General features: G+C 36.5%; 3 protein-coding genes, 1 long non-coding RNA gene and 1 pseudogene across 13 annotated transcripts; all 5 read left to right on the top strand.

Moving 5' to 3' along the window:
* Positions 1 to 16,788: 16,788 nt before the first annotated feature.
* LOC113288298 (probable sugar phosphate/phosphate translocator At3g14410) lies at positions 16,789 to 20,924 on the top strand. Its single transcript, XM_026537296.1, has 8 exons — positions 16,789 to 17,027; positions 17,976 to 18,083; positions 18,206 to 18,240; positions 19,220 to 19,332; positions 19,441 to 19,702; positions 19,924 to 20,189; positions 20,344 to 20,499; positions 20,596 to 20,924. Exons 1-7 carry the CDS (start codon positions 16,926 to 16,928, stop codon positions 20,469 to 20,471), a joined length of 1,014 nt encoding a protein of 337 aa, XP_026393081.1. The 5' UTR covers positions 16,789 to 16,925; the 3' UTR covers positions 20,472 to 20,499; positions 20,596 to 20,924.
* Positions 20,925 to 22,299: 1,375 nt separating this feature from the next.
* Positions 22,300 to 32,053, top strand: LOC113288297 (ubiquitin carboxyl-terminal hydrolase 25-like). 7 transcript variants are annotated; one of them, XM_026537291.1, is made up of 12 exons: positions 22,300 to 23,350; positions 23,433 to 23,508; positions 23,828 to 23,920; positions 26,201 to 26,287; positions 26,410 to 27,347; positions 27,494 to 27,622; positions 27,723 to 27,856; positions 27,940 to 28,038; positions 28,136 to 28,258; positions 28,955 to 29,227; positions 30,883 to 30,991; positions 31,357 to 32,051. In XM_026537291.1, the coding sequence occupies exons 1-7, from the start codon at positions 22,683 to 22,685 to the stop codon at positions 27,841 to 27,843; spliced, it is 2,112 nt and encodes a 703-aa protein (XP_026393076.1). In that variant the 5' UTR covers positions 22,300 to 22,682; the 3' UTR covers positions 27,844 to 27,856; positions 27,940 to 28,038; positions 28,136 to 28,258; positions 28,955 to 29,227; positions 30,883 to 30,991; positions 31,357 to 32,051. The 7 variants fall into 7 exon arrangements, with proteins under 7 accessions (XP_026393076.1, XP_026393075.1, XP_026393079.1 ...); XM_026537290.1 differs by having other exon boundaries at positions 30,883 to 32,053; XM_026537294.1 differs by lacking the exon at positions 27,940 to 28,038 and having other exon boundaries at positions 30,883 to 32,053.
* A 14,364-nt stretch (positions 32,054 to 46,417) lies between these two features.
* Positions 46,418 to 51,923, top strand: LOC113288296. Of its 4 annotated transcripts, none has more exons than XR_003330561.1 (7): positions 46,419 to 46,799; positions 47,072 to 47,137; positions 47,442 to 47,795; positions 48,265 to 48,417; positions 48,745 to 49,086; positions 50,082 to 51,122; positions 51,437 to 51,923. It is a non-coding gene; the product is annotated as an uncharacterized LOC113288296 (long non-coding RNA). The 4 variants fall into 4 exon arrangements; XR_003330562.1 differs by having other exon boundaries at positions 47,072 to 47,155; XR_003330560.1 differs by having other exon boundaries at positions 46,418 to 46,799; positions 47,072 to 47,795.
* Positions 51,924 to 55,155: 3,232 nt separating this feature from the next.
* LOC113291020 lies at positions 55,156 to 56,148 on the top strand (annotated as a pseudogene).
* Positions 56,149 to 58,222: 2,074 nt separating this feature from the next.
* Positions 58,223 to 58,940, top strand: LOC113288292. The gene is made up of 2 exons (XM_026537286.1): positions 58,223 to 58,382; positions 58,480 to 58,940. The coding sequence occupies exons 1-2, from the start codon at positions 58,315 to 58,317 to the stop codon at positions 58,718 to 58,720; spliced, it is 309 nt and encodes a 102-aa protein (XP_026393071.1). The 5' UTR covers positions 58,223 to 58,314; the 3' UTR covers positions 58,721 to 58,940.
* Positions 58,941 to 72,089: the final 13,149 nt, after the last annotated feature.

Below are 72,089 nucleotides of genomic sequence, written 5' to 3'. Positions count from 1 at the left end.
TAAGATCGGTTTCACTAATAAAAGTCATACCAATACAAAAGTCAGGACTTTGTGAATAGTTTTACCAAGAACATAAACAAGTCATGAGCGGTTATACTAATCACACATATTGGTAGTTCAAAAGATATGCAATGGGTAACAATACCAATAATTCCTGGCGATTTCTCTTTCGATTCACAAAACAAGTTCATGAATTTACTTCCTTAAAACAAATGTGAAACATTGTTTCCTAGGATGAAATCTTCACCTTATACACATACATAATCACAATAGCATTCAAACGATTATGTCGATGTCTTATCTACAAAGTTTAATGGTTAAGCAATACACCTCGTATTGTATTCCTTAATACTATGTCTAACTAGAGTATAATCATTCATGCTTCGCAGTTTTGTTTTCAATATGCACGACTTGAAAGATATGTTTAGGGAATGAAACAGTCAAGTCAAATATTATTAACCTCAAGTGGAAGGATAATGTTGTCGTTGTATCTCCTTACTTATTCACTTCTTCAAGTCTTCGCAATACTTGTAATGTCTCATGTCCTAATACTTTCAAGCTAACCTATACGAAGTTGACTCTAGTACATAATCAAGCGACACTTAAATGAGTTTTGGCTCACTAAAATATGACAACCAAACTTGACATACCAATGCTTGGTGGGTTAAACCGAGCTATGCTCTAACAATCTCCCCCTTTGTCAATTTTAGTGACAAAACTCTTACATCATATGGATAAACAAATTACAAGAATTCATTACACATACGCTTGATTCCCGAATTCAACATCACAATAACTTGTATACATTCAATCCATAAATGTCGTTGTTGAAATTATAATAACAAAGCTAATACTCCCCCTAAAGGTAAGATAGGTATATTTTATCAATCCGCACGTCTTTGTTATTTCCTTTGTATTCCATATAACTACAAGTATATGATATGTTACTCCCCCTTAGTCTATGCTTTCACTCTTTCGTTAGATAAACGTTTAAGCACCAATGTCCTTTCCCTTAGTGATACCAATCAATATAAATCAATACCAGTATCACTTGTGTACTCCATATATTTCTCCCTCTTTTTGTCACAAAATGACAAAGAAACGAAAAAATAAAGGACAAACTGAAAGGATCTTACAAATCTCAAAATAGACTTGCAACCAATAGAGTTAAGAACGAGGGTTCCACACACCATTTTTGATAACCAATATCAAAACCGAAACTACAAAGTAATTTGTTTTGATATGTTACCAAGGAAACAATTACCCGAAGCAATTTTCCCTAATAGTTTAGTAAACCAAAAATCAACTAAGCACCTTAGTTCCTTTGCTAAACCGATTGTACAAATACAATCGCTTGTTCGATAAGACCAAAATAAATATAACTCTATTTTTCTCATCAGGTTCTAATTATTCATATAACTTAGACCTTTAACTTTTAAACAAGACAAGTACTAGGTTAGTTAACTAGCATTTCTTGTTAAGGCATTCGATAAGACTTGAATGACCGAAACCTCCACTTTGATAAGTCTAACTAAGATCAGAATTAACTTAGTTTCTCTTATCCGGAATCGAATTGGACTAAACAATTCATCCCGTAAACCTTTTTCTTTCATTAAGCCATAAATAATCCATACAAACTAAATAAATCAACTTGCATAATTATTCACCTCAATCGGAAGCAATTGAAACAACATAGACATTAAAGCACCGCAATTACACCGAAATTTTGTAAGCCTAAACAATTGATACCACACAATAAAGCAAGATAACAATAGTTTTTCTTGACCGGAACCAATTGAATCACACATACATCCATACACAAGTAATGGAATAAAACATCAATTGTACTGAAATTTTGTTAAGCAAAAGCAATAAATATATGAAATAAAATCAGGCTTTTCTTAAACAGGAAAACAATTAACTAACAATATTGTTACCTCAAATTTCGCATCCACTTCTCCAATATGTTTGCATCTTCTTCCGGGGAGAATTGATATCGAAATATCATTACGTTGTCATCCTTATGCAAAACAAAAGAATAACAACAACCAACCTTTACCAGAGAAAGGTTGAAAACCGGTTTTTAATTATTGCAAGCAAAAGTTGAAAACCCCGAAACACATATGCTTTTAAGCTAACCAAAACCGATTCAATATATTGTGACTTTTTCACATATTGTTTCTAAAAGAACCCTCATGATCCTTTGATAAAGCCTACCAACATGGGCTAGAACTTAATCATGCTAAATCAAAAAGTCACCCAAACTATAAGGGTTCACAACATTATGAGATCGAATATCAAGGTTAGAAAATCGAAATCAAACATCCCATAAACATACATAGCAATAATATAAAGCATTCAAGCACATGCTATGTGGATCAAAAACTATCACAAGAAAAATTATAAATCAAATAATTTTATTCATAATAGACTTTATTGAAATAATCAAAAGCTAATGTCTATTTTTCTGAACAGATTTTTTAAAGATCATCTTCAATTTCCTTAAATTTCTCAGGATCTTCATCAACAACATCTCGACTGATATCTCGGATTCTGCATACAGTACCTTGATTATGTTCACAGGCTAAAGCATTAACCTTTCGATTAATATTCCGAGCATACTCCCTGTTACCGATTCCAAGTTTAATCAGTTTTCTTTGGTTACGGATAACAGTTCTTAGTAGTGCTGCCTGTCTATGATGAGTTTCAATAGTACTGAGGAGGACTTGACGAAGATTGATAATATGAATCTTAGCATCCGAACTGTTTTGGACAAGAAGATTATTGACATATCCCTTTTAATTTTCTATATCTTCACAACTATATTTCTTGAAGGTGTCATCAAGATGAATTGTTTCCTTAGAAGTCATTCCACTCAAGGCTTTCAGAAGTTTTGCTTGAGATCTGGTTTGAGAATACATCCTTTAGCATAAGTTCTCAGACACACTAAGTACATATACTTGAAATACCTTTAACACATACCAAAAATAGATATCATCCTTAAATAAATAATTATGATAAGATTTGAAAGAATTTTTCGCATCTAATGTGTTACAAATTCACATCTTTCTCCGAAAAGAAATTATCTTTCTAGATCTGTATCAAGAGATACATTTTGCTCGGAAACTTATCATGTTTTACACAAGTTGTTTGCAATATAACTTTTCTACACATAGAGCTAGAGAATTGCATCTTTATGTAGGTTGAGTAAGCTCTCTATGTTGAATAAGAGATTATTCGACATGATACAGAGTGCCCGGATATATGTGCTTCCTTACATCCGAAGATTGGGCATTGTAAGGATGCACAATCTAATGCGGTTAAGCATTGGGATGAGGGTATTCCTCATCAAATACCTATTGAGGAGATCTTCTCCCTTCTTGAACATCATCATGTTCCTCTTAGTGGGTTTTGAACCCATCCTCTCTGTAATTGTGAGATGCAGTATCCTTGATTACATCTTGTGCCCCGGATGGTATGTTCTTTGAGCTTGAACCCGTGTAGTCTAGATCTGCCAGTCGACAATTTGATAATGTCTCTTGTTCAAGACATTCAATATGTCCTCTTAATGTATCCATTCCTTGTTTAAAATGTTTTTCTAAACATCTGTTTAGATATACCTCTTGACATGTTACAGTAAGAAGTTTCTCAATAAGGATTTTATTCCTTATCTGTGAGTGTTCTAGCGATTATTGATTGAGAATTTCACCCTTAGTATTCTGTTGATGAACTTCATTGCACAAGGACAATTCTTGTTCCATATAATCTGCCAGATTATTTTTAAGAATGAGTGTTTCTCGCTTTCCTTCACATATTCTTACGCTTAATTGAACAATAAGTTTTGTGACATCATCTAGACTGTCAATGGTTTTTCCTTTTCAAAATAGCTTTCAACATGTTTGAAGAATCTTTCTAACATTTTACGAAAACCAGAACTTGGGAAGTCTAGTGAATCTAATCTCTTTTCAGACGATTTTTCACTAGAGATTGGAGTCGGACCCAAAACATGTTTAAGTTTCGGATTCATCCTTTTCTGATCAGGAACCTGATTCACAATCAAGTTATTAGTCATAGACTTTTTCTTTGATTTTCGAAAAGACTTTCGAGACCAATTTCCATTGACTTTATCTGAGATATTATTCTCATTATCTTGACATACGTTAACTGAGTTCTTCATAAGTTTAGCTTTGCTTTTCTTATTTTGACTCATATATTATAGGTTGGATCGCACCAAACACAGATTGTTAGATATTTTCGTGATTGCCTGCTCTGACACCAATTGAAAAGACGAGGGTACCCAAATATACCTCAATCTAAAACTTTTCCACCTATAAGTCCTTTATCTGAAAGTGATTGTCTATGGACTGAGTCGAGAAAATACAACAAATAGGTTCACACTTCGTGTGATCGTCTATGGATACGAGATCGAGACAATACAACAACGAAGTATGTTTACTTGAAAAAAGGTTCGTACTTAACCAAACACAATAGGATTACTTATCAAGTAAATAGGAATTAATGTTTGTGTATTTAACTTTAAATTATAACAACAACAATTATAATTGCGGAAAATAAAAGTAAATGATACAGCAAGATTTTGTTAACGAGGAAACCACAAATGCAAAAAAACCTCGGGACCTCGTCCTGTCCAAAATTGAATACTCTCAGGATTAAGCCGCTATACAAAATCAAACCAACTTCGTATAGTTGAGACCAAGCAACTAAACATATAGTTCACCTAGTTCTGTTTGTATTCCCACGTCCGACCTGTAATAAGTCACATACTTGGAACAATTCCTTTGGTTCGTATTCCAACAGTAAAGGAACAACATATCTGTTTGGTATCAACTCTTTTCAACCAAGTGATATGAGTTCGACAAAGGCTCTTCTGTTTATCTCAATAAACTCCTTCGTCAGGTTCTTAGATTTATCTTATTTTCAGCTACCGAAGTAATTGTTAATATTTTTAAATCAATACTTTTAATCACAAAGAATTGTATTGATGCCAATCTACACAACTAATCAATCTAATTTACCACAAGGATAAACCGATTATAGTTGGATCCTCTTTTACCGAAACAAGTATTGTGCACACCAAAGATTATGAATCCCAAATCAGAAATTTTTAAAGTCTTCTTTGTCTTCAAATGTTCTTAGATCTTCAATAAACACCTGCACACAATCAACTTGAATCTCTTGTGATCAATCACGCACAGAACGGAGTCTGTTAACAATGGATTATCACAAGACGTCTTTAGATCTACAAACAGTCTAAAGATCCACATCGAAACTTCGATCTAGTTTGAGTAAATCTTATATCAGAAGAGAAGATTCTCAAGCATAAACAAACTAGGTGCAATCAAAGTTCAACTACTGTTAGTCAATCAAATCAATCGAAAACAAAATATAAACCGTAATTATCTAGTTTCCCACCAACGGTACTAATAGAGCTTCTCAATCCCAAAGAAGACTTTAAACTGAGCGGGGGTAAGAGATTTCGCCTAATTAGGTTACTCTCCTCTCCGAATAGGCGGCTTCACCAGTAGCAGCACAACTGAGATAGTTCTTGTTGTACGAGGATTAGTTTGCTCGAAATGAAAACTTTCATATTTATAGACCAAGGAAGTTTGGACACCAAGGAATTTCCAAAACCTAAAATATTCTCAAGATATTCAATATATTCCAGATTCGGTTTCCATAATTCCTGGAAATGTTTTGTCCAAATATTGATCGAAAATCTCTTGGAATATCTCCAACTAGTAAATGCACATTACTAATTTTCATTTTTCTAAAATAAAATTAAAAACCTTAAATAAAAGATTCTCAATTTATTTTATTTGATCCGGGATTTTCTTCCTTAATCTATTAAGGAATAACTTTGAACAATTAAAGATAAGCGTTACTGCACATGTTCAAAGTATGTCGACATCCTTATTTTGTAAGTCCTCTTTCATACTTACAATCTTGAAACCGATTTGCCACATTTCCAAACAGGTTTAAAATTGGTTCATATGACTTTGAAGAACTATGTGATTGATCAAGAACACTCAATCACAAATCATAGGTTTCACGGTTCTACCAAAACAAGTTTCGGTTCTACCTCCATGTGAGTACTGTGCATAGTCACACTAGCTTTCCAAAATTGGGTTGACTAGGTACTAGGATCGTTTCCCCACATATATATGGTATCTAACTTGTACTTGCTGCACATGTCCATAGGATCGGTTCCCCTTTGCCTAAAAACGTGTTGCACATGTCCATAGGATCGGTTCCACTTTCACGGTTCTACCAAAACAAGTTTCGGTTCTACCTCCATGTGAGTACGTGCATAGTCACACTAGCTTTCCAAAATTCGGTTGACTAGGTACTAGGATCGGTTCCCTACATATATATGGTATCTAACTTTTACTTGTTGCACATATCCATAGGATCGGTTCCCCTTTGCCTAAAAACGTATTGCACATGTCCATAGGATCGGTTCCACTTTCTGCTAAAAACTTGATGCACCTCATACAAGGATCGATTCCCCTTTGTGATAGGTTGCTTCCCTTTACCCAGAGTCGGTCATACCAATAACACAAAATCGATCATACCATCTCAGATGATTACTTAAGATCTGTTTCACTAATGACAGTCATACCAATACAAAAGTCAGGCATTTGTGAATAGTTTTACCAAGAACATAAACAAGTCATGGGCGGTTATACTAATCACACATATTGGTAGTTCAAAAGATATGCAATGAATAACAGTACCAATAATGATTGGCGATTTCTCTTTCGATTCACAAAACAAGTTCATGAATTTACTTCCTTAAAACAAATGTGAAACTTTGTTTCCTAGGATGAAATCTCCACCTTATACACATAAATAATCACAATAACATTCAAACAATTATGTCGATGTCTTATCTACAAAGTTTAATGGTTAAGCGATAAACCTCATATTGTATTCCTTAATACTATGTCTAACTAGAGTATAATCATTCATGCTTCACAGTTTTGTTTTAAATATGCACGACTTAAAAGATACGTTTAGGGAATGAAACAGTTCAAGTCAAATATCACTAACCTCAAGTGGAAGGATGGTGTTGTCGTTGTAGCTCCTTACTTCTTCACTTCTTCAAGTCTTCGCAATACTTGTAATGTCTCGTATCCTAATACTTTCAAGCTAACCTATACGAAGTTGACTATAGTACATAATCAAGCGACTCTTAAATGAGTTTTGGCTCACTAAAATATGACAACCAAACTTGACATACCAACGCTTGGTGGGTTCAACCGAGCTATGCTCTAACAAAGTCTTTATCTATATAAGGACAACCTCTTTGAGCCACTCCCACATCACACACTTAGCCTAGAAAATGGAATGTGATCCGGAAGAAGACAAGAAACTCATGAAAATAGAACCATATGAATATTTGTGTCTCGTTAAATCGTTTACTAATAAGTTCAGTGAACGTCCGAATGAAATCTAATCAATATTTTGGAAGAGAGTCAAAAAATTCTTTTACGGGCGTACTGCGAATCCCAATAACCGCAAATGGAGAGACTTGGAATTTCGATTCAACTACATAAAAAGTGCAATGCGAGAGTACGTTAAAGTTAGAAATATGTTGTACCAATATCATCCATAAGCTCCTCTTAGGGAAAAAGTGAGTAATCCGATAATATTTATACTTACGTCATCGTTAAAAGTTCACATACTAACATTTAAGAATTCATTGAATTTCAGCTGGAACGTTTCAATGGGCTATGAAGAATTCGTAATAGGGAAATTAAGTTTATTCAACACAAAGAATATACGACGTTGTACCGACGTTCTCGGAGGTTCATTGACGAACATTTGATGTGTCAAATTATAGAATACCCATACTGAATCCTATATATGTAATGCGCTAATTTCCTAAACTATGTAATGGATATTTTATTTATGAAAGTAAAGTATATTCGGATTATGTGGGTACACATAAACACCGATTCCAATAATCATTTTATGTGAGTATTGAAAAAACACGATTCTGGGTTTACTTCGTCATTTAAAGAAACTCAACCCAGAATCGGTTTACAACTGCACTAACATCAACCGATTCTGGATCGAATTTTTTAAAAAAAATTAAAAAAAAAATCAATTTTGATGATCAACTAATGGTAGTTGATTCCAAGGTTAACTTGATTAAACATCATTTAATCACCTGAATTAGCACTAATTATCATGAGAAAATTTCCGAGTAACATCTTACATGGTTTGCGTGATACAATCATTTGATGTAGGCTTGGAATGTTTCGATAATGATTATTTCAATATCTTGAAAATTGCTTTGATGCTAAAAGTGTGTGAAAACGGCTATTGTCATTATAGAAGAATGTTTCAATGATTGAAATAAAGAGTTGAGAATGTAACCATGTTTGGATATAAGCATATATAATGTGTTCGCACATTAGTGTATAAATCCACAAACCGGGAACCAAGTGTATGCATATGTGTGTATACCAAATTGGTGAAGGAGACAAGATAAGTATGCGTACCCGTACGCATACTGGCAGAAGTTTTCGAACCAAAAAAAATCTGTTGAGTTTGGTAATTACAAACTCCTAAACTAGTCACCTTAAGTATGCATACCCGTACGCATACTTGGAGAAGTTTCCGAACCGAAAATTTCTGCCGAGTTCGGAAACTTAACAAACTCAAATCCGGTTGCTTAAGTACACATATTTAAGCTGGTTACTTTGTCAAATCGTCCAGTTCATGGACTTAAACATTTAAATCATAAGGAATGCAATCTTTGCAAACCATGGCTATAATTTTCATGATTGATTCAAATGAATCAAACCGATTTGGTTTCAATTTTGTTTTCTATAACAATTGAACAACTCTTTAACTAGTTTCATTTGGGTCATTTGAACTAGTTATGGTTGAAATGAATAAGGTTGATATGAGAGTAATCATATGGCTAACCTTGGTTAACTATTTGTGAACCGACATGGTGTACACGTTTAGGTACGGTTACATAAACCTAAATGAGGGTACATTTCATCTGTGTGTAATAAGATAAGTTCGATCTAACGGTTGAAATATATTAGATTGGTTGAATCGGGTTTTTCATCTAACGGTGATTATTGAATGCTTTGTTACTAAGGTAACTTGGATTGCAAAACCTGATTTGAAAACTATATAAAGGAGAACTCTGGAAACTGGGAAACATAATCCCCACACCTACTGTGTGTTACTAGTTGCATAACTAGAGTCGATTCTCCTTTAACCTTAGGTTTCTTCTCGAGACTCTATAGGTTAACGACTTGAAGACTTCATTGGTATTGTGAAGCCAAACCCAACTATTATCTTTGTAGTTGCGTGATCTGATCTTGTTGTTTCTATTGTGTTGAGTACAATTGAAATAATTGGATCGATATTTTATATCTCCGATAGACAAGATAGAAAATTAATCACAAACACCTTTGTCTCATCGTTTGTGATTCCACAATAACTTGTTTCGCTAGTCGATTAAGTTTATTGTGAGATGATTCATAATACTAGGATGTTCTTCAGGAATATAAGTCCGGTTTAACAATTGGTTCATGTTCACCTTGATTTATCAAAAGACGAAACAAAAACTCTTGGGTATTTCTGTGGGAGACAGATTTATTCAATCCTATAGACTTTTCTGTGTGACACAGATTTGTCTATCAAGTCTTCGACTTTGGGTCGTAGCAACTCTTGGTTATGGTTGAGATCAACTAAGGGAATTAATTGCGTAGTGTCCTGCTGGGATCAGAGAGGTAAGGAGCGCAACTGTACCTTGAATCAGTGTGAGATTGATTAGGATTAAACTATAGTCCAGTCCGAAGTTAATTAATAGGAGGCTAGTGTCTGTAGCGGCTTAATACAGTATGGTGTTCAATCTGGACTAGGTCCCGGGGTTTTTCTGCATTTGCGGTTTCCTCGTTAACAAAATTCTGGTGTCTGTGTTATTTCTTTTCCGCATTATATTTTGTTATATAATTGAAATATCACAGGTTGTGCGTTAACATCAATCAAGTAGAATATCCAACCTTGGGTTGTTGATTTACATTGATTGACACTTGAACATTGGTCTTTGGTACTGTTCAAGTTACTCCTCTTATTCAACTGGGATCGTAGGTTTCTATTTGCTGATTGCGGATTGAATTAAGAGTTAGAGATATTAAACTCTTTGATATACTTTACTCTAGATTGAGTCTGACTGTCTAGTTGATTCTCTATAAAGTATATTGGAGTAAGTCCTCTCAGATTGCCAAACGAATTGTTGGGTATGGTTGTTAGACCCCCGCGTTTTCAGAATCAAAGAAAAAAAAAGACGAAAGACGAGGGATAATGAAGAAGAACATGAAAGGAAGAAGAAAAAATTTAGATTAATTGTAGGAAAAAGGTATTTATGGCTTTAGCTATAGATTAAGGTCTCCCATATCTACATTTTTGACACTGGAATCCTATGAAGCCCATAAAATCTATTACATCCCTATAGAAAAAAAAAATTTCTTTACGCCTTGAACGTAAATTTGTGCGAAGAGTTTCCATTTGATTAAAAGTTTTTTTTTAAGAGTATTATTACAGGAAACTAGTTGGAAGCATAACAAGCTAGGGTCCAACTGCGTACTACTACATTAGTTGAACAGGTTGCCGTGCTAGCTATCACATGCCCATTTAATTGCCTAAAATATTCATGGGACATGACCGGCGATAATTGTGGTCCAGTGAATCATCTTCACCTATAATCACTCAGCCTTGCATACTTGCATCAAAGTACGCATCTGCCTTCACTCTAAAGGCTTTGCACAACAGAAGTCTTCTCTTCTTTCTCTCTAACTCTTCATACCCCCATAAGCATAAGAGGTTTGCCATGCATAAATGTACTCAAACAACTTCATAATATCAGTAACTTAATAAACGCAAAGATATAACACAATAAACCCATTTTATTGCATTAAGGAATATTATATAAAACATTCCATCTCATGGACCAAACAAGCCATTCACCCACTTGGTGAATGCCTAACACTCTCTACAAATCAGTGGTTCTTCTCTCAATTGAACAACACTCATTTACAAGGGTTCTCTGGCTATTTATAATGCCAATAAACAGGGCAAATCCGTATGCAACACAGTTGCACGCCTATGAACAACCATCTATCCACAGGCAGTTCCCCTAACCGCCATCCTTACTTTTTAACTGCCAACTTTAGTGATGGCTTGCAAAAATTGCGCCACACTTATCTTGAACGGTCAGGACATGCAAAACTCGGTTACAAAGCTCCTTTATAACCGTCTCCAACTTTCTCTTTCACTTTGGCATGCGTGTGATGCACACACACTCGAAACTGACAGCTTGAACTCAAATCCGACAATCATTGCACTTCGCAACTTGGCCCTTCCAATGTTCGACAATGGTTGCGCTTCACTCAACTTGCACTTAGCTTATTTGGATGCCAACATCCAAATACCCTGCCAATTGAGTCTTGACTTGCTTAGTTCAACTTCATACTTCATATGCATCACTTGCATTCCTTTTGCCTGAGCAATTGATACCAATGCCGCGTTTGGCCCCGCCATCATTGCATATGCATTGTCTAAGCCTTGTCCAAAGCTTAGAACTATGCCATAGACCAACTCCTGGCCTATTCTTCACCCTTGCATCATCCTTGAGTTGGGGCTAACTCAATTCCACGGATATGCATCAATGCCAACATTGCATGTTGCATCTTGCCACTTTGGCTTTGTCTTGCCTTTCCTCAATGAAGCTTCATTGTGTCGGCCAATAAGCTTCATTACTTATCCAAATGTCTTTACAGTGTAGCGCTACATTTGCGCTTCACTAGACCTGCAGGGTTATGCCATTCTTAGCACTTGACAGTCTACGCAGTGTTGCGCCATTCTGGCTGCACACTGAATTGGCCTGCAACTCTGTAACGCGCAATCATTGTACGAAACTTGCAGCCATGTCATATACCTCCCCCACCTAATCCGTTCAATTCCCTCGTTGAACGAAACAAAGTATACTCGTTATACTTGTTCTCTGGCCTTGTACGCTTCTGAGCCTAACTCAGAAATCAGCAACTTTGTTTGGCCTTTAACCTTGCCAAAACTTCTCTGCCTAGTACTTTATGCTGCCACTTAGTTTGTTTGCCTTCCATTAAGCCTATGAATTCCAACTTCATTGTCGCATCGTCGACTATGCTTCAATCTCTACTTCATTCAGATCCCAACACCCAAATGTAGGGTTGTTCATAGTCAGTTTCGGCTCAGTTTCTAGCCAAACCGAAACCAATACTATCGGTTTCTAAAAATCTAAACCAAACCAATCTATTAACCATTGGTTCGGTTCCCAAATAGTATTAGCCGATTTCGGTTAGTTCCATTGGGTTAATGGAAAACCGACTGTATGTCAGTTTTCTGAAACTGACATTTCAAATCTTTAAAAAAAAATAACACAGTTGAATGTTTTTAACCTACCTGCAGAATATAATTAGCATACAAGTGTAGTTCATAACTCAAGTTTATAAGCATAGTTCAAAACATAAACATTACAGATTCAAAATACATAAACTCCAAGTTCTGCATGCTTCGAATTCCATATTCAAAGTGTGAGATGGACGTGGTAGATTAAATATATCTGATTTTAATCAACGGCCTATACTTATCGGTTTTCCATGGGTTTTTGGTTCGGTTTTAGGTCAAACTAAAACCGAACCAGTAATGTCGGTTTTAATTTTTTTATACCATAACCAATCCATTAGTAACTGGTTTGGTTCTGTCCGCCTCCGACGGAAAACCGAAACCATGTTCAGCCCTACCCAAATGCTTTTGTGATCTATTGCCATGCATTTTCAGAACTCCTCTGAAATTCGAAAGTACTCTTTTGGCTAACCCTAAACAAATGGTCCTCATTCGATTGCATCCACATCACAAATATTTTCTCCAGCCATTCTGTGCCTAAGTGTACACTTCAAACAACCAACATATCAACCTGATATGCATAACTTAGCTTACCGCCTTCAATTTCGACTGACATTTCACTGTTGCAATTCAACAGGCCTTACTGTAGACTAAGTGTTCTTCAATCATTTTGCAACACTCCTGTGCAAACTCGAATGAAATGCATGATGTTAGCCATGACTTAGGATACCCTGCGTTTACTATTGCCTCGCTGGACATGGTTCCTCTTCACGCGCCTTTGAAACCGACACTTTAAGCATCACTTTATCTTTCAAACTGCTACGCTTTAACATGGAGGAAAAACAACATCATGTTCTTCCTAACAATGAGTTACTCTTAACTCATATACTTGATGGACTTACATCTTCATTCTTGCTGCGTTACTCCATGCATTCGCTGCCAAATGCCTTCGCACTTCCACATAACTCTCAATAACAAACTCGACTATGGTACCAACTATGTTATTTGCTTCTTTCACTTTCAGGTCTTCTATTGTATATTATGGCTTAATATGCTATGTAGCATCTTCCACGCGAACTAGATTTACTTTGAAAGAAAGAGGCAAGATCTTTCACTTCACTACTATCTTACATAGAGAGACTTCATTCCAACACCAAGGTCCACTCGACCCAAACTGAAAGTATACTCAAACTTGAGCAAATACTCGCGCCAACTGATTGCAACTTGTAAGACCTAACAAGCCTTGCAATACTGACTCCATCTTCACTTCTAAGCAACAAAGGAAGCGAGACAACACCTACTGTCCCCAATGTAGCAATTCACTTTGCCACATGCACTCTTCCAACTATCAACGTTCGTATGCCACTCCCATAACGGAGCACACTATAATTGACAATTAGTTGATTACTCCTTCAAACTGATTCCATCATGTTGCTTTAGCTTTCATGAAGATTTCTTCAATAATGGCCACATGCCATCTTTATGCATCACCACTACTTTGTCCTTCTTCTCCATGCATCTACAATTCGCCTAACTTACATTTCTTCACGCATCATGCATATTGGCCATGCCCAAATCCCATTTGGCGCATGCTACTGTTGCAAATCTGCTATGCCAGTCAACACCCGAATTGTAACGCAAACTTGTGCACCTTTGCACAACTGGAACAGACTTAACTTGATAATTCTGAGCATCACCATCGAGCACGGCAAAGTCATATCACTCAATGACTTTTTCTAGGAAAAACGTTTTGGACAATATTAACAAGGCCACAATCCTTGCAAACGAGGCGCCACTGCCTATGTTCCATGAAGCAAGAATGCCACATTATTCTTCAAACTTGGAAATCATTTTTACTTCCCATGCACAACTGGCAACTCTTGTCTTTCCCCTTCTCCAAAATCAACTTCAGTAGCAACAATTTTTGATTTGCAGTCGACAAGAACATCCACTTGTGGTTATGATCAAATGCAGGTCTTTGGACACCCTTATCCAAGCATACTGATCCCACTCATAAACTAGGTGCAAACACACTCCTTATGTGCATCTAGCATCAACGAATAACTCTTTACAAACTCAAGACCGTGGTGCATCGGTTTTTCCCTAACTTGCGCTTATTTCTTCAACCTTTCCATAAGCTTTATGCTAGATAAGAATTGGCCATCTAATTCTTCCTTCATGGCATCACATTGCCACAAACATGCTGGTTCGCAACCAGACTTTGCATTACCACCAAGGTACATGCATTCGAGAGGGATAACTATAATCTTCCACCAACTGACTACGATGAAAACACCTTCGATCTATCGCATATACAGGTTCTCAATCTTTTTTTCCACTGCAAAGGCCAACAACATCTTTGCATTCAGGATTCGCAAAATTCCCATTACCACTTGTAATATACTCGCTACTGATAACACTACAAAGATATGCATTCCAAATGCGTAATATTTGTATACTTGTGAGAAAAATGGACTTTAACACCTGACTTACACTATATAGTCAGTATACTCCTTAGTTTTGTCATGTCATCACTTGAAAACCCTGTTTTCAATGATTCTCGCATGTTCGTCTAATACTTTAGGATGGAATTCAGGCACCTTTGCCATGAACTTTCTTAGCCTGTTGCTACTTCAAGCTTCAAAGTTCATTCCAATTGATCTTTCCACACAAGACCAACTTCTTCTAGTCTCCATACCAGTGAAACCCAAAAAAAAAAATCACTGAATTTGACAAACAAATGACACCAACTTGAGTAAAAGAGAGAAAAATCAGCAACTGTGTCCCCTAACACAACTCTGATACCAGTTGTCACATGCCCATTTAATCACCTAAAATATTCATGAGACATGACCGGAAATGATTGTGGTTCAGTGAATCATCTTCACCCGCAATCACTCAGCCTTGCGTACTTGCATCAAAGTACGCATCCGCCTTCACTCTAAAGGCTTTGCACAACGGAAGTCTTTTCTTCTTTCTCTCTAACTCTTCATCCCCCCATAAGCATAAGAGGTTTTCCATGCATCATTGTACTCAAACAACTTCACAATATCAGTAACTTAATAAACACAAAGATATAACACAATAAACCCATTTTGTTGCATTAAGGAAGATTATATAACACATTCCATCGCGTGGACCAAACAGGCCATTCACCCACTTGGTGAATGCATAACACTCTCTACAAATCAGTGGTTCTTCTCTCAATTGAACAACACTCATTTACAAGGCTTCTCTGGCTATTTATAATGCCAAGAACCAGGGCCAATCCGTATGCAACACAGTTGCACGCCGATGAACAACCATTTGTCCATAGGCAGTTCCCCTAACCGCCAGCCTTACTTTTTAACTTCCAACTTTAGTGTTGGCTTGCAAAAATTGCGCCACACTTGTCTTGAACGGTTAGGACATGCCAAACTCGGTTACAAAGCTCCTTTATAACCGTCTCCAACTTGCTCTTTCACTTTGGCATGCGTGTGATGCACACACACTCGAAACTGACAGCTTGAACTCAAATCCGACAATCATTGCACTTCGCAACTTGGCATGCCAACGTTTGGCAATGGTTGCGCTTTACTCAACTTGCACTTAGCTTATTTGGATGCCAACATCCAAATACCTCGCCAAATGAGCAATTGATACCAATGGCGCGTTTGGCCCCGCCATTGTTGCATATGCATTGTTCAAGCCTTGGCCAAAGCTTAGAACTATGCCATAGACCAACTCCGGGCCTATTCTTCACCCTTGCATCATCCTTGAGTTTGGGACAACTCAATTCCACGGATATGTTGCATGTTGCATCTTGCCACTTTGGCTTTGTCTTGCCTTTTCTCAATGAAGCTTCATTGTGTCGGCCAATAAGCTTCATTATTTAGCCAAATGTCTTTACAGTGTAGCACTACCTTTGCGCTTCACTGGCCCTGTAGGGTTATGCCATTCTTAGCACTTGACAGTCTACGCAGTGTTGCGTCATTCTGGCTGCACACTGACTTGGCCTGCAACTCTGTAACGCGCAATCATTGTGCGACACTTGCAGCCATGTCATACTAGCCTACCAGCGAGCCTCATTAGGAACCAACCAAGGGAGCCGGAGCAGATAAGGGGTTGATTATGTCAGCAAGGGGGGCAAGCTAACTCTACCATCTATGTCAAATTCTGACATATTGCGCAATTGGGGACTTAAACCTGGGACCTCCTGGAACGCATGAAACCCTTTAAGGAACGGGTGAGAGCTAGCTATGCGTTTTTTTTTTTTTTTTTTTTTTTTTTGTTTTTGCTGTCCCTGGATCTAAAGGTAAACTCCCAATAATAGAACATCGTCTCTCAGTCCCATGACTCTCATCCATTTTTCAGGGACACCCGCGTGGACATACGCCTAATTTAGCAATAGAGCAAGCAACCTCCCTAGCTTCACTCACTCTGAATCTTAGTTGCTTTATGCACCGTATAAACGACGACGAATATTTGAGAAAGAAAGATAGTTTTTTCTAACAATGGCAGATCGAATACGGGGTTCAATCGGAGAAGAAGCTCGCACATATATTTATATCCTTCTCTACATCGTCCTTTCTAGTGGGCAGATATTCTTCAATAAGGTCAGTAATTATTTTCCTTTTCTGACCTTGGATTCCATTTCATTCTAGGGTTCCCCTAATGACAAGTCCTTATTTGGGTCAGTTGAGTTATAATTTAATTCTTCCTGATCTGCAATTTGAGCTTTAACCAAATACGATTTATCTGCTCTTTGTTGCTGTTTTTGTCACTGCTCATTATTGACCTCTCTCAAGTATACACCTGTCTTTGCTTATACAAACTTGTTTATCGACTATTGACATTGATACTTATTTGTTTGCGAAAAGATAGAAATCTTTTTGGTAGTTATTATTTTGTCTCTCTTAGATCAACATACAATGGTAAATAGGACTCTTATGGTACTGAATTGGATGGCTACTTGAGGATTGAACTTCACGGGGTGGTGCAATTTAAACTATGCCATGTGGTAGAGACAAAATGATGTCCCATAAACATAAGTATATCAGTAAGTATGTTATCTGTAACGGCTATTCAAGGATCTACTGGTACTGTATTTTCTAAAGAACCATTATATTTACTATGTGGGTTAACCTGCATAATGAAGTTAGGACCGACCACCATTCACTGTTTATCATGCTCTCGTGGTTTGAATATAGCGGAACATCGGTCCTATAATACAATATACACAGTTCCATACAGAAGTCTGAGCTTTGTTTTCAGATGCTTTGGTTTAATTTTGGTATGGATATTATATGGAGGTTTAGAGCTCCTCCGTTGTGTGATGATTATGACAAAGGCGCATATATCTGTTAGCAAAGTAAAACAGTTGTGATTCCTAATTGTTCTTATTTTCATGTTCATGCTTCCTGTGAAAAATGCTGTAATTCCCAGCTAATCAACCGTCCTCAATTGTTTATGTCCATTTTCTTCAAATTCCTTCTTAATAGTTATGTATCTTGGTTTGTCTTTGTTTCACGTGTCTGACATCAATTTCTTTTCAATGCATGTAGTGGGTTTTATCATCCAAAGAAATCAACTTTCCATACCCTCTTGGATTGACTCTTCTTCACATGGTCTTTTCATCCGTAGTGTGCTTTATCCTTTGTAAAGTTCTGAAGGTACTCGTCTTAGATTCTCTGACTAAATCATTTTCTGTTCATTGGTAATTTATGCTGCAGTAAACACATCGATAAATCAAATTTATTAATGGAATTTCCCAATTCATCTGTGTTACTCGCAGCTTATGAAGGTTGAGGAAGGAATGACTACAGAAATGTGAGGAACAAATCACTTTGTCTTTTTATTTGAGTTGTTCAGTGCCTACTTTCATAAAGACCTTTTCGGTAGCAGTTACCACACATTTTTTTTCCCAGCAATATCAACTCCATACAAGATTACATCTTCATTCTGAAACGTGTAGTGTCATTCTAGGCATCTGAAATTCATAGAACTTGATATCTTCATAATATAATTGGATGATAAGTACCAGATTCTGTCCACTTTTGAGCTCAAATGCCATACCACCATTTGATCACGGTCAACCCAGCTGACCATTAATGATCTTCTGAAGTGCCCACACATGTTTGACACGGGTATCTTTGTGTCGACAAAGCAAAAATCCAGAAAACTATGGTATTAATACGGAGTAATCATCAAATAACAGCATACTCAATACAAGTAACCCGAGGTTATTGTGCTTTTGAGTACTAGGATTGGAGTAGATGAGGTCTAAATTCTCCTTCTTCCTTTCGTCATTTAATCTGTTTTGTTAAGAAACACACATGCTGTGGGACTTGGTTTGAACTGTCAATGGATTGGTATTTAATCCATCCAAGGGGAAGCTAGTAACATGCCGCAGGTTGCAGAATTTCATAGGTGCAGCAGATAGTCTTTTTTGTAACATATGAATGCCACTGAATGAAAAGCACCACTCTTGGTAAATCATTGTATGCTTTACTGAATGTTGGTTTGGATACATGCATTCTGCGCTTATGCACACCCTTCATTAGTTTCCCCTTTTCCGGTGGGCATCTACCCAAGATAAATATTATCTTAGTAAAGTATTTATGTAAAATTAGGTGCCGTTTGTACTTTTTTCAGAAACATGAGGGTGAGGAACCGTGTAAGACAGACAAACCAAAGCTGCACATGTTGGTTATTCAAAACTGTAGTTAACCGTTCACTTCTAAGGATATCTGCATTCCAAAAAGTAAATCATTTCATGAATGCAGCTAATTTGGTTTTTATTATGCAGTTATGTTCAATCTGTTGTTCCAATTGGAGCAATGTTCGCGATGACTTTGTGGCTGGGAAACACTGCATACCTCTATATATCTGTCTCATTTGCACAAATGTTGAAAGCCATCAGTGAGTTTTCACAAGAATTTTCGACTAAATACCTCCTGCTTAAACCTTAAAGTCACGTACTCGAAGAAAAATTGTTGTATAACATAGATTAGTGTGTGCATTTTATAGTGCCCGTGGCAGTTTTCCTACTTGGTGCAATGGCTGGACTGGAAGTAATGAGCTGCAGAATGCTTCTTATTATGTCTGTTATCAGTTTTGGAGTTCTTGTGGCTTCCTATGGGGAAATAAATGTTAACTGGATTGGAGTTGTTTACCAAATGGGTGGGGTTGTTGGAGAAGCGCTGAGGCTCATCTTCATGGAGATTTTGGTGAAAAGGAAGGGTCTGAAGCTAAACCCGATTTCCGTGATGTACTATGTTAGTCCCTTCAGGTACATATAAACTTCTCTTAATTTTCTTATGCAGTCTCAGTTATGAAAATGGAGGGCATAGTAGGAAGAGAGAAAGAAAAATGGAATATCTTAGCTATTGAATGGGTAATTTGTTGTCTAAAACGTTAAAAATGTGCCGCTGATATGACGAGATTTCATATTATGTTTACTAAGGTCTTGTTTGCACATCCAATATCACCTGTCTCTGTTTTATGCTGCAGTGCTCTATGTCTCTTCATCCCCTGGATATTTCTTGAAAAGCCAAAGATGGATGAAGCTAACTGGAGTTTCCAACCACTAACTTTGGCTCTCAATTCTCTTTGTACTTTCGCACTCAATCTATCAGTTTTCCTGGTCATATCTCATACAAGTGCACTGACAATCCGTGTTGCGGGGGTCGTTAAGGACTGGGTGGTCGTCTTACTTTCAGCTGCTTTGTTTGCAGATACAAAGCTGACAGTTATCAACCTATTAGGTTACGGCATTGGTAAATGAAAGCAGTAGAATTACATATATCTTTCTTTTGCGCAAAGCCTGGTGGTTATCATGAAGATGATCAGCATTCTGGCATATGAAGTCTTTAATACCATTATATGCCTTGAAATTTGAAATGGTATTCATATTTTTCTTTGTTTTTGTAGCTATTGCAGGTGTGGCCGCATACAATAACTTTAAGTTGAAAAAAGAAACTCACCGACCAATCCCGGATGAAGCTCGCGAAGATGAGATGTCAACAGTGACATTGATTCCTCAAAAAACAGATACATAGAAAGACGGGTCTCAGAATTAGTCTTGAGGTATTGTATATGGTTTTATTTTAGAGATATGTGTTTATTAAGTGCATTCTTATCAGATAGGCCTGCAATCTCCTGACACAGTACTATGTTTAACAGTTCGTTAAACAGACACACGATTCTTTAGCTGGTACAGGATACTTGTCATCTTTCCACGAAAAACTGTATATGATGAGATAAAACCTCCTGTGTTGGAGATTCATTAGAGATTGGAGGGACCAGGAAAAGGGACAACGAAGTTTCTTCTTTTGATACCTCCTGAAGTTTGTTGATTGTATTCTACATAAAATGATTTGTTGTAATTTGTAAAGCCACGATGAGTAACTGTTGCTCAACTCAATATTTATTTTTCTGTATCAGTATCATGTTCTCTTGTTAATGATCTTTGAGTATTAGGAATAAAGCCATCTGATCGTGTGAATTTTTCCTTTTGATCTTGTGGAATCAAGAAGAATGCAGATCACAGATATGAATTCTCGGCCTTTTAAAACAACACTCTGCCGTCTTATGTAGAGTGGTACACCTTAATTGGACTTCTTGTTACCCATTCTGGTCTTTCAGTACATACTGAATGATATAAAATGGTCCATGCTATTAGGAAAATGGGATTTGACAGTCGTCAACCAAAGCATCCACAATGCAGGTCAATGATAGAAATTACCACACTAATTCCTTTCGCATGTTGGAAGATCCACCTAGTTCAAGGGGTCTATGAACCATGTTTGAGCCTCACATTAGGCTCGTTTTTTAATTCCACGACTTAGTAAACCGAGTGGAAATCACAAGTCCGGCTAGAGAGGGCACACTTAAAAAGTTGGGTGCATTTTCAACTACATCTCGTCATATGCACAATTCAAAAATGTGCTTTGTTTCAGGCACAATGTTAACTCAAATACAGTTAAAATGACATCTATTTTGATCGAGTGTGTGTGGCACCGTCTCCTAGTCGGAATTTTTTTTTCTTATCAGAAGGTAGGGGTTCAAATTCCATTCTGCAGCATACTAACAGGGGGCTAATCATTAATACTATCTTCGTAATTTTCACACAAACCTACCAGATGGAGGGAGTATTTTTTTTATTTTTTTTTATCGTGGTTCGAGGATTCAAACCGGTGTTCAAGTAGGGCCGTCTTAAGGGACAGGCGAGCTAGGCGGCCGCCTAGGGCCCCAAATTGTTGGGTCCCAAAAAAGTTTGTTTATTGGTAATTAGTACAGTTATAAGTGTTATTAAATGATTTTGTCATAGTTGCTTTGTGACAATTATAATTGTTGTAAACTGTTTTGTAACAGCTTTAAGCATCATTTGGTGTCAGTTAGTTGTTGATTTTGGTATATTTTATGCAAAACTAAAAGTTTACAACCCAAAATATAACCTAAAAAACTAGGAAAAAAATCGACGGTCGTCGCCAATCTAAATCCGAATTATCATATATGAACTTATCTCGGAAACTAAAATTTTGTTTTAATTTTTGACTTAGTATTACATAAAAAGGCCTTAAAAATTAAGTTCGTCTGGGACACTCCGGAACCGTAAGACGCCCTGTGTTCAAGTCCTATTTTCTTGCCTAATACCTCGTGTCCTCCTAATCCTAATTGGAGTATCTATTTAGATTCCGAAGCAAAATTATGCAAGTTTCTGCCGAAAGAAGGAAACGCAATAAACAAATAAATATCCTGTACACGACTTTGGTCAATGGGTACACACTCATACAAACAAAACACCGGTAATCCCAGAAAGACAAGTTCGTTACCTATATTAACCCTAATTGGACAGCCAAAACATCTTTGTACTAGACAGAAAAACTTTTCAGAAAGAAAATCTCAAAATCATACTAGTAGTAGGAATAGAAGGAGAGAGAGAAGGAGAAAAGGGGGGCATATCTGGTAGTTTCTCTTAATTAACAAAACTCCAGAGAGGGTCGAGTTGTGGTGGCTGCTTCCCTCTCTCTTCTATTCATCTTCTTCCCTTTCTTTAAACTCAAGTTTCATCACTCTTCTGTTCAATAACCCATTCTTTTTCTTTCCCAACAACAACAACCAATTTTGTTAACCCCGATTTCAACTTTCAAGAAAACAAATACCAAAAAGAAGAAAAAAAAAGAATCGAAAATACAAATACTGGAAGAGGAGATGCGATTGTGTTGGTGGTGGCATTGGAGAGGCGGAGTAGGCAATGGTCGTCTTTGATGGCCTTGCAAATGAATTGGCAACCAAAAACCCTACCGCAAATCCACTTTCCAAAAAAACAACAGCAGCAGCAGCAGCAGAAGAAGAAAAAGAAGATCATCCCTAGGTGTGGACCTCCAATTGGTTTAAAAAACCTAGGTAATACTTGTTACCTAAATAGTGTTCTACAGTGTTTAACATACACATCTCCTCTTGCTAATTTTTGTCTCAAAAATCAACATTCAATTAACTGTAATTCACAAAACACTAATTGTCCTTTTTGTCTTCTCGAGACAAGAATTATTCGTTCTCATACTGTTGATTCTCAATTTGATGCTCCGTACAAGATCCAAAATTGTCTCTCAATTTTCTCCGATCAATTTCGACTTGGTAGACAAGAAGATGCCCATGAATTCCTTCGTTATGTCATTGATGCTTGTCATAATACTTGTCTTAAGATTAATAAGATTAACTCACCTAAGAGTACAACCACTATTGTTAAGGAGATTTTTGGTGGTGAGTTACAAAGTCAAGTTAAATGTCTTTCATGTGGTGCTGAATCCAATAAAATTGATGAGATTATGGACATTAGTCTCGATTTGTATCAAACAAATTCTCTTAAAGCTGCTTTGCAAAGGTTTTTCAAGCCTGAGATATTGGATGAAAGCAATAAGTACAAATGTGATAAGTAAGTTACTGGAAACCCTAGAAATTTTGTTTCAGATTGTAATTTTCGCCATTTTTTTCTAAAATTGGGTTTACTTTTTCAGGTGTGAGAAGTTGGTGTCAGCAAGGAAGCAGATGTCTATTCTGCAATCCCCTAATATACTTGCAATCCAACTCAAGGTAAGAATCGGTTACTGCTCTTTTAACTATTGTAAATCACACTAATGCTATTTCTAATTCTGTTTTGTGCTTCTAACTATCATTTGTGAATGTGTGATTTTCTTAATCAGTCCAACAGGCAACAACTTGTATTCTGCTTTATCAGGATTATCCTGTCTGCCACAATAAACTGAAGTAACTAAATCATTTAACTAGACTATACTCATGGCATTTAATAGAGACAAAATACTGAAGTTTTAGCTAAATCTTTGCTGAACAACTATGTTTGGTAAAAGTAATAGTGCATTCTTATATATTTTCATTGCATTTTGGTATGCAGAGATTCGAGGGTATATTTGGTGGCAAGATAGATCGAAAAATTGCCTTTGAGGAGGGTTTGGTGCTTTCTAATTACATGTGCAGAGAAAGTCAGGTATGTGATACACTTGATGAACAGATTCTCTTAATCCTCTTTTGTTTTTTCCTGTCTTATTTTATTTTCCTAGTGTATTTGCGCTCTCTTCCGTGTTTTCATAATTGAGCGAGTAAAATTGTTCTTGATATGGTGATTCTTAGGGTTAGGGGTATGAAGGGTGACTTTGTATTTGAGGTGTTATCACTAGGACAGTTGCAGAGGCTGTTTTGTCGTGGTTACGTTTTTTTATTGCTTTATTGCTTTCTGTTTGTTTGTGGATTATCAATCCAAGGATACCTACCAAACAATGAGGCAAGTAATTCCAAAGCTAGGGAGTAACCCGCAGAAAGTTCTGATGTTAGCGTGTTTTGTTAGCCTCCAGTTTATAGCTAGTCTATTTATACTTGTGAGTTTTTGTGTAGTTTTAAATATGAAGTTCCCATTTCCCATTATCTGCTGTTAAAAGGCTGTTGGATTTAACCAGATGTTTTCAGGTCTGTAAGATTTTGGATAGGATTTTCTTTGTTAAAAATAACCTTATGTTGGCCTAGAATCACATAACAAATAGATTGCCGCAAGACACCCATCTTTAGATGTTTTTAGAAGTTCTAAGATGGGAGATTCTGCTATAGGCTCTATTCGGCTTTACGATCCTCATAGGAAGTCAGTTCTTGGGCCATCTCAATTACAGTATTGATAAACCATTGATCATTGCTGGGTGTCTAGGTTGGAGCAGTTGTATATTCATAGATTTTACAGTTATGATAGGATTTAGAATATAGTATATTCGCGGGCTTAGATATTTGTATATGTGAGGTTTGGTCGGAACTTGTGTAACAAAGTGATGATGCCCCTGCATCACAAAGATACTTCGTTTTTGAAAAATCTCCCCATATGGGCACGTATGCAGGCAGGCACACAAAACACTGCAACAGCTTTGTTAGCTGTTAAATTGACATACTTCTGCAACTTAGTTCTATAAATCATAAAAAATTGAAAAAACAAGAAAGAGAAAAAGAAACATAGCTCCTTTTTTTTCTTCAATATATGCGCGTGTAACCATCTTATTTTATTAAGAAGAATGCACAACACAAACCTAAACCTAACCTTGCGTGTCTCTGTTTCCTACTTTTCTTGGCCCCATGTTAAACTACCCTTATTCATACTTGACACTTGGACACTCTGCCTGTATCGCTGTTACATATTTAGGAAAAATCATTCTAGAAAGCTTCACCAATGGAAAAGTAATTTTGATAGAATTTCACTACAAGCAAATGTCTTCACTTGATATTTCATATTGTCTGTTTCCACTTCTCCACTGATTACAGTACCAATGGAGGTCTTTAAAACGGCCTTCGTAGTACTAAAGAGGATGACTATACTTGAGGATCTTTGAAATGGGGTCATCCAATTTAAGTGTTAATCCTACTTATTCTCATAAATGTTGGGTTTTAAAAGATTTCTAGCATTTATGTAGAATGAGTTCCCTACGGAAATGGGTATGAAATTCAGTGGTTAATACTAGATACTTGCTGAAGATCCACCTTTTTGCTAGTAATGAATGAAAAAAGTTTCTAGTCCTTTTTGCGACAAAAGCGTTTTTAAACATTGCCACCCTCATATATCGAGCTAACAATTTGTGTTCTTCCCTTGTAGAAGGCGTGTGTATAACTGAGTTATAAAGATGGAATTGGAAGCCCATATATTAGGGGTCTCTGGAAATGTGTTTGAGTGCCTTAAAGCATATACGCGACTTGGAGGATGTTAGGGACTTAGGGCCACACAAGATCTTTTCAGTTTTTGGCTTTCTAGATGACTTGTGTATGAAGTTGGCGTTACTTGCTTACTCGATAGTAATTGATATTTTTGCTTTTTTGATATAATATTTTAGTTGAGTGGATGGCCTTCACAAACTAGAAAAGATAGCACACTAGTAGGCGACCCCCTTCTCATTCCCCCAATAGTTCAAAAGCTCTTAGTTGTAGTGTAATGCTTCTCGCACAGAAGAATTTGGCTGCTAACAGCTGAAAGGAGTCTTTGCATGTTTGAACCAGGCTTTATCTCTTCTCCTGCCTGTTGCTAGGTTTGGGATTGGAGGAACAATCAATATGTCATACTATAGATTAGAGACCACATGGAATACATTACCTTCCATGTTTACTGATTGAACAAAGTTTCATAGCATGGGTTTTCATATCATGCACTTTTTCTTTTTCCTTCCCTTTTCTCTTTTGCTGAGTACCTTTTTCATTGTGTCAAATACTTTCATTTCTTACTTTGTTTTAATTCCTAATGCAGGATCCACATCCCGAGTATAATCTTTTCGGCACCATTGTGCATGCTGGCTACTCACCTGACTCTGGACACTATTATGCATATGTCAAGGTTTCTTTTCCCTTTGCTTTCTCTTAGCTTTTCCAGTTCTGATGTTTGCATTTCATAATTTTTTATCACCTTAGGGTAAGATGCTTTCATCAGTTGGGCTATCTAACTTAATTCATTCACAGAACGCAGCGGACCGGTGGTATTGCTGCAATGACTCACATGTTTCACCTTCAACTGTTGAGGAGGTTTTGTCTGAGAAGGTATACATTCTTTTCTTCTCACGCGTCACTCAAAGGCCACAACCAACCAAAACAGTTTTTGCCGCCAATGGAGTTAAATCTCATGAGAGCAATGGCAAGGATGCATCTCCAAGTTCAGTAACTGCTCTGCCTATGAAAAAAGTTGCAGAAAAACCTTTCGAAACACATTTCCTAGAGAAGGATACTTCGAGCGTATCTAAAAATGGTAAAATTTCTTCTAGCGGAGGAATCAAATTTGGTTTTAAAAGGATTGATTCCAGGAAGTTCCCTGCTGACGGGAGTAAGAAAGTTCATGTGAATGTGAATGGAATAGGAAATGGGAATGTGAACGGGAAGGAGAACGCTCAACCGAACGGGAAGGAGAATGCTCATGCGAATGGGAATGGTCATGTGAATGGAAATACGAATGGGAAGGAGAATGCTCATGCGAACGGGAATGGTCATGAGAATGGAAATGTGAATGGGAGTATGAACGGGACTCTAGAGGTCAATGAGAAGCACAATAATGGTTCAACAAGTGTGGAGAAACTTAAGAAAGACTTGCCTTCAGGAACCATCAAGAATGACGCCAATGAAAATAAATTTCATCAGTCTGTGCATAAGGAGAGTGACCAAACTTTTACAGTATCTCATGCGAATGGTCATAGTGCTGAAGTGGTGCAGACAGAAGACCTTCAGCAAAGCAGCAGCAGAAATTTAGTAGCAGAGAGTAGACTGCCTGAACCAGACCGTGCATTTCCTGCTGTGGATTATGATAACTTCCCCAAAGGATCTAATAAGAGGAGATCAGAGGATAAAGGGTTACCAGCTCTGCTCCAAAAAGGCGCGTATTGGGCAACTGATGAGAAATTCAAACAAGGGTAAGTCACTTTGCTTGACTATTAATTTCAGGCTTGCAGGTTTTTAGCCCCCACCAGTTATGATTGTTCTTTTATGAGATCAAAAGTTCATCTACTGCTTAGGGTACTAGTTTTCTGTTGCTAACATTGTTCGGTTGTTCTGTCAGGCTTGCCGAGGATGCTTCTGCATTTCTGCGATCGTGTGGCTGGTACGATGATGTTGAAAATTTCATGCGTTCCAGAAAACGATTATGCACCCAAGCAGCTGGAAATACCATCAGCAGCGTCGAGTTAAAGTAAGTCCGTTTAACTATCTAATCCCGTTATATCATGGATTACTGCCTTCTTAGTATGAGTTTTGATGCCTTTATTAACTCATCGGTTGATGGAATGCAGGACAAAGTTAATTGCAGAAGCTAAAAAACCTTTTAATAGTAAGATTCCCGAATCTTTGAAAGCAAATCTGGTTGGCCAACTCCAGTCGTGCAGCCAAGAAAGACAGTCTGCTGATGTGTAGACAATTGAGTACGGTATGCTAGTGTGCAGTTTTTGTTTCCTTTGTTATTTTCATATGACGTGTGACATTCAGCGAAAAGCTGTTTTCTTTTGGCAGTTTATATTTTTAGTGCTTATTTATGGCTGGTGTATCATCTACACAACTGATGCATGGAAACACATCTGATGATTACTTTCTGTAAAATGATAATTTTGGGTGCGTAAGATAGTTCACTTTGAACTGATAGAGTGGAATTCCTTTGTTGTTATTACTTGGTTTAATCTTGTGTATGGTAATCTTATGATGCTTCTAGGTGTATTGGAGAAACTTGAGCTCCATGAAGACAATCTGATTGGAAAAAGCTAGGTGTTTCATCACATTCAAGGCTTTCCAGCTTGGATTTTCGCAAGATTGAGTTAAGAATTGCATTCACTATGTATGATATCCTTTTTGACCATCTACCTTTTCATCTTGTCCACAATTTTTCAATTAAGTGTGGCCGGAAATAACTGATTAAGCATATCTTCTCTTAGTTTCTGTTCATTGATTTGATATGGCATGTGAGATTAGACTTTATATTTGCGGAACTTAGTTTGTTTCTGATTCGTATTTGTCTTAATAAGCTGTCTTGAATTTCTGCCCTATCTTGTTTAACCTGTTAGTTTGTTAAAATATAGATGACATCAAGACTCCAGAGTGCCATTTTTAATTGCACTTCACTGCAAAGCTCTTCTGCTAGCATTCCATGTTGCGTTGACTCTAGCATGCCATGTGTCAGTAACATCCTTTGTTTTTCCATTTGCTGTATAATCTTTGCATTGTAATTTTTGTTGTCGACCTCTTTTTTAATTTAGTCTTCCTTATTATACTCCTGCTGGTGAATGTCTCTATATTGATCGGGCCTAATAAGTGTTTTATTGTTCGTATATTTTGTGTATTTCTCCATTTGGAATACCAAATTCTAAGAACATCAGTTCTCACCTAATTTTCATTCAACTGCTTGGCCTCTCAGCAAATGTATTAATCTTACAGTCAACTTTTCTTTTTTTCCCGTTATATGTTACGCTGAAATAATATTTTTCTTTTCCTTCATAAGAATTGATTTTGTGTTATTTTTGCTTAAAAATGGCAGTCTTTCTGTGACTTTAGTCATACGGAGGGGAATCTGTGATCGAGGGAGCTAGAAGAGACTGGACCCATCCAGTCCATAATTTTTGACTCGGTTTGTCAAAATATCCCATTTTTCACGCAGCTAAACGAAGTTTTAGCCTAACCTAACTATCCTTCTCACTCTCCCTGCTTCCCACTACATAATATACCCAGAAGAGAAAATAAATGGATTTAGCACCGTAAAGCTAATGGCTAGCTTATTTATCCTAATGGCGATCTTTTTCTGATACACCAGGTAACAACCAGCTACTACACGTCTACCACTTTGTGGCAGAGCTCTACTGGAGTTCAGTTCAAACTCCTTTTTAGTCTTCCTTTCCAGCCCCTTGAACCAAGCAGTCAGCAACTCCGCTAACTTCTCTTGGTGATGCTTACGTTCAGCATTACCAATTTCTGCGCTGCACAAGAACTCCTGTTAGTAGCCCCATCAGTATTTAATTAAAAATAAAGCCAAAAAAGTTTTGGGGAAAAATTCCTAGAGCTCCGTTCGGTGCTAGGGTTCTCCAAATTTTCTCACTTGGATCGCGTCTTGGATCATCTCTTTGATCCATGATGGCGAATCTAGCTGATAAGCCAGGTAACTGGTTCTGGAATCAAATTCCTTAACCTAGTTTTTTAACGAACAATAAAGCCGATGAAGGTAACAAGTAGCGGTGTAAAACGTGCACTCCCGGCACAGCCCGACACACGAAGTCGCTTGCTTCACGTGCCATGTGCCGTGCTGTGCTGTGTCGTGCTTTATTAGTCAAAAGCTAGGCACAGCACAGCCCACGGGCACAACACATGAATAAACGTGTTGTGTTGTGCCGTGCTGGCACACGTGCTATAAACAATTTGAAATCACTTAATATATACGTTAAGTCGGACATTATCACGAAAACTTAAATAGACAACATATCATTTGAAATTATTTCAAGTAAAATTAACAAGTTTATTCAATAAAAAGAAATTGCCCATCAAATATAAAGTTGGATCACTGTCATGTAAATTAATGTTCTAGTCAAACATAGGTAGCGATATTATAACAACGATATTGAAATATATTTTCCAAATATTAAGGTATTTAATGTGTTGTTATAAAAATAAGTCAGCATAAAATGTCAAAATTAACTAGAATAGTGACTCTTTTGTGAAATATACACAAAATGTGATGTATTATGCCTTGTTATATATGGTGTACCTGTGCATGCTATGACGTGCAGGGCTGGGCCACGTGCTTATCCGTGCCGCGTGTTGTGCTACTGTGCCGATTAGGCTAACTCAGCACAGTCCACGAAACTAACGTGCTGGGCTGGTCTAGGCTCAGATTTTATCGTGCTGGGCTGGGCTATGCTTGTACTGGCACAGCCCAATTTACACCTCTAATAACAAGGATCTTATCCGAAAGTATGTCTTTTGCGTTGCTTTTTAAGAAGCACAAATAAACATGTTTGGGCTAGAGAGCAAATGGATGTCAAACGAGATTTTATGCAAGGAATGGAAAACGGAGCTTATAGGCCATGTTCAATTCATACCTTGCTTGGTTAAGCGGTTGTTTTATAAGAACCGTCATTTGAGGCATACATAATTTTTTGGGGCATACAGAGTTATTATGCCATCCCATGAAAGATAATAAGGGGTGTCTTAGTGATGCTGAAGTTACTATAATGTCCTTATATAATTTAAATTACTCTATCATCCTTCAACTAAATTAAATTCTAATCCTAAAAACCCCACTAATTAACCCATTTATTAATTAATTAGCCTCTCACTAGTTAACCATTGCCCACTTAATTACTCCACTAATTAATCCACTTAATTAAAAAACTTAAAGTCTTTCCACAATCAAAATTCTTATTTCCTATATCAAAATCAAAATCATTGATTCACAATCTGGAATTTCTTCTGTAGCAACTCAATTTAGGGTTTTTGGAAAAGATGGAGTTGAAGAGGATAGTGGATCAATTGGTGTTGGAGAGCGAGAGATAGCCACTGATTCTTTAAAATTGCACATTGAAAGGTAATTCCAACAAACCCATAACTTGTTTTTATTCGTATTTGATTTATAAAATGAGATATATTGGAAAATCTTCGTCATTTTGGTAGTTATAGAGTCGTGTTCGGCTGAAATGTATCAGCCGAACTTTTTTTTTCTTCAGAAGAAGAACAGTTCGGCTGATAATTTTTTTTGCCTTTATTAGCCAAACCTAAATACCAAAAGTTGTTAATCCATTTTGCTATGTTCGGCTCATTTTGATAAATGTAGCGTGTGCCGAACTTTACTCTGTTTATGGGTGTGACATTTTGCAAACTTGTTCATCTATGGGTTACTTATCACCTTGTTTAGTCAAATAATTTTTTTTAAAGGTGTGTCATTTATTTTAGCACCCATCCTGGAAAATTTCAAAGAGAAACTTAAAAGGAGAACAATGGAAATAACTCCTTCTAATTCTAAAACTCTCAAACCTCGAGGTGGTGGCACCAAGAACTTATATGCAGGGAAAAGGGAACTGACACGAGTGGCTCTTACTCGTAGAACAAGAGGATGACAATGGTGAAGATAAGGGTGTAGTAGGAGGTGATGATGAAGATGGTGGTGGAGGGGGTGGAGGGGATGATGAAGATGGTGGTGATCGTGAAGCTCTAACTTAATTTTTCTTCTCAAAATTGATGCATGTGTTTTAGGGCTTTGGATGTCTTTTTTATGATGTGGAAGATAACATGATGATAGAATGTGGTGCAAGAGATGATAAAGATTGAAATATCTCTTCTTAGGGATTTTCTTATATAAAGCTCTCAAAGTGAGGCATTAGAATCCTACCGAAACCGTTGCCAGGTTCGGCTAATACCTTTCCAACCTTTCTCGGCCGATCCTGACAAGTGAATTTTACTCCAGGTGGTTGTCAGGTTCGGCTGGCTCGATTAGATTACTTTCAAGCCGAACTTATCTCTGTAAACACTTCGAAAATATTGATTTGTAGGCTCCAGGTTCGGCGAACTCGTTATCATCCGAACTTATCTATGTACATTCAAGTTTTTAGATTTTGTTTTCGCCATAACTTCTTCGTCCGATGTCGGAATGACCTCATTTTTTTGCGTTGTTTTCTTCTTTTCATTCTCTTGAAGATGACGATAATATATACTTGAGTTAAATGATTTTAATTAGGACCTTGGTATTCTCCATTAGTTGACTTGACTTTCTTTTGGTTAATTCATCCCAACAAAGGCTGCATAATAGAAAACAAACGTAATAAAAAGTAATATGCAAGAATAATAGATAAACAAATGAATGAATTGACACTATAAACATGTAAATTGTGCACCTATCAAAAATACAAAAACATGTTCGGCTGATTAAAAAAGCACATTAATTAGTCGAACTTCTAACTTGTAAGTTGGCGCAAAATATACAAAAACAGAAGTTCGGCTAACAAATATTGTGTTTCGAATGAGCTGAAATGTTCATCTACCAGTTAGGTTCGGCTAGTAACTAATAGCCGAACTGTTCATCATAAGTAGGTTCAGCTGATAATTTAAGACGAACCTAACACTGGACAACCGAGTTTCTTGTAAAAATTTGATCTTTTGAATAATTTAAGATGCAAATGGATATTAAACATCATCTTCCACATTTATCAACAATCACAAAGATCTCAAAAAGAAAAAATAAGGGTTGTTTTTCTCCACTTTATCTTCTGCTTATTATTCTTCTATAATAACCCAATCAATCTCTCTAAAAATTACTCTCCTAACTTAACACTAACACCAAGTCTAATCATTAACAACTAATCATTCAAAATAACAATATCTAAACACTAATCATTTAAGGGTATTTTTGCCTTTATGGAAAATGGCTGGATAGGGGCACTCTCAAAGCACTATTTCCAACCCTGTTTTTGTCCTATTCAGTATGCCCAAAACTTTTCAGTATGCCCCAAATTACCGTTTTTTATAATCAAACCAAGCATCGAAGTTGATGAAAGTGGAGTCTGCTTTAATGGTCCATGGTTTCACAGAAAGCAAGGAGCTTACTCAGCTGTTGCTGTCGTATCCTGTTTACCATCTTAGGATATATTACATGATATTACAAAGGGTATAATATTCTTTAAGAAATTATGTTTTAACTTCCATTTGCTTTTTCTTCTTTTTTCTTTTTTTTGAAACTAAAAAACATTTTATTAGTATAATTACGAGATTACATGACTCCAACAGTTGGACGGTTATATGCTGGAGGTGAATTAAGCCAGACTCTAGCATGTTTAGATAATATATCAACTTCCTTATTTCATTCTTTTGGCACACAATTATACTTCCAAGATGTAAAAAATTTAAAAGTGTTTTTTATTTCAAGAATTAAATTCTGGATTCGAAGCTTTCATTGTTTTCTGCTTATGTGACCAGCTTAGAGTCAATCTCGAAGTGCACATTCTCTAATTCCAGATCTTTTGCTCATTGCATCGCCTCCCATAGTCCTTTATACTTGGTATGTTCTGCACTACATGCCTCAACTAAGTAGATACATTTGGATTCTCTGTGCGTACCTATAAAATCACGAATCATTAGTCATATGCCCCCAGTTTTGGTATGTTCATGATAATTACCATCTGAATTTGTAGCCGACGAAATCTCTTACGTCCGTTAGTTTAAAGACTTCATTGGGATCAAGAATCGTCTACTAATACCGTTGGTGGCAAATTAGAACTGCATTATTGTTTTAGGTTTCAATAATTGATTTGACTGATTAACGGTTGTTAACTCTTGATTGCACCTAGTTTGATTACTCTTGAGAGTCTTCTCTTCTAACATAAGGTCACTCAAGTCAAACTAGGTCAAGAGATTAGCGGCAGTTCAGATCTGTCTTTAGATATGACGTTGAATTGTGACCAACCATTGTTAACAGAACGCGTTATGTGCGACGACCAATCTTCAGATCAACGTCTGATCAAAACGTCTGATCATGAACCGACGACCAATCTTCAGATCAAACTCATCACAACTGCAAACATCCTGACACAATGGAATAAAGAAACTTTCGGCCACCTCCCCAACATGATCAAAACGTCTGCAGCACAATTACAATTTGCACAACATCAATGTGCAATACAGACAGGTCAGATACTAGCTCAGTGGATACAACAGAAAAAGAACTTCGTGCAGCTCATTTATCCTTACTACAATGTCATGCAACATACTGGCAACAAAGGGCAAGAATCCAGTGGCTTCAATCTTGTGACAGAAACACATCTTTTTTCCACACCACATCAACTATACATTGAAGCTGCAACAACATTCAACAACTGAGAGACCAGAATGGAAATTGGGTTTTTGAAAAAAACCAGATCATTGACATGTTACTACAACATTTCACAAACCAATATACAGTGCCTAGTACCATACTGGATGACCAATTATTCTCCACGATCACCCCTCGGTTGACAACAAACCAATGTACTACCCTGACTCAAGCTGTAACTGAAGATGAAATAAAGGAGGCACTTTGGGCGATTGGATCAGAAAAGGCTCCCGGACCGGACGGTTTCACAAGTAAGTTTTTCAAAGTTTTCTGGGATACCACCAAACTCCAACTCATTGAAATGGTCCGAGAATTATTTGTGAATTTTAATATGCATCCCCTGACGAATCACACAAATCTCACACTAATACCAAAAGGGGATCACCCAATAACTGCATCCCAATTCAGACCTATAGGTTTGTGCAATGTGACCTACAAAATCATAGCCAAAATCCTAGTAAATCGATTACGACCAATACTACCTTTCCTTATAAGCCTTTACCAAAGTGCATTTGTACCTCAAAGATCGATTCAAGATAATATAGCAATAGCGGGAGAACTTTTTCACTACATCAGAACCTCACACTTAACTAAAGAACCAAAAATTGGGCTTAAACTAGATATTCAGAAAGCCTATGACAGTCTGGATTGGGGATTCGTGAAGAGAACTTTTACCGAACTTGGCTTCCCAGAACAGTTTACCCAATATATCATGTTATGTATCTCCACAATCACGTACTCCATCAATGTAAATGGAACCCCACATGGCTATATTTCACCTTCTCGAGGAATAAGACAAGGAGACCCGTTATCACCTTATGTCTTTATTATCTGTGCGGAGATCCTTTCAACAAACCTGGCACACCTGGAACACACAAACAACATTACAGGACTGAGCATTTCCAAGAAAGCACCACCAATACTTCACTTCATGTATGCTGATGACCTTCTACTAACGTTCAAAGCTTCCCAACTGAGTGTACTCAACTCAAACAGCTACTCGATGCCTATTCCGACTCAGCTGGAAAACATATCAACCCCAGCAAATCTAATATAATTCATCATCCACGACTTGATTCCACCGTCATCGGTGAAATCCAAAGTGTTTTCGACATGCCGGCGACATCAACACCACCATTGTACTTGGGAGTTCAATTCAAAAGTGGAAGAACATCAGCTCATATTTCCCGGCCACTCATACAACGAATGGCTCGCAAAGCGAAAGGTTGGAAAACGAAATGTCTAAATCAAAAAGGAAGGTTAGTACTCATTAAAACTTATCTACTACCTACTGCAAACCACATTATGCATACAAACCTTTTACCAATGCAACTTCATAAGGAAATAGACAAAATTACTAGGAATTTTTTCTGGGGCCATGATGCATCTATCAAAAAACTGCATCCCATGGGATGGGATAAACTATCGAAACCAATAGCTGAAGGGGGATTGGGAATTAGGAAAATCTTAGACCACAACAAAGCACTATTACTCAAACGAGTTTGGCAAATTCATGATCAGCCTGACTCGATTTATACATCAATGTGCAGAGAAAAATATTTCAACAATGAACCTTTTCTCCAATCAAACCGATACCCCCCCCCCCCCCCCCCCCCCCCAAACTCGGCTAGCCCTCTTTGGTAAAAACTCAATTCCCTTCTTCCTTGTATCTCACCTCATATTTTCCACCAAAAGGCACAGGAAATTCAATCCGGACCGACTCAAATTGGATCCCGGACCACCCACCTTTAAAACCAAACCAGTGCCAAAAGTTTCCTCTAGTAGCAGATCTTATAGACTCAGTTCAAACTCTTGGAACCATGACCGATTGTCTCAATTACCAGAATCAGCTATTCTCGGGATCGTTAACATTCATCTCCCTCAAGATGGTCCACCCGACAAAATTATTTGGCCTTACACAAAATCTGGGAAATACACAGTTAGCTCCGGATACCGTATGCTCACCCAACAGTCCACTGCAACCCACCCTACAAATCAGCTACAACCCTCAACTCACATCTGGACACTAAAATGCCCCCCAAAATACATCTTTTCTTGTGGAAAGCTATCAACGAAGGCTTACCTACCTTCACTCTATTATATAAATTTACCTTACTACCTCCGACCTATGTCCTAGATGTAACTTATCTCCAGAAACTGCTGAACATATCCTTCTCACCTGCCAATTCGCCAGAGAAGTTTGGAACCTTCTCTTCAACCATCATGAAGCAAGCCTGGCTTTCAACACCAAAGACCTCAACCGTTCACTCCATCAACCATTGTCAACCAAATACTACAACTCAGACAATCCACAGCTGCAACAACCTCCTTTTGCTTCATCTTGTGGGCACTTTGGTTGGCCAGGAATGAGCTAGTTTATGGACGAAAACAAAATCGCCTTCCGATATAGTCAAACCAGCAAACCACATGCACCAAGAATACAATTGGGAAATTCAGTGTTACCTCCACCCCTACCAGGCATGAATGCTATAACACCTACCACTTCATCACTCCGGCTGACAAGTAATATTCAGGTTTGATGGAAACCGCCGGAACCGCATTGGATCAAAATCAACACAGATGGAGCTGCCCGCGGACATCCGGGACCCGCATGAGGTGGTTTTATTTGCAGAGACTCGACAACCTCAATTATTGTTGCAATGGCCCAACCGTTAGGAATCACAACAACGCTACTAGCAGAGACATGGGCACTCCTAATGGCCTTACGAACGGTCACACTGTACCAATGGACTAAAATATACATTGAATCTGATTCGCAGACATTAGTTCATTTCATCAACAAAATGGCTGATCCTCCATGGTACCTGAGAGACATGCTTGCTGAGATCACCAAAAGACTGGAAGAAATTCCCCATTACAAATTTTTTCACATTTACAGGGAAGCAAATCAGGCAGCGGACTCTCTTGCTAATCATGCGGCACACAATAGTCAATAGGGAGTATTGCACACTAAAATTTGGGAGTACACGGTTCCTAGTTTTTTGAAACAAATTGTATTAAATGACACCATGGGAGCAACATTCCCACATGTAATTCCACTTTAATTTTATCAATACAAGTTCATGCTTCAAAAAAAAAAAGTATTAAAAGATTTAGAATAAGGAGGTTGAGTGAAAGGCATCTGTGGTTTGGTCATGGATTTTGAGGTTTTTGTAAGGTTGATTTGAGAGTTTAAAATTTTGGTTATATAAAAGAAAAGTCTTGTATAGTCAAGTCATACTCTGTCTGTCTGTCAGTCAGTGTTAATACCTCTCGTCTTTGTCTGTATTAGATACCAGATCATTACTCTGTAATAACATTACATCCACATATTTTCATTAACTTTGTCATGGTATGATTGAGGGGGTCGATCTAGGTCAATTTTATAGCATTTGTTTCTACAATTTTTACACAGAATAGTGATTTCGTCACTTGTTATAGATCAAATCATGAAAAAACAAACTCTTCATACACACATCCACAAAAAAATGGATCGTATCACGAAAAATTTATTCTACGACCATGACTCTCCCATCAAAAAGCTCTGCTTGTTAAAAAGGGACAAGCTACACAAACCTAAAACTCAGGGAGAACTGGGCACCTGAAGCAGCAAGGACCACAACAAAGCACTAGGACATGAAACAGATCTGGAAAATTCACGAAAAACCCACCTCAGTATTAACCAAATTATATAATGCAAAATATCTCAAATAGAACCCCATCTTCGAAAACATCCCTCCCCTCCCGTCATCTCTCTGCCACAATGGAGACAGCCGGCATTGCTCATACAAACCTTCAAACATCATCTCTTTCATAAAATTCTCATATCCAAGCAAACTAGATTCCATAATTCAATAACAACATTAACCGAACCTATGTTATCCTACATCGGCTGCTAACATCATCCCCTGGTTAACAAGGAATTGAAATCATGATACGATGTATCTATTTCCCCAACCCATAGTTCGACGAATCGTCAGCATTCACATCACATGGAACAGCCAACCAGACAGGATTATATGGATTTTTGCCTAAAACGGAAAATATACCACAACATCAAAATACAACTGCCTCATCAAACAAAACATTAGCTTTAAATTAATTGTCGTTCAGACTCTAAACAAAAACTGGTGGACTAAAATTCAAAATCATGCCTTTGTATGCTGGACGGAGATAGTAATAAAAATTTAGAGCAATCTCAAATTTAACATGCTCCCTCCATTCCACATTAGATGATGCTTTAGGGTGTTTTTTTTCCAAAATAGACGAGGGTTCAGCTATTTTCTCCAAGTTCTCACTGATTTTCAGCTATTTTCTCCAAGTTCTCACTGATTTACCTCAGTTTTGGGATCAACGTGACATTCATTATTTTTGTTATCGGTCATAAATATATTCTCTATTATCTTGGGTTTAGATATTTGGTCATCCCAAGTGGAATTACATCCGGTTCATAATCCAGAAACAAAAAACTAGGAAGTTTAAATTTTTAGGAAAACATAGGCAGATTTAGAAGAAAAAAAAATTACTGTGTGAAAAACTTTAAAACATCATATAAAGAGGGGATTGAAACAGAGGGAGTACAATATCCTTGATGATTTCAAGATCTGAATCTTTAAAACATCATCTAAATTGGAACAGAGGGAATTGGAACATAGGGAGTACAATATCCTTGATGATGTTCAAGATCTGAATCAATAGGTGGTCCATCAGAGAACTTTATCTTATTCATCACATCATTGTGTGCTCTTAGGGCCATGCCAAGTTCTTCCCAAGATTTTTCAGGATCATTAACATGTATGAGATCAGGATACAATATCTTATCCATCTCTTCCGAGATAACAGTGGGGTCCCCAAATAATTTGGGAGGTAAACATCTATAAGGATTCGCATTGAAAGCTTCGCCATCAAGGAATACGTCAGAATTATCACTCCTCCAGTATTCATCATCAAAATATTCAGATTCACTGCCATTAGTAAACATAAAACTAGTTAATAATTTGTATTTTTTTTATTTTTTTGCAGATGGTCAGCGCGGGAACTCAAGCTTCTAACCTTAAGTATCAGAGTTTGGCCACTGGCCAACTGGGATAGAAAGAATAAAAAAAGATAGTATTAACAATAATACCTTTCAGAAGCGCAGAAACCCTCTCTGGGAATTTCAATCCACAATAGCTTCTCACTACTATTGTCACAAAAACAAAATACTTTAGTAGATTCAGAACACCAAAATGATAATAAAATAATAGAAGTTAGTATTGTAAGTTCGCAACACTGTTAGGCTGACTAAGACTAACTCTTATGAAGCATTCACAAAAGCTTGCACCTTCAAAAATGGCAGTTACCGTGTCTCAATGGTTAACAACACCCATTTTTGTTGAGTCTTATATGCAGCACAAGTTAACAACACCCTTTCTTACTAGTTGAACGCACGCGAATGATAACAAACAAGTCCAATTTTGTGCACCCCACATGATGACGGTGCACATTTCTCACCACGATTGGAGAAATAATTATACTCATTATAACAACAAAACAACGAGAAGAAGAAAAACTAGGTAATATCTAATACCGAGTATATGGATATGGAATCCAAACGAAGTCTTCGGGGTTCTTTCCACTGTTGCGGATATCCTCAACACTGCCATTAATAAAACCCAAAAAAAAAAACACTAATTAATAACAACAAACAATTAGAATGTGAGCATCATTTTTAAAATTTTGAAAACATAGGATGATAAGGTTTTTCACTGAAAACAATAAAAATTTGTGAGTGGTTAATAAAACATTTTGAATACAAGGCAAAAATGTTAAATTGAATTCACATCAATACTTCCTTCGTGACTCTGATCTAGACTAAAAAATTATGGAGATCCATCTTTACCATTGAAGATACATTTTTTCGGTAAAATTCTATTTCCATTTGTTTTTATCCATAGTGTTTTTCTTTTTTATTTCTAGCTTGTTTATACCAAATATCAGGTAAATTTTTTTGACCCTAGCATGGGAGATGCCTTTACGCATGATGAAAAATAAAAAAGATGATGACAATAAGCTGAGAATAATACCTGACAAGTGGATGTCCTCTTTGTCTGTGTATTTCTGTATAAACCATATAATTCAGTAAGAATCAATACATATACTCGTCCAACAAAATCGAAACATCAAACAGTATTACCTATGTCAGGGTCGACAAGAAATCCTTCATCATTAAACACTGTTGTTTCTACAGATTCAGGAGTAGGAGTAGAAGTAGGAGTAGGAGAATTGGATGAATCTGATGAGCAGATGTCTCTGTTAGCCATGTACTCATGTAAGAATCTGGTGGTACTGGGTATGATTCTTCTGATCTTCAAACGTTTCTGAAATTCTTTCCGCAAGTTGTTATCCAATTTCCTTCAAGAAAAAATAAAAGTTACAATATAGAACGAGTGCAAAAACTGATAGAAATAGAACTACCTATATAATTCCAGTACTTACGCGTAGTCAGATCCTCTGTAATAGATATTTTCTTCTGGAATCCTTGCATACTTGACACAGAAACTGTCTATCGAAAAGTCATCTGGATAAGAAATGACACCGTACTCCAAAGTAGTCCCGAGAAAATTCGTTTGAGTTACAACTAAGCGAACGCTGGACTGTGGATCACTAGCGCTATCCTTGTTTTGGACATGATTCTGGTCATCACCGGTTTCCTCGATAGTAGAGGAATGATCAGTAGGCATGTGAACTATGACTTTGATCTCATCACCGCCGTAGTCTCCAATCAATGTTATGGTTTTCTCCCATGGTTTATCTTCAATTTTGAAAGGAAACTCACTTGGTGTCTCCACAACCTGCCCAACACATCAAGACATAACTTTACATAAAAATCTTGATTACAGCTTGATAACTATTGCAAAGCAGTTTGTGGTGTGCAACACCCACTTGTAACTCTAATACGAGGAGATATATTAAGTGGCGTGTTCATATCTCATCACGGCTATAGTCAATTCTATTTCAATTAATCACTCTTTCCGGATAAAGAATAGAAAATTTTCCAATTTGACAACCACAGTATATCTCTAGCAGTGTCTTAGATAAATCAACTGGTAGTTATTAGAGAATGATCAGTATCTCCCTAAGGCTGCTTGATGAAGCAGACAGCAAAATTGGAATGAGTAGAGTGGAGTGATGTTCAAATTGTGTGTGTTTGTTGTACCCTAAAGATGAATAACGTAACAAGGTATGTTCGAAAGATAAAATTTTACAAACACAAACATACCTTTTTAAGAAGATGTTCAGCAGCTTCCTCACCGGTACCTGTGATTTTATCAGATCCAGACGGTCCCTTCTTACCGGTAGAAGAAGAAGAAGAGAAGTCACGAGTTGGAGTCCTAATTTGATAAATTAAACTGCTACTACTATGGCTGATATTGGTATTGCTGTTGTTCTTAAATTGTTGGGTGATGAAGATGGAAGAAGAAGAGCTGTAATTTCTACGAGCAGTCCTCCTCGAATACGCCAGTAACACCGGGGTTATCGTTTTCTTGATGATTCTCGCCATTTGATTCATTAATTTGCAGGCATCAGAAATCTCCACAGTTTTTTTTTCTCTACATAAATTAGGTCTTAGATTTTAGGGATTGGTTTTACCGACTTCGATTTTCAAGTTATTTGCTCGTCAAATAGATCTGGATCTCCTTTTTTAAGTTCGTCCGGCCCAAAAAAAGATAAGATGGTTATTATGGTCACTTTATATATGATAAGGGCAGCCAACGATCAGATTTAGTAGTAATTTTTTTTACGGATCCATCTTTTAACTTAGAGTAGTTCCTATGGAATGAACAAACTCAAAGTTTCTTCATTTTCCTCCCACTATGGAATGAACAAACATGAAAAATGGATGTTCAAATCAACAAATCTGTTGCTTTGAACATTGAGTCGGAACATCTAGCGCGCGTCTGTGTTAAAGACGGGTATCCTTGCTACCAATGCTGGCGTATGAAGAAATAATGCCAGCGTGTGTACTTACAATGCGTGTGTTTAATTATAACACCCGCGTCCGTATCAAGAACGCCAGTGTCTGACCCAATGGCGCGAACGGCTCAATCTGAACGGCCGCAAAAACCTTTGATCCAACGACTACATTTTTTGAAATCTATAAATACTCCTCATTTTAACTCTAAATTCATACATTCTACACATTCTTTCCTCTCAAATCATCTACAAAAATGCCTCCCAGAGTTCGTTTTGTTAGATTCACTCAACAAGAGGATTTAGCTATTTGCAGAGCCTACGTTTTTCAAACACAAGATGTTGCCGCTGATGTTGCTACCGGTAGGAATGTATCACAATCAACGTTCTGGCAGAAAGTTTTTGAAATGTTCGTTGCTGAAACGACGAACATAATAGGCGTGATTGTCACGGATTAGCGCATCGTTTTAGTGTAATTAGTTGTAATGTATCGAAGTTCATATCTCAACTAATGGAGAATCACAAAAATAAGCTCAACGTTGAAGCCGAAGTGGAACCCAGAACTCTAGCGATGTGGCCAGTATCTCACCACGATCGTCCTTTCGACTTCCATGCTTGTTTCAACATTCTTAGGGTGCTCATCAAATACGATCCCTACATCGCCATAGGAATTCCACCACCCGCCAAGAACTGACGCCGCCTATGTAGTAGTTGTTTTAATCTGATGTATTTCTTTTATTCTCATGTATGGTGTGGTTGTTCGATGCATTATGTTTTTATTTATGAAATTGATGGTGCAATGTTTAATGGAGGAAAAATTTAAATTACTTGATATTGATGGTTTTAGATAATTGTAATAACACAAAATAAACAACAAATCAAATAACATAATACCATAGTGAGTCTATTTGTCCTACAACTTCAATCAGCCCACTCCACCAAAAAACACCTGGGACATTCCCAGAAATGCCTTCCATATGTATCTTCTTCAGAAGAAGTCCGCAAATGCATAAAAGTCCTGCAACTGGGCTTTGGGCATGAACTGATTCTCTGTGAACAATGTTTGTATTCGTGATCTCCATATCCACAATGCTTGCAGTGTAATAACTCCTTCTTCAATTTGGATTTAAGTTTGAAGTTTTTGCAGAGTGTTGCAATCTTTTTTTCTTCTTCTTTTTTAATCTTCATAGCATCATCTAGTATATGTGGTTCCTCTGGAAAATTGAGATCTTGACATTGCAAATACCTTAGCTTTTCCGGTTGTGATTCAATCACCATTCTGATGCGTGAACAACCTTCCCGCGGACACTTTGAATACATCCAAGGACATTGCATAAGACTGTGGTTATCCATGAAACATAATGGAAAAACCTCTTTTGGTTCGACACATAATATTCTCTTCGCTTTGCCTTTAGAAACACATGGTGGATGATGACAAAGAAATCGGTTGGTTTGGTTTAGAATAACACCTAGTGATCAATTTGATCAAAATAGTGTAGGGATCTAGAGTTTAATAAGAGGAACATGTCATCAATATATTGGGTTCAAATTTATTATCATTTGGAGTCTAATTTTTTTTGGGTCCAATCTTGCATGGATAGTGCACAACTGTACATATAAAATTATCCATGGGTCCTCCCTCATTTCTAGGTTAGATAACCCGAGGAAATTCATTGTATTATGCTAATCAATAAAACACCTCTCACCAAGGGGATCCAAACGTGGATGTAAACATAATTCACCGAACCACGTTGATCTCGTGTCACCTTTATTTATCTTTTATTCGTTTTCTAACCCTGATTTCATATTATCATTATCAAATCAATCGTGTTTTGTGCCTAAAAGTAATTTTTGGTACAAATACCGATGTACTATATCTGTATATATAATAATATAACTAAGTATCGGTACCGATACCCGGTATGGCGAACCATGTATTGGTGGGTTGAATTTTCACCATTTTTATCTCACTCCATTGGAACCGCGAAATTCAATCATGATCGTATCTAAAATAAGTTGTGGTTGTGAAGCTCCTTGACAAAAACTGATCAAATAACGCACAGGTTCACGAAAGTAAAGGATTTCAAAAGCAAGTATGAAATGTAATAGTAGGAAAAAAAGAAGAAGAAAACATATATTAATAACCTCCACATATTAATAACCTATGCATACCGATACAAAACGTAATCGCGACTTGTAAAATTGATTTATAAAATCTTACAGTTTCAACCTCCTTATATTAACAACCTCTATATATATTGACAATTTTATTCGTTACCAAGAAAAGAATATTAATATTACGGAGGTTCTAATGTATTTTTTTGTTCGGGTGACGTTGAAAATGGCAAAATACAAATAATTCAATTAATTTGGGACGGAGGGAGTATTACCGACGTTCTAATGTACTATTTGTTAGTATTTTTTTGGGGGGCGATGTGACGTTGAGAATGGGAAAACATGGGCCAAGACCTCACCCTCGCAGCTTCAGCAGCCTAGTGAGGAACGGTTTTAAGTGGAACGATCTTTTGGGGACCATGGTTTTTTTGGGGGGACCATGGTTTTATTTTGGGTAAAGACATTAGAAGTAAATCTAGGTCACCCCTTATCTAGATATTTATATTAATACCTAAATTACCCTCCTGATTAATTTTGGGTGATGATTAGTTAGTGTTAATAATAGTTACTGTAATGATTAGTGAGATGATTAAGTTAAAGATAATTAGTGAGATTAAAAAAATCAAATGGTTTGTTTTAAAGAAGTAGAATTATTGAGAGAGTAAAGTTAGAGAAGATGAAGAAGGAAAACATGAAAAACGATGGATTTTACCAACCACAACCAGAGGAAGGGTATTTGGGTACCCAGGTAGGCTTCAAACTTAGATAATGTTGGTTGAATTGCTCCAAACTTTCAAAAAAAATGAAATTTTTTATGTATATTTGGGCCAGTTCGGTTACCATATGTCAAGAACATGTAACCGAACACACCTGAAAGTGTAGTTCGGTTACGTTTTCCAAACACGCAGGTTACCGAACTCGCTCGTTAATGGAGGTTTTGGTCGTACAGTGTAATGTTCGGTTACCTAGGATAAAATGGTAGGTAACCGAACTTTGAACTTAACAATTTATTTGGGTACATCTTGTGTGTTCGGTTAGTTCACAAACTTCAACGCAACCAAGTTCCCAACCGAACTGCAGGTTAAAAGTAACCTAGTGTTAGAAGTTCGGTTGGTTCGCAAACTTCAACATATTTTGCGAATCAACCGAACTGGGCTTATATATGCATATATGCAATTAGGCAAACGTTCGGTTACTACGAAATTTATTTCTTGGCGAATTAGGTAGAGTTCGGTTACGAAGTTTCAAAGGTAGAGTTCGGTTACAAAGAAAACTTAACATTTTTGCGAACGAACCGAACTTGTGGACTTCTCATTATTTTCGTAAACTAAAGTTCGGTGATATCCTTATTTTGCGAAGGAACCGAACTTATGGACTTGTGTTGTTCTAATACAAGGAGTTCGGTTAAAAGTATTTTTTTGCGAATCAACCGAACTCTGAGTTCGGTTAAGAAAAAATTAATTCTTGATAACCGAACTTTTCTCTGGAAAAAAACCCTCCATTAAACCTCTCTGCAACTTCCATTTTCAACTCATTTTAATGATTACTTCTCATTTATTCAACCAAAAACGAATGACAAGTAATGGGTTTGTGAGAATATCTTTGTTAATGTTTTAAATTAAGCTATATATATAATGGTGGTGGTGGTTGGTGGTGGTGGTAATCGGAGGTGGTGGTGGTAATCGGTGGTTGGTGGTGGTGATAATCGGAGGTGGTGGTAATCGGCGGTGGTGAGCGGTGGTAGTGGTGGTAATCGGTGGTTGGTGGTGGTGATAAGCGGAGGTGGTAATCAGCGATGGTGGGAGGTGGTGGTGGGAGGAGGTGGTGGATATATATATATATATAAATGGTTATTAGGTTGGTTTTAAATTAAATTAAATTAAGGGTAGGTTAGTCATTTCAATGCTTTAGGACACCCTTATAACTATATGGTAGGTGGCCTAATAGGACCGTGGTTCCCAAAAAAAACCATGGTCCCAAAAAATCGTTCTTTAAGTGCTGCGTGTAAGGGGCAACTAAGTAATTTTGAAAGTTCATCTTCCATGGTTTAGATCTACGGCTACTTTACTCTCTATCTCCTGGTAGACTTATCCTCTTCATTTCTTCCTCCTCACTCTGAAGTGGAGAAAACCATACAAACCCCAGCCAGATGAATACTCCAGGAGGATTACTCGATCCCAACGTACGCCAATCAAATCACAAAAACCAGCTGCAAAGGAGAAATATGCTTGTAAATGAATGATAGTCAAATGAAAATTATCAGTAAAATAAAGATGATATTGAAGAAGAAGAAGATGTAAGAAGACAAGTACAGATCGTTTGACTGGACATAGAAATACAATTGAATTTAATTTAAATCTGTGTTTACGAAGAAGATGGTGTGAGATGTGATGAATTTTAAGCTGAATCTATAGTTTAATTGATATTGTCCTCCACTTAAAAGACTACTGATTTTTTGGTTTTTCAGGTATGAATTTGATTTGTGGTGGTGATTTTTTAAATGTATGTTGATGTGAATTTTGATTTTAAGATGTTTCTGGTAATGCAATTTTATGATGAAATCGGAGTAGACATTGGTTGATGAGCTTATGTGTTTGATTTGAATGTAGCCTATGTAGTAGAATGCGTTTGACCTAGCGAAAAAAAGTAAATGAGACTTAACATTTCAGACACTAAGTGTCAATTGTAAAAAGACATTTGATGCCAAACTGACTAGAAAGCACCAACCTGTGTGTGTAGGATTTGAGTGGCTCGTCTAATCTGAGGTCTTATCTGGAGTCTGAAGAGGAGATTTCTTAATGCTTGGTGCTCATCAGTGTTTAAGTGCATTTCTTTGCTTCATTGGGGACTGTTCTGTTCATCAAGACTAAACATATTTCAATGCCACATAATGATGTCAATTGCTTCTGCCATTGCCCAATTTATCTTTTTCACATAACTGAAAACATGAATTTTGAGCTCTAGAAATGTCCCTGAACTTGAATTGGCATTCAACTATATTTCTGTAGCGAGCTTAAGTAGGGCAACTGGTATTACGGAATAAAGTATTTTGCAACTCTAGGTTGGTCACTGGCGATACTAACTTTGATGATCTTAAAATTTGGTGCAGGGGAAGTATTTAAATACTTTGAATTGATGGTAGTGCATATCATGTGGCTCCTGAAGTGTTTTGACGGCATTACGGAGCAGAAGCTGATATCTGGAGTGTTGATGTGATACTGTACATTCTTCTTAGTGGAGTCCCAGCCACATGGCAGTGTCACGTCTTGGTTATGAATTATGTAATAGCGAACTTGAAACCAACACAGGGATTTCCAGTTTTGGCAGGGAATCAAATACTTAGCTTTTTTGTGTTGTTGAAAACGGTGCTCAAGTTGGTGCAAATATCTTATCTTATCTGGGAATCTTTTTAGACCAAGCAAGAGCACTTGATGAACTTATTCCACACTGGAAACAACAACAGGTCAGTGTACTCTTCTTCATACCATGTTTTGTACTGTATTCATTTAAAAAAAATTCCATGATTGTTAGGTGAAATTGTAAAATATGTCATATATTACATATGAATGTAACCTTAGGCCAGATTACAATCATTTATCCTAGAATCTCTACAGAATGGTCTTTTAAGCGTACTCGCCAAATAGCTCCTAAAGGTTGTAGATGTTATCAATCAAAATCCCCCTAGATTTGCCCTTTTTTTGCCGCCACCCAATGAGACTTTTTTTTGGGGGTCCTTCTGTATCTTCAATCCTGGATCCACCACTGATCTTGGATGATATCATGTGGGCATTCTTTTAAAAGTTCCCATATGGTGATATACACAAATAACTATGAGCATCACTTCTGTTTTATTTTCTTGGTGTTTAATTTCTGACATTTTTTTGGTGTTTAATTTCTGACACTGGCATTACCTTTTACCTTGTTTCTTCTAGTATTGTTGTTAAAGGAGTTGTTTGCAAGAAAAATGTTTCCAACCGGCGGATGACTTCAAAAATTGAGAAGCCCCGTTTTCTTATCCTTGGCGGAGCTCTTGAGCATCACGGGTGTCTAATCATTTATCAAGTTTTGATACTCTACTGCAGCAGGTTGTTACCCTTTACGTTTTGCTATCATTCATCAGTTTAACTTATTGGATTGCGATTTTACATTATTAAATATCTTTTTCTTTCAGTTAGTTTTTATTTTGTTTGATCTTAGTATAATCCAGATGATGTAATAGTATATGTAAAAGATAAAATTTAAAATCAAACAAACCATTTCGTGATGGATTAGTCATATGGGCATGTATTCATACCTGTGTTGAAATTTGGATAGCGAGACACATGTTTAGATCCATATTTCACTGGTATGGACTGGGTTTTTCTTTGTTTCCTTGATTTTTTGTTCTTATTGTCTCACTTTTTTTTATATAGGAAACAGATCATTTGAAGATGGCAGTAGCAAAGATAGTTGCTCATCATCCCAATGTCTTACTGGTAGAAATCAGTTCACGTTTCACTCAAGAATACCTCTTTGAAAAAAACATCTCTTGTTCTCAATATCAAGAGGCCTTTGTTAGAGCGCGTGTGGCACGCTGCACAGGTGCACAAATAGTTCCTTCAATTGATCATCTTTCCACTCAAAAGCCGGGTTATTGTGAAGCATTCCACGTGGAGAAGTTCCTTGAAGCACATGGGAGCACTGGGCAGGGAGGAAAGAAATTGGTGAAGACACTTATGTTTTTTGAAGGGAGCCTCGAGCCATTTGGTTGTACTGTAAGTTCTGCAACTCATTGCAGTTCACTTTTCTTAATTTATTGGAATATTGTCTGCGCCTTGTAGACTTCAGTGCAATCCTAACTTGAGCATAACACATCTAAAGTGCCTATACCCCTTAGTCACCAGGAACTCCTAGCGTATGAGCGTTTTTCAGTGAAAAGCGCATTTTTGCGTACCTCAGTGAGGAACGCGCTAGGAACGTGTTCCTAGCAAGGGAGGAACCTTGCTATAAATTTAACAATTAAGAAAGATATCGTGGATATATCAAAGAAGAAAAAAAGATTTATTTCTGTAAAGATATAGCAAGAAGATTTTCTAGATTTATTTTGTTCCTTTTTTAGATATATTTCTTCTGGGTCGAGATCGTCTGTGCCACTGCTTGTGTGTGCCATATGTGCCATACCAATAGAAACACGCCACATCATTCCTCTCATTAACCATGACTAACTAAATAGATTTTCTATTTATACAACACTAATCGATTAGGAAAGATAATTAATTAGTTAAAGAAGATATTACAAATCCAAGAGAAAATACCGTGTTTCTATTGGTGTGGCACATAGGGCACACCCAAGCAGTGGCACAGACGATCTGGACCAATTTCTTCTAGCAACCGATAAATAAATATATAAATAACTTTTTCTCCTCCTTCTAACCTTTATGTATCATTAATATATCTATGAAAGTTAATTTATATATGATTTATATTTTACGTTCCCGACACGTTCCCCGTTCCTCATTTTTGAGAATTTTACGTATTTTCGTTTCGGTACTCGCTCCCCTTCCCGTCCTCGTTCCCGTTCCTGGTGACTAAGCTATACCCATCCGTTGGAATCTTTGATAGGGTATTCTCTTATTTATTTACTCCTATGTTTAAAGGGTAAATTAAGAATTTGGGTAAAAGGTAACTTTTCTTACTGAGTTAAGAACAGTTTGGTACTATTTCACACTTGTCCACATTCACTCAGTTCTACCATTTTATACGATTGCAGGTTCAATAAAATGGTCGCTTGCTTTGGATATGAATCGATGGATGTTCACTCAGTATACCTTCCACCCTGAGGTCAATCAGGAGTCTATACAAAAATGTACGGAGGAGTCTGCAAGTGGTGCAGAAAAGCTTGTATCAACAAACTCAAATTCCAAGCAAAGTGGTAAAGATTCTCCCAGTGATAAAAAGTGCAAGCTGGATGGAAACAGTGAGCAGGTGGATTCTTCACAGATCATAACACCACAGGGTCCAGGCCACATCTTTTATCAAGCTTAAGTTCAAATGCCCCGACCAATCCTTTGGAGACTGAAAATACATGTGGGAGGGCAATCTCAGAGGATCAGTTTCCGATTGTAGCGAACCTTGATGCAGCATGGACTAGTAAAAACATGCCAGGGAGTACGATACTGGAATTAACGGTGAAGTGGCAGCAGATTCATCAACCCAAGGCAAAACTCATATGAAGTTGTTAAAGTTGGAAAAGCATTTCGAAGACCTGGGTATGGCTGAGGTCACTGAATCTCATCATCCCGTGAAAGGAGCAGATAACTCAGACGACAACAACACGGGTTGGATTAGGATGCCTCTGGGTGGTTTATGATTCATTGAATCTTCTTCAGTCGTTTCATTCTTTCGATGAAACAGAAGCCTCTGAATCGTTTAGAAATCTTGGGTCTATGGATAGTAGCATTTTATCCATGTCTGGTCCTTGGAGCTCTTTGATTCCAGTCCGCTCAAGGCGTTGCTTGTTAGAGTGGCATTCAGTGACAATGGTCCATTTGGAAGGTGAAGTATGTGCAAAGGGGTTTGAAGCCTTAAGGAGGACATCTGTGCTAGATTTCGTAAGGTCCCTGAATCTCAGGGTGGTAAGAGCAACACCTATTTTACTAAATCACTGGACGATCAGTTTATCATTAAAGGGTTAACGAAGAGAGAAATATGGTCATTTATCAAGTTTGCAGCAGCGTATTTGAAGTTTTTATCTGAATCGATCGCAACAAGATGCACAACTTGCCTGGCAAAGATTTTGGGGATCTACCAGGTATCTTATTCACTGTTTTTTATACGAAAATTGGACAAATAGCTCAATATCGACATCTCAGTATTTGAAGCTTAGAACATCGTAACAATCATTATAATAACATTCTAGGAGTCACAACACAGTGCATGTGGAAAAAGACATACATCACTAGTAGAAACACCACTGTTGAGCTAGATGTAGAAAAACAAAGAACAATATACTACTACTACATTCTAGTAACAAGGACAATACGACAGGTATGATAGAAAAGGAAGCTTCGGTAGCTGGAAGTATTACTCATTTTCATTTCTTTGCTTGCAACTTTGTACTTTCAGGGGGGACTTGATTGGATTTCATGGTTCCCTGTTTCAAATTGAATGCACTCAGAGAACGCTGGACTGAAGCCCGGTGATCCGTCTTGATGAAACCTTTCCTGTTGCGGTCCCTATCCAGAATACGATTCAGCAAATGATGAAGATCGTTCTCCTTGGGCCTGGTAATAATGCAATCCCCTGGTACCTTGACATTATTAGCGAGGAAGTCTGGGCATAGTTGAAAAGCTGAAGTCATTCCAGTTCCAACGGCCATTCGAATTGGTTATCTGTGCCTGAATCCTCTGCATTATCTTTTGATACAACACTAGATATTTCTTCTCATACAAATCCAATTTTACTAGTGCTTCCATGTCATGAATGTGAGGTCTTAGTCTTTTATCCATCAAGATCTTAATGACAAATCTGTTTTCTGTTGTAATGGTAACCAATCTCTTGACTTGCTCTTTCTACTGCTAACAACTCATAAAAGTCAATATCTTCATTTGGGTCATCTGTGACCATCATTTCTCCGGGGCTCCATCGAGGAATTTCGGACTATGAAGCCACCTCCAGCCCTAGGAGGTGCTTTTTGAGTTTTTTTCTTAGCAGCATCTGTAGGAGTTGCATCTTTCTTGACTAGTGCCGGATCCGAACACAATCTAAACCAATTCTTGTAAGGTGGCCTGTGTGTAACGATGTATTTCTGATTACTAGGTGTTACTATTGGTGGAATCGGAATCCAATATGGGGGTTTTGTGAGATTCATCTTCTCAAAGACATAACGTGAGAAGCGAAAATTTTCACCAAATAATGGTTTGGACCCTGTGAGAACCCTAATGGGCTTACTGTTCTTACGTAGGTATAGATAACTAGTTTTTTGGAATGATTTTTTAGGGACCATGGTTTTTTTGAGGGGACCATGGTTTTATTAGGCCACCTTCCCTATAGTGATAAGGGGTGTCCTAAGACGTTGAAATGACTAACCTACTCTTAACCTAATTTAATTTAAAACCAACCTAATAACCACCTATATATATATAACCACCACCTCCTCCCACCACCACCGCCCACCACCGCCGATTACCACCACCACCACCTCCGATTATCACCACCATCAGCCACCGATTACCACCACCACCACCTCCTCCCACCACCACCACTACCACCGCCTATTTAAGAAATGTAACAACATCAATGCAATCACAATTAAGTTCGGTTACATGATAATTTTATCGAGTATAAAAGACGCCAGCCGCAACCTGATTCTGCCATGGGACCACTCCGGAGGTATTTTCCAACAAACCCTTCGCTTTAATTTGATTTTGATTGCTTCAATCGAATAGAAATCATCAAAATAGGGTTTTAACAGGAGTTACAGAGCCATGTTCGGTTAGGTCGATTTTCCAAAAAACCCTAGTTTACTAATCGAACTTCTTGAAAATGAAGAACACGAAGAACAGTTCGGTTCTATTGAATTTAAAACTAAGTCACCGAACTCTCTGTTCGGTTGTTTCGCAAAAAAAATTTAAAACTACAAAGTAACCGAACTCCACCCTTACAACCGAAAAAAAACAAATCCAGTCTAACCGAACTGTGTTGTTGTGGCCACTATCTTGAGTTCCAAAATAACTGAACTTAGCCAATAGAGTTCGGTTTTTTCGCAAAAAATACTTTTAACCAAACTCCTTGTATTAGAAGGACAAAAGTCCATAAGTTCGGTTCCTTCGCAAAATAAGGATATCACCGAACTTTAGTTTACGAAAATAATGAGAAGTCCACAAGTTCGGTTCGTACGCAAAAATGTTAAGTTTTCTTTATAACCGAACTCTACCTTTGAAACTTCGTAACCGAACTCTACCTAATTCGCCAAGAAATAATTTTCGTAGTAACCGAACGTTTTCCTAATTGCATATATGCATATATAAGCCTAGTTCGGTTGATTCGCAAAATATGTTGAAGTTTGCGAACCAACCGAACTTCTAACACTAGGTTACTTTTAACCTGCAGTTCGGTTGGGAACTTGGTTGCGTTGAAGTTTGCGAACTAACCGAACACACAAGATGTACCCAAATAAATTTTTAAGTTAAAAGTTCGGTTACCTACCATTTTATCCTAGGTAACCGAACATTACACTGTACGACCAAAACCTCCATTAACGAGCGAGTTCGGTAACCTGCGTGTTTGGAAAACGTAACCGAACTACACTTTCAAGTGTGTTCGGTTACATGTTCTTGACATATGGTAACCGAACTGACCCAAATCTACATAAAAAATTTCATTTTTTTTGAAAGTTTGGAGTAATTCAACCAACATTATCTAAGTTTGAAGCACACCTGGGTACCCAAATACCCTTCCTCTGGTTGTGGTTGGTAAAATCCATCGTTTTTCATGTTTTCCTTCTTCATCTTCTCTAACTTTACTCTCTTAATAATTCTACTTCTTTAAAAAAAAACATCTGATTTTTTAATCTCACTAGTTATCTTTAACTTAATCATCTCACTAATCATTACACTAACTAATCATCACCCAAAATTAATCAGGAGGGTAATTTAGGTATTAATATAAATATCCAGATAAGAGGTGACCTAGATTTACTTCTAACGTCTTTACCCAAAATAAAATCATGGTCCCAAAAAAAACCATGGTCCCCAAAAAATCGTTCTTTCTTTGGGCGGCGAAGCAGAAGAAAACAACTTTCTTGATAGTAATGAAAATAAAGATGATAACTTTCCGTCAGAAGCTAATTTTCTTTTTGAGGAGAGCATAGACGATGACGAAGAACTAGTAAATTTTTGTAACCCAAGGGTTTTCAACACCAATTTTACGAAACCCATTATAGAAAAAGGTACTTGTGAATCGCTATTCTTCGTTTTTGTCAGCGGTGATGTGATGATGATGATCGCCACTTCATTCCCTGAATGACGATCTTTATCTGATTTCCAAATTTCATGTGAATTTCTGATTTTCTTTCTCTGGGATGGGGTGGGATTTTGGGTAAAGTTGATGATGGTGGGTTCGTATTTATAGAATAGATGATGCTGAAATTTATGTCCAATTTTCCTTGGTTTCTGGTTCGGTTGTGTTTTTTCCTTTCCTTGTGATTTTTAGAAACATTGGTAGAATACAATTTTAGGATACATTCCTACATCCGGCGATGGGACTGACTCAATGCTCTATGCATTCTTCAATTTTAGAGTACAATGTTAGCCAGGAGATTCAATGTCCTATATTGGTTATTGAATATACGGATATTTCCCCATCTGTTTGTTTGTTTGAGATGTACAAATATCAAAACTTTTATGCATGGGACGCTTTTGAATTTGTTGCCAATGCTGCATACGCTAACAAATGCTTGTTTTTGTGTCATCTATTTTTATTTATTTTTGGTCTTTGAGGTAGCACTCCTTTCAGCCTTTTAAGTGTTGGATTCATGAGCATTTTTGGATTTGTTTGTTACTTATAGTCTATATGGATAATTATGTTCCAAGTACGAGGAGGTTTTCACGATGATTTTCATAAATTAATTTTGGATTGATCTAAATTTTACAGGATGTGAGGATGAGGAAGAGAAATTTCGATGAAATCCAATGCTCTTTATACCACTTTAGAGGAGGAGCTGAAGAAGAAATTTCTTTCTTCAAAATCCCCAAAGGACTTGGATGCAAATGGTCAGAGGAAGTGGTGTCATGACATTCGCTGGATGAAAAGGAGCCTACCACACAAATCCTGGGAACTCATTAATGCAAGTTAGAGGTGACCTAGAAAATGTTTACTATGCATTTTTAATTGTACAACGGAAATTGGTTTCGGAATATGTATCTTTCTGGTTCTTTAGATTTCGACTAATCTTGTGGTTTTCTTGAAAATTAAGGTTTCTAAGGTTTGACTAGTTTGGGGTGTGTGTTGTTTATGTCGTTTTGCAGGCGTCTAGGATAGCTTCAATTGATTTGAAGAAGCTTAAAGATGGTGGTGTATGCAAGTTGAATCTGTTGCATACTCTCCTTGGAAAGAATTACTTCATGCACAAAGAAATTGCTGAATCTAAAGTTGATAAGATCATTGAAGCAGAGTCGAAGCTGGTTCCATTGGGGTTTACTAGTGCCACTCCACTTCATGCAGAAAAGCAAGAGATCATTCAGATAACAACAGGATCAGGAGAACTCGATAATTGGTTTATTTACTAGGCAATACAGTAGATCATGACTGTAGAAAGATCGTAGTGTTTTGATTTTTATTTTTTTTGAGAACTCACATGGTTAATTTGACTTGAGGGATCGAGACTGGTTCTATTACTGAATTCTGCTCCAGAAAGGCTCAGTTGTTGGGTCACTCTTTATGCGCCACTTGTCCAGTAGTGAAGTAGAGTAGTTTAAAGGGACTTTTTTCCTGTTCAATGTTGATTAATCCAATCATTTGTATTTGTGATTCATGAAGGGGGTGCTGAAGGAAAAACAATGTACATTGATACCAAGGGAACTTCCAGGCCACAAAAACTTGTAGTTTACGGACAGGTATCTGTGGTCATTTTAGCTTAACATAAACCATGGATTAGTTATGCTGAATTGATGATGCTAGCAGGTTTATACTTAATGATGTTGATGTTTTGGAGAATGTGGCGTATGCTGGAGCCTGCCTATAACACTAAGCATCAGTCAAAACTTCTTCTTGAAGCAGCTCGGATGATGGTAGAGACGAGGTATGCTACTCTTTTGTATAGGATCGCATTCTCGTAATTTTTCTGAACAATAACGTAGAACAACAGTTGGAATCTTTCAGGATTCGCACTTGAGACAAATTAGGGTGAGACAAACATGATAGATTCTTTAGGAATGGGATTACCCCCAAAACTGAATTTTGGATTGCATTGTTGGTCGGATGCAATGGAATCCGATTACGGGGAAAACAACCGTAAAAAGGCTAACATGCCCTTTCAAGACTAACATTTCCGGTTATAAGGTGATCCATACACAACAACTCATGGAACGGGGAATATACAACCGCCCCACACGAAACGTACATTATACGTTCGCCCGTTAACAAGCGTACACTTTAAGTTCGCTCGACTATATTTGGGTTTGGTCCCAGACCAAATATAGTCCAGAATTTGGCTATAGTCAGGCTTTTGCTCTTTAGTCCGTCGCACTACGTCTTGTTTCTAGACCATATTTATGGGTTTGATCACCCACTATGGTTGCTCTAAGAACACTAACAATAATAAAAATAGCCTCCCAACAATAAAATAAATAAATAAATTATATAGAGGTAATTTTTACAAAAATTAAACTAATGTGAAACCGGAGTTTTTTATTCATATATCGAATTTGTTCCTTAATCTCCCATCCAACCTCTTGTAAACGCCTTTTATTTACTATACTATCTAAAAAAAATAATAACAGTAAGGATGATTTCTCCGTGCTTAATTGAAGGAATGAGTATAATAATGATAATACTAGCAATATGAAAACAAGGTACTAATTAACACCTACCGCGTATATAGATACGGAATCCAAATGAAGTCTTTGTCTTTCTTTCCACTGTTGCGGATATCCTCCGCGCTGCCATTAACAAAAACCATGAAAACATCAAAACATAGGAGGATAAGATTTTTTCACTCAGAGAAAAAATTAAAATATCTCAACAATCCTATATCTGTGAGTTGTTAATAAAACATAAGGTCAAGTAGAAAGTCTTTTTTTTTTGATCGGTAAAGTAGAAAGTCATATCTAGGCCTCTTTCATGATTCAGATATGAACTAGATTATTTTGGAAATTCATCCTTACCATTGAAGATGCATTTTCCCAGAATTTTATTTTCAATTTGTTTATAAGGCATACTAACGACCAAACAAAATAAAAAATAAAAAATCAGACCTCCAAGAAAATAATTACAATGAGTTGACCTAGCATTGGAGATGCGTTTATGCATGACGAAAATAATTGATAGATCAAAAAGATGTTTAGAGTGAGTTGGTAATAATACCTGACAAGTGGATGTCCTCTTTGTCTACAAATTTCTGCATAAACCATAATAAATTCAGTAAGAATCAATACATATACTCGTCCAGCAAATCGAAATGTTAAACATCCAATCAAGACATTAAACAATATCACCGACTGCAAAGTCGACCGGAATCCCTTCATCATTAATCAATGTTGATTGGATGGATTCAGAAGTAGATTGATCAGTAGGAGGAGGAGAATTGGCTGAATCTGACGAGGACGTGTCCCTGTTAGCCATGTACTCATGTAAGAATCTGGTGGTGCTGGGGGTATGATCCCTATGATCTTCAAACGTTTGTGGAATTCTTTCTGCAAGTTCTTATCCAGTTTCCTTGAAGATGTACTAGAGAAAGTCTTATTTAGACCTTGGGAATGACCTCCATGTCATCTTTTTGAGTATTTTTTTTTAAATAAATTTTTCTAAACCAATAGAAAAAAAGGAATCACTTTTATATTTATCCAAAAAAAAAAAACAGATCCTATAACTAACACCCCACACTATTGGAGATGGTTCATATGAAAAACATTATTCTTTGTGTTATATATATATAATAACCCCACATATAAGAATCTAAATAAAAATTCCAGTTAGGATTTGTTGCACCGATTGTTGGGTCATACGTACTATATTTCAAGTTAAGCAATGAATTTAGTTTATTCAGAATCTAAAGTCTATTTATTCCTTAGGAAAACTAATCAAATTAAGAATAAAGTAAACTTTGGAAAGAGTGTCTAACCTTCCTACAATAAACTATCTAACTAATTCAGAATTTAAAAGAGATTAATATTTTGGTTTAATTACTATAAAAGGAGGTTTAGATGATTATTGATCTTCACAAATCAAATTGCTATATTCATCATCAAAATATATACCCATCCTTGTAAGTTGTTAATTCATTCATGGCTACAACTAAAACATTTTCTCTCATTGGTTTCCTTTTGTTCACTTCAATTCTTCTCCAATCCATGTAAGTTTTTTGGTTTTCTGTTTTCAAATTTTCCATTAATAGTTTTCTTATTTTTACAAATTTGACTGTATATATCTGTTAATTTGTGGACCTGCAGGAATGTGAATGCTATTACGAATGCTTGTTTCACTTTTAAAGATCATTTTCCTATACATTGGTCCGAACGTGATAGTTACTGTGGTGGAGACCTCATGCGTTGGACGTATTCTGATGATGTCCATGGGGATTGTATACAATGGTGCTTGCCATTTCATGAGAGTTACGGAGTAAATTGTGCCCAGATAAACGTAGATGAAGACTCCAAGGATTACTGTGCTTGTTACCAAGGGTGTCCATGAATAAAAACAGCATATATATGCACTGTGTTGCGCTGTAAGTTACTATTATAGGGTGGCTTCTTCTTCATTTGGTGTTTTTTTGTTATTGTATGAATACAGAGGTCGACTGTTGTTTTATTCCATGGTTGTTGTTGTGAACAATAAAATTTTACTGATAATTATTGGTGTTGATTAAACTATGATTGATGCATGTAATCCATCCATATCCATTGGATCAAAATTTGATTAAGGCTGTGTCAATGTATTTTGTTTACTTAGGATTTTTATTTTAGTCCTTTACAAGAACAACAATTGGCTGGGCTTGACCTGATCAGAAACTCCGACCAAAACCGGTGAAAAGAGAAACCGTGACTTAAATTCCAGAGGCCAGAGAGAATCAACGGCACATAACTAAATGGTCCTCTATGCATCCCATAACCGATGACGACTCCCTAATCTTATCTGACTGTTTATATAGTGCTCTGTATAAGATACACCATTCATATCCAGTCACTATTGGCTAGCTCTCAGATGCATACCAATTAAGTAAATTACGTATCGCAAGCTTTGATCAAGTATTACAGTTAATTTTGCACATCATCACTGAATCCAACTATAATGCTTGAATCATAAGTGAAAGAACTCGTGAATGGCTCATTCAAGAACGAGTTTGGGAGAGACCTATTTTGAGATTGACCTCATACTACTGTGCTCAATCTGAGATTGGATTTGGTCAAATTTGGCACATGCTATATTTAAATGCGAAAATTTCCTCTTCCCAGACACCATAAATAACAGCTGTAAGATATGGCTATAACGGCTTCAGTTCCAAGTGAAAATCATAACCAAAATGATGTAATCAAGGTCCATCGTTGATCAGGTATCCGGATTCCGTTGTCTTGATGTGTAGTTTTCCTTTGAGGAAAAATTTATACTATAATACTTGCTTTACATTGTGCAGTAGAATGAAATCTGCCATAATGAACCAAAACTTGTTCCATGATCCAAAGAACGCCTTGTTCTTCAGAATCTTGGGGTGTGCCTCTAATTAAAAGTCTTCCAACACTGTGATTTTAGGTGCCTCAAATGTATTAAATCATCAAAATATATAATATAACTGGTGACTCGAAAACAACATCTCAAATTCTAATTAATTATTCAGATATTATCATTTAAGAAAGTATAAATATGATAAATTGGTCGAAAAAATTGACAAAATGAACACATTCAGCATCATATAATTAATTATTCAGATATTATCATTAAAGAAAGTGTAAACAAGGTATCAAAAATATGTTAATATTATAATTGCGTAACTTAGTTCATCTCATTGGCTAGAATTTTCATTTTCATTTTCCCAATTATTCGTGTCATAATAACAGGCAACACCAAAATTATTTGGATAAGGTGATAAGGGTTGATTTTCTTTTGTTCTTTTTTCTCATTTGGCTCGGGTGACACATATTTCTAGTTAGATAATGAATTTAGTTTACTCGTAATCCAAAGTCTATTTAATCCAAAGGAGAACTTAAATTAAGCTTCAACTTTCGGAAGAGTGTCCAACCTTCCTACAATAAACTATCTAATTAACTAATTCTAATATTGTTGGTGGAATTACTATAAAAGGAGGTTTAGATGTTTGTTAATCTTCACAAACTAAATTGCCATATTTAGATGGAATTACTATAAAAGTTCTTCATTCATGGCTACTACTAAAACACTTTCTCTCATTGGTTTCATTTTATTCACTTCAGTTCTTCTCGAATCCATGCAAGTTTTTTTTTGTTTTTTCTCTTTCATTTTTCAATTAATAATTTTCTTTTTTTTACAAATTTGACTAGATATCTGTACTAATTTAATTTGTGAACGTGCAGGAATGTGAATGCTTATACCAATTCTTGTCTGAAATTTCGCGTATTAACGGATCATCATCGATTTTGGTCTGAAAATAGTAATTCTTGTAGTGGAGACCTCATGCGCTGGAGGTATTCGCCTACTGATGATGTCCACCGGGATTGTATACAATGGTGTCAGGGATTTGAGGTAACTTATTATTGGAACAATTGCCGAAATTCGCCTGTAAAACAATCACAAACCAAATAAATAAATAAAAAATGTTATGGCTGAGTCACGACCAGGTCGCTCTCTTTAAGACGTTTCGCGGCTCTGCCCAAGATTGTGCAAGCAGTTCTTCCATGTCGCGTCGTCCCCAGGATAAAACATCCGAGTAAATCTCTTTCACAATCACTCTTACACTTTGAGAGTATGTGATACTTGTACACTTCTATTCTTGCTTATTATAAAATTGTAGAAACCAAGTGATAATGATACACTTGTTTTCTTTCTCTCAAAATTCTTTTTCTTTTAAACTCAAAAACATAAAGAAAAACTCTCTCTTTGTTTTCCTTACAAAATCTGATTTTAGTACTCAAAATTTCAATAATTAAGACACTTAATTATCACAAAATAAATACCATTAACTTTCCTAAACAAAAACGGTCAAAGAATTAATAACATAATAAATTTCTTTAATTATGACTATTAAAAATAATTTTAATAAGAATGATAATTGGAAATAAAATATTGTTTTAAATAATATATTTCAACAATCCCCCACTTATATTTTTAAAATATTGAGCAAGATGTATATAGTGATGTGCATAAGTAAAGGTATCTTTCGATTTTGAACCTTTACGTAGTGCTAAACTCTCTCAAAATCTAACCATATAGTGAACGTAAGTCTTTGAACTCTAGGAGATAAGAAGATTGTCTAACACACACAAAACTATACTAGTGTAAAATCTAAAGCCAGCACATTACGACCCTGTGCTTGAATCCTGTTTTAATGAATGATCTAGAAAACTGCCCATATTCTCATAGAAAGCGACCACACTTTCACATCCATATAGGTGAGTCTATCAAGAGTACTCATGTAGCTAAGTACCCCACTCTAAATAGAGATATAAACTTCATTAAGAGTTTTTTAGAAACAAAAACTCAACCTTAACTCGCTTCAGGATATCATGCGTGGGATGAATTCTCAAAAGCATGATTCTGTGTCTCTACATATTACCCATGACTTAGCCTCATTTGAACCTACATTTTTGGATTTCTATGCATAGGTAGGGAGTACCTTTTGAACCTACTTTTGGAATCTTGAGTTATAGATTGGGTTTCAATCACGAACAACTATGTCAATATAATTTGTGAATCGTTATTTTCTTTGAACCTATTTCTAGGTGGGTATCCATCACAAATGACTTAATTCTCAATGGGCATCAACATCATCCCATAAGATGTATTCACACCTTCTTAATAATCCTTTCGTTAAATATAATTCATTCTCATAGCATAAAAAATGCTTTCTATCACCTTATATGTCGACTCTACCGTTGTAATTAACGGTTCTCAACTCTTACAATAGCCGCGGTACTATCGCATTGGATTAATATTTCTGTTCTTCCTCTATCAAGTAGAGGACTAAATCACTCCATCCCTTGGAGGATTCATTTGAGAGGATATCTCAATCATCATCACAATAATATCCTTAAAAGGATTGCAGTAAACATTTTTAGATAATGTATTTTATAGGTTTAAGGTTCTTTTCAGACACCTCATAACCTTCTCAATGTTTTACTAATTATCCATACATGGATTATTAGTAAATATGTATTTATGTAACCCCCACTACAGAAGTAATATACATATAGTCCATCAGTAGCAGGAAGCAATGCCATGCCACCATACTCATTTTCATTTTCTAGTTCAATCACACACAATCACAAGAACTATAATACTAGAATGAAATGAGTGAAAACTAGTTCATAAAGACTATATATATTTTTTTTTCTTTACAGATATTTTTCAATGTAGTGGAATAGATTCGAAAGAAATGTTTCAATTAAAAATTTACACTATCTTTATCCAAGTCTTTCATGTCAAATAATAAACTAAGCATGTTCTCAGTTTCATTAACATCTCATGAGTTAGAATACAAATTCAGCGAATCACTTATGCATATATAAAAAACAATCTTATGTGTTTATCGCATCAGTCAATTTTGAAACCATTTCATTCAATTGCTTCATAGCTTGTTTCAAAATAAATAATGACTTATCAAATTTATATGCATTTCATTTTTATGGGAATTACAAAGTTTTTATTTTTATGCTTGGTTTACATAGAATCATCATTTAACTCATTCAATATATTTTTCTACATATGATACACAACAAATCATGCATCGTAGAAACAATATCACCAATCAAAAATATAAATCTAGATTTACAGCGACATGAAAGCAAGTATCAAAATTAATTAGCCTTTCTCTATTTGCCAAAGTAAAACATTTCGTTCTTAAAACCTTTTTTTCAAACATTAAAATTATGAGGAGCTAAATATATCAAACAAAGTAATAATGATGACTAAAATTCGTTTTAGTCTTACTATTTACACATTCACTCTTAATGATTTTGTGATCTCCATTTCTAGGCTTTTAGCTAGCTCTTTAATCAAAATTTAGCATTCAAACATACATGGGGTAAAGAACCCCCACTATTTTCGACTCAAAATTTAGCTAGCTCTTTAATGATTTTGTGATCTCCATGTCGCGTCGTCCCTACGATAAAACATCCGAGTAAATCTCTTTCACAATCACTCTTGCACTTTGAGAGTATGTGATACTTGTACACTTCTATTCTTGCTCATTATAAAATTGTAGAAACCAAGTGATAATGATACACTTGTTTTCTTTCTCTCAAAATTCTTTTTCTTTTAAACTCAAAAACATAAAGAAAAACTCTCTCTTTGTTTTCCTTCCAAAATCTGATTTTAGTACTCGAAATTTCAATAATTAAGACACTTAATTATCACAAAATAAATACCATTAACTTTCCTAAACAAAAACGGTCAAAGGATTAATAACATAATAAATTTCTTTAATTATGACTATTAAAAATAATTTTAATAAGAATGATAATTGGAAATAAAATATTGTTTTAAATAATATATTTCCAACACTTATGGAGTAAATTGTTCCCAGATGGACGTTGATGAATCCGGCAAGTATTATTGTGCTTGTTACGAAGGGTGTCCATGAATCATGATTCTTCTCTTCTTTAAGATGCATATATACTCCATTCATCTTTTGGTTTGAATCCTCGTTCAGTTATATTATCATCGATCTCAAAATAAAAACAGCATACGTTGCGCTGTCAGTCACTATTATACGGTGGATTCTTCTTCATTTGGTGGTGTTTTTGTATGAATACATAGAACTATTTGGGTTCACTGTTGTTTAGTTCCATGGTTGTTGTATGAACAATAAATTGTACCAATAATTATCTGTGTTAATTAAATGAAACTTGTAGGCTATAAACAGTTTCAGATTCTAGTAATATAGCTAGCATATATAAGAGTGCTCTGGGAACTTTATCTGAGAGAGAAACCTTACTGAAGCAAGAACTCAGAGTGGCTCATTCAATGAGGCAAAGAACCTCCTACAGGCCGGTGTCATTGTAATACAGTGGAAAAGTGACCGTATAACACTAACAAAATATGATATGCCAGACTAGCGTTGCGTAATCAGCTCCCTATGTTTAGCGGAAGCTGAAGATGAATTCAACAATCACTTCTTCTTGTCTATAATTTAATTAAAATTACCAAAACTTCAAGTAAACCAAAAACACCAGAGTGAAAATGATCGATCCCAAATTTACATACAATATACTTGATAATATTCAAGATCTGACTCACTCATCTTAATATGTCCATCAGGATTCATTATCTTATCCATCTCCTCATCGTGTGCTTTTAAGAGAACACTACTTTCTTCCCAAAACTTTTTAAAATCGGTCATATGTCTCAAATCAGGATACAATATCTTATCCATCTCTTCCGAGATAACAAGGGGGTCCCCAAATACTTTGGGAGGTAAACATCTATAAGGATTCGTGTTGTATGCTTCCCCATCAAGGAATAACTTAGAATCATCATCATAATTATCAACACGGTAGTAGTCTTCAAGTTTGCTGCCATTAGTAAAGAGCAGACTAGTTAGTTTTAGTTCCATATGTTTTATTTTTGGAGACGGGAACTCGAACTTCTAACCTCAACATCTAAGATAGAAAAAAAAAAAAAAAAAAAAAAAAAAAAAAAAAAAAAAGATGGTGATAACAATAATACCTTTCAGAAGCGTAGAAACCCTTGCTAGGAATTTCAATCCACAATAGCTTCTCACTACTGTTGCCACAAAAACAAAATAATTTAGTTGATTCAAGACAACAAAAATAAAAGTAAACGTAAATACTGTAAGTTTGCAACATTAATAGGCCGACTCTTATTGATGCTCCTTCAGATTTATTCTTATGAGGCATTCACAAGAGCTTCACACCTTCAAAAATGGCATTCCCAATATCTCAATGGTTAACTCTCTTTCTTAATCAACACCCATTTTTATTAGTTGAAAAATGGAGAAATAATTGTACTCACAATAACAACAACGACAACAACAAAAAAGAAAAACTAGGTAATATTAATTTAGTACCGAGTATATGGATACGGAATCCAAACAAAGTCATCGGGATTCTTTCCACTGTTGCGGATATCATCAGCACTGCCATTAATAAATACAAAGAAAACACAAATTCATAACAATAAAACAATTAGAGCATCATTTATAATTCTGAAAGCACGGGACGGGATGATAAGATTTTGTTCACTCAAACAGTAAAATTAACGAAGATGCACTTTTTTCCAAAATTCTATTTCAATTTGTTTATACGAAGATTTTTCTTAATATCCTAGTGTTTTTCTAAAATCAACTTGTTTACAACCCATAACAGATAAGATTATTTTGGAAATGCTTTTACGCATGATGATAAATAAAAAAGATGATTACAATAAGCTGATAATAATACCTGACAAGTGGATGTCCTCTTTGTCTATATCTTTTTCTGTGTGAGGGTCGACAGGAATTCCTTCATCATTAAATAATGTTGTTTCTACGGGTTCAGGAGTAGACTGATCAGTAGTAGTAGTAGTAGGAGGAGGAGGAGGAGGAGGAGGAGGAGGATTGGATGAATCTGATGAGCAGATGTCTCTGTTAGCCATATACTCATGTAAGAATTTGGTGGTACTGGGTATGATTCCTCTGATCTTCAAACGTCTGTTAAATTCTTTCCGCAAGAGTTTATCCAATTTCCTTCATAAATAATAAAAGACTCACAATAAGAAACAAATAATGTTAGAAGATATAGCGAATGCAACAACTGATAGAAATCGAAGGACGTATATAATACAATATCAAAGCTACCAATGAATACTTCTAGTACATACACATAGTCAGGTCCTTTGTAGTAGATATTTTCTTCTTCTGGAGCGTTTGCATACTTGACACAGAAACTGTCTATCGGAAAATCATCTGGATAAGCAATGACACCGTACTCCAAAGTATTCCCGAGAAAATTCGTACTAGTTACAACTAAGCGAATGCTGGACTGTGGATCACTAACAGTACTATCCTTGTGTTGGTCATGATTCTGGTCATTTGATTCATCACTAGTTTCATCGACAGTAGAGGAAATATCAGCAGGAATGTGAACTATGACTTTGATATCATCACCTCGGTATTCTCTCGTCAATGTTATGGTGTGCTCCCATGGTTTATCTTCAATTTTGAAGGGAAACTCACCTGATATCTCCACAGCCTGCTACCAAACGCATAAAGACATCAGATTTCATCTCGGTCATAATAAAAATCTTGATATCCAAATTACGTCAAGATCAATCTAACTGCGCAGTTTCCTAACTTAAACAAATTCCTAATTGCCGGAGCTAAGCCCCCGGATAATATTTTTCGATACTATAATAACCTACATACTAAGTTTAGCAGAATATCAGCTTCAAATCTGTTGGTTTGGAGTGGAGTGATGTTCAAATTAATTATGTGTGTTTATTAGATCCTGAACATCAATCAATAGATTGAATTGTACAAAGATTAAGGAACGAAACATACCTTTTCAAGAAGATCTTTTGCTTTCTCCTCGGTAGATATGATTTTATCAGAACATTTGATTTTGCTAAAACTAGACGGTGATCTCTTATTATTCTTCTGAGCGATAGAAGAGAATAACTGAAGATTTAGAGGCCGAAATACTTCCTCTTGTCTATAAATTAGATTGTGGGTACTGCTGTTCTTCAATCCAGGGGTGATGAATATGGATGAATAAGAGCTGTAATTTCTACGAGCGGTCCTCCTTGTGTACGCTAGTAGTACTGGCGTTAATATCGAAGATGCAGCAGCTTTCTTGATGATTCTCGCCATTTTAATTTGCAGCAACAAAAATCTCCCAGCACGAGTTAGGTATTGGATTTTCCAACTGCAATTGCCTTTTGAAGATATTTGTTGGTTAAGTTCGTCCGACCCAGAGAAATATTTCCTTTTGTGGATACGGCCCAAGTAGTGAACATGATTTTGTTTTTCTTTCTTTTGGGAGAAACGCATTAGAGCAAATTACCTGGCAAAAACAGGAAAGAGATTCATTCAACACGAAGGGTTGGAGCTTACTTTTACAACTTTAAGGAAGTCTTTGAGATTTTCTATTAGGAGGGAAAAGATTGATGTGTGGAGGGAAAGCAGTGGGGTGAGAAAAATCTTTTTTGTTGATTACCATAAGAGTTTCCCATAATGCCTTAGATTATAGTTTAATTTCTTAGATTATTAAGTTACTAAGTGTTCGAATCATGAGTGAAAATCAATATACTAGTCAGATTGCTACTTGAATTACCATCTGGGTCTTGTCCAAGTCTCCCATTCAGCCAACCAACTCAGTGCACATGCTAACTGAGTCTGTTGACCGGTCAATGGTCAAAGTCAACGAATAGTCAACGGTCAAAGTCAATGATCGGTCAACCAATGGTCAACTATCGAAGTCATGTTGCCTGTCGCGTTTCCAGCCAAGTTTCTATCCATGTTGCCGACCGCAATGACATCGAAAACCCTGGAAGAAGATTCTGGAAGCTTCAAGATGACTTGCTGACCAAGTTGCTTCCATATCAAGTTTATCTCGAAATTAGGGTTTCACCCATATATTCAACTATATAAATAGAGGGGAATCTCAACCCTAAAAAGGGGGCCTGATACATGAAAATACACCAGCAAACCCCAAAGGGGATCAAAAATCAATTGTATCAATCACATCAATAAAATATCTCTCCCTATGGGGATTCATCCACGGATGTAGCCAAAACACGCCGAACCACGTTAAATATCTCTCTTCATCCGTGGACGTAGGCAAAAAAACGCCGAACTACGTTAAATTTGTGGCTCTCTTATTTATGCTTGTTTTGTGCAAAACCGTAGTTTTTATCATCATCACCAAATCGATTGTGTTTAGTGCCCGGAAATACTACTGGGTACAAACACTAGATTTGGGGGCATTAGAACACCACCATCTACCATTTTAAAAGTCAACTGGAGAAAATTAACAGTCGAAATTAAGTTGTTGGATCTTTTTTTTAAAGGAAGAATTCATAAGATATCAGCAAATATTAGCTTCATATTCATTGTCATTTGAAGAAAAATTAGTGAACTGCAATGTAAATCTCACGCGTTTGTATGCTGGACGGAGGGATAAACTAAAATGTAGAACAATCTCAAGTTTACATACAACGTACCTGATAATATTCGTACTTGATCTTATCCATCTCATCATTGTGTGCTTTTAAGGCCACACCAAGTTCTTCCCAAAAAATTTCAGGATCGTTAGCATGTATAAGATCAGGATACAATATCTTATCCATCTCTTCCGAGATAACAGTGGGTCCCCAAATACTTTGGGAGGTATACATCTACAAGGATTCGCGTTGTATGCTTCCCCATCAAGGAATAACTTAGAATCATCATCATAATTATCAACACGGTAGTAGTCTTCAAGTTCACTGCCATTAGTAAAGAGCAGACTAGTTGGTTTTAGTTCCATATCCATCTATAAGGATTCGCGTTGTACTCATGTAAGAAGTTGGTGGTACTGGGTATGATTCCTCTGATCTTCAAACGTCTCTGAAATTCTTTCTGCAAGTTCTTATCCAACTTCCTTCAAGAAAAAATACATAAAATGAATCATTTGTCCAAATATTTTTAAATCACGGTTCAAATAGACGAGTAAAAAATAGTTTGGGTGAAATGGCCAAAAAAAAATAGTAAGGATGAAACTGGTTTCATCCTAGCTTAAATTTAAAAAATAGCAAGGATGAAACTGGATACATCCTGTGTAAATTAAAAATAAGAAAAAATATTTGAAAATGGACACGATGAAACTGGTTACATCCTGCCTATTTTTACATTTTTCTCCATTTAAACAGTATCAAAATCTAACTGTCCATTTCACCCAGGAATTATTGATTTTGGTCTTTTTAACCAATTTTGTGGAAAAAATAAAAGATGAAAATAATGCTACAAGATAGAGCTTTTTTTTGATCAAAAGGGAAGTTGTATTAAGAAGTAGAAGAATGTACATAGTTTCTACCAGAGGTAGATGAAAAAAAGAAAGCTATAGATTACATGAAGATAGAATCCCAGGTATTTAACACAGAACTTGAGAAACTCAAGTGAATACGATGTCCTGTTGCAGCTACCCAAGCTAGGACTGCATATTTAACTTCGTTAACCAAGTCATCATCTGTTTTATAAAGATATTGAGTTTTGAAACGTCTGCAGTTCCTTTCTCTCCAAATCGTACTAACAATTGCTGCCGGAATCAAATCCCAAATATAATTACCAGAGCTTGAGAATAAATGGTGATGCCACATATCTGCTAAGATCTTCATAGAACCAGGCAGAACCCACACCCAACCTGTTTTAGGGATCAGGCTAAACCATATCTTGTATGCAATCTTACAATGGAGAAATAAGTGGTCTTGCGACTCAGCACCAATTCCACATAAAGCACAAGAATTATACAAGTTCAAACCTTTGTGTAAAAGTACATCTATGGTATTCAGTTTACCATGAATTAGACTCCACATTAAGATATTGATCTTAGGAGGTATTGCAGACTTCCAAATAAAATGACACGGAAAGTTGTCGACACCGAATTCACTAACCAGTTTTGCATAAAGTGATTTGACTGTAAAGACCCCCGTGGTGTTGAGTCTTCATCTTCTCGTGTCTGGCAATCCATCCCGAGCTGGTGGGTTGTCGCCAATAACAGTTAGAAGTGCAGCATAATCTTCAACCTCTAAAGAATGAAGTACTCTCTTGAAATCAAACTGAAGCAGGGGCCTTAAACAACGAAAAATAATAAGTGGGAAGAGAAGACAAGATACATTTTAAAAGAGCAAGTTTACCTCCTCTAGATAAAGAGATCCTTCTCCAAACAGATAATCTAGCATCAAACTTCTCAAAAATTGGATCCCAAATTACTTTCGAGCCAGAATTTGCACCAAGAGGCATCCCCAGATATATAAAAGGTAAGCAATCAGTTGAACAACCAAATTCCTCAGCCCAGATAGCTAAGTCAGGTACATCCCCCACACCAATGAGTCTAGTTTTAGATGTATTTACCTTTAGACCAGCGATGAACTCAAAGCAATGTAAAGCAGAGAATAAGTTAAGTAACTCTTCCTTGTTATTATCCACAAAGAAAATAGTGTCATCTGCATAATGAAGGTGATTGACTATGATGCTTGTAGGGGAAACAGAGAAGCCACTGAATAAATTTTGATTAACTGCTTTATCCATGAATCTAGAAAAACCTTCCATAGCAATATTAAACGGAAGAGGAGAAACCGGACAACCTTGTCTTACACCTCTAGTACTAGTGAAGTAGCCGAATGAAGACCCATTAATAAGAACCGAAAAGGAAGAAGTAGAGTAGCAAAACCTCAACCAATCACACCATTTCTTGCTGAAACTCATTTGTTTCCAATGGATCTCTCTCTCTTTTCCATTCTCCAAACCTTAGCTTTCTTCATCCCTGTTAGTGATTAGGTCCTCTTAGTTCCATTAGATCCTTTAGTTTCCTAGACTTTAAACCTAGCAATAGAAATTATGACTTCTGAGCATCGATTCATCACCATTGATCGGAAGTTTTTTAGGGTAACCTGTAGCAAAACAAAACCCTTTTCTCCCATAACCTTGACTGAGTTCCATGCTCATGTTAAATTGATTGGGTCTTTCACCTACAAACTTGCAATCGATTTACAGAAGTTGTTTCATGAAGTAGCAAAAAATGGTGATTTGGGAACCAAAGTGTGGAAGTATGAAGATAATCAAATTTGGTTCAGTGCAACCAAATTATGCAATGAATATGGATATTACCTCTATATTTTGTTATCTAGAACAAATCCAAAAGCATATCCAGTTTCATTCTATGTACCTGCTGGTACTCGTTTTGAAGGGTGGTTTGATTTAGCCTCTTCATTGGAATCCATCATTAGTTTCTCTTCATCAATTTCAAAACCCACACCCCAGGTTTTAAATCCCATTAATCCCCAAACCCAACATGAAACATTCATTAACCCTAAAATAACCTATGATCAATCCTTATTTTCCCAGAATAAGAACATTGGTTCGAACATTAGCATCAACTCTAAGCAAACCAATTCGCCATTCCCATGTGATAGGCATGTTGCACCATGCTCTATCAAAAATAAAAATTCAAAATATGGCAATTTCATACACCTTGATCATAATTCAACCCATTTAGGTGGATGGAATAATGCTTTAGTTATCTCCTCTTCACGAAAGGTCAGGTCTTGGTCAAGTGTTGGTAACACCCTCAGTTTTGAACTACAGATTCAGAAGGCATTGAGTTGTTTCCTATAAACTCAACTCAGGCTATTTTCTATGTAGATGATGACTTTTCCCGTGCAAATTTGGAGTTTAAGTTCACTGCATGTAATGTTACATATTCAATCTTTCGATGGCATCCACAGATTTGGGGTTCGTCATATATTCATCATTATGTTTTCAACATTGAAGTAATTGGTGTCCCATTCCAGTATTGGTCTCTAGAAGTCATCCATGCAATTGGTAAAGCTTGTGGTGAATTACTTATGATTGATACCGCGACTTTAAAAATTACCAATCTTCATGCTATGCGTATGAAAATCAGAAACAAAAATGGAATTAATTATATCCCTAGGGTCATCAAGATTTTCTCTGGAAAGCAGATGTTCACAGCCCACGTTCATGTTACAGGGAAGTCCACCTCTGCCGACTGTAGTTTTCTCATTACGCCTCTTACGAATTCGGATCCTGCATTCAATGAAATATCCGTTACACCTGATTTAATGGAAACAAGTAGGGCGAAAAAGAGGAAGTATCTTCAGAATAATAATAATAATGCAGTTGTCACGTCCGAGAATATCTCGCAGTCAACTTATTCTA

The sequence above is a fragment of the Papaver somniferum genome, chromosome 6 (assembly GCF_003573695.1).
Source record: "Papaver somniferum cultivar HN1 chromosome 6, ASM357369v1, whole genome shotgun sequence".
NCBI lineage: Eukaryota > Viridiplantae > Streptophyta > Magnoliopsida > Ranunculales > Papaveraceae > Papaver > Papaver somniferum.
This window is presented reverse-complemented; position numbering and strand designations above follow the sequence as displayed.

Excerpts from the sequence above, each read along its gene's own strand:
- LOC113288297 (XM_026537294.1), top strand. The coding sequence starts at position 22,683 with ATGGCCTTGCAAATGAATTGGCAACCAAAAACCCTACCGCAAATCCAC. Across the intron at positions 26,288-26,409 it reads ACTATTATGCATATGTCAAG|AACGCAGCGGACCGGTGGTA; the intron begins GTTTCTTTTCCC and ends ATTCATTCACAG. Across the intron at positions 27,348-27,493 it reads GATGAGAAATTCAAACAAGG|GCTTGCCGAGGATGCTTCTG; the intron begins GTAAGTCACTTT and ends TTGTTCTGTCAG.
- LOC113288298 (XM_026537296.1), top strand. The coding sequence starts at position 16,926 with ATGGCAGATCGAATACGGGGTTCAATCGGAGAAGAAGCTCGCACATAT. Across the intron at positions 18,241-19,219 it reads GAAGGAATGACTACAGAAAT|TTATGTTCAATCTGTTGTTC; the intron begins GTGAGGAACAAA and ends TTTATTATGCAG. Across the intron at positions 19,703-19,923 it reads TACTATGTTAGTCCCTTCAG|TGCTCTATGTCTCTTCATCC; the intron begins GTACATATAAAC and ends TTTATGCTGCAG.
- LOC113288292 (XM_026537286.1), top strand. The coding sequence starts at position 58,315 with ATGGCTACAACTAAAACATTTTCTCTCATTGGTTTCCTTTTGTTCACT. Across the intron at positions 58,383-58,479 it reads TCAATTCTTCTCCAATCCAT|GAATGTGAATGCTATTACGA; the intron begins GTAAGTTTTTTG and ends GTGGACCTGCAG.